We start from the raw sequence: 65,468 nt of genomic DNA on the forward strand, positions 1-65,468 counted from the left end.
CAAAATCTGCTCTGCGTGTGGAGGCAAAAAAGAAACCAGTATGGCTTAAGACCGAGCTTTTTCCCTGTTGGAGCCATCCCAGGAAGAGACAGGAGATGGTGCTCTAAGAGCACCAGAGGAACAACAACCACCCGTCACACCTCCGACGGGTCAGTCCCCATCAAAGTAAAAATACAAAACCGCCAGCCAAACCACCCAACCCAGGAAAAAATCAAACTGCCACTCAGCCACGGGGGAAATGTTTTCATTACCAAAGCTTCGAGTTTGCCAGTCATCCTCATGTTTTAAACTTCGGAGTGTAAAGGCTACGGATGCCAGGCAATACCTGCCAGCTGTACACCGCCAGTTCACAGTGCAGCCAGCTACCGTAGTGCATGTTTGTCTTGGAATTAAAATACCATTTTGCACTCGATTCCGTGTGGCATCTGCGTGTGCCCACCCTCCAACTTGCCTTTGGACAGATGGCTACTACTAGTGAGGCAACCACTCAAAAGAGGCTCATGGGGTGACAGCAGGATCAGGGCTCTTGAAAGCAAGGATGAGCTCTCTCCAGCTCAGGAGGGATCTCATGGTCCTGCAGCAGCTGAACTCTGACCTCTTGCATGAGGCCTGAGAAAATAAATGAGCAGATCATGCTTCCTATTTGTCATCCATATTTTAAGGGATAATTCAGCTTTCCACACGTAAGTGTTTTCACACTGAGTACTGGAGCTACTATAGTAGCATCCTCAGAACATTACATTTCATACCAGTTTGGAATAGGGACAGCTCTGCCAAGGGGAAGGCTGACAAAACTTAGGACACCATTAATGCTACCTTTTAGCATTTACTCCCTTTTCAGATAAGAATGTCAGGCTGATAGATCAGCCAGGTTCATGAAGAACCAGAGTGACAGAAAGATCATTTCTCTGATTCATGGAGAAATAGATCAGACAGATTCCTATCTGTAAGAAACTAAATTGAAATTACTTTTCCCTTATAGGCACTTTTTCCCCAAATACGAAAAGTCTTGTTACAGCTTCAACGCTAAGAGTTTCAGATACCACAAAGGTCATCTAAGCCAGATAAACACAATGCCAAAATTTAAAGAGCTTCATAAACCATCTGTCTATTTCCTGAAACTGTTCACTGAGGAGAAGCTTTCTCTCCTTTTTCTTATTGATAACGAATGTGATTATAAAGTGACATACCTGCATGATAAAGCCCTGTTGTTTCCCTGGAAGTTATCTTCTAGTTGCAGTGGAGCACAAACATTGTGTTATCTCTGCAGCAGCAGGCTCAGGACCCCATTGTGTCAGGTCCCCTTTGAAGACAGGAAGACAAAGACAACCCCAGCCCCACATCTCAATGAAATCACCTTGGCTGGAATACAGGATGTCTGATCCAAGGCGCCCTCCAGGGAAGAGAGCAGCATTTTCCCCTTGGCTTCTCTGTGCTGAGTGGTTAAAGGGGGCAGAGGGAGAATGAAGCTTCAATCATTTCACCCCCACATCTCTTTCCTAAGAGCCCTTCTGCCTCTGTAGAGATATGCATCCCTTTCACCCGGAGAAAGGAGAGCCTGCTGCGGGTGCTCACCTCGCTGGGACAATCAGAGTCCTTCCCCAGCCTTGCCAGCTTATCAGTGCTCATTGTTTGCTGCAGTACACACTCCCACACGAGGAGCCTCTGCCTCTGGATCCATACCCTCCCTGCATGGGACAGGAGCCATGGGAGGTTTTTTTATTCTTTGTACAGCACCCTCATTAGCTTCTGTCCTCCATCCACGCTGTAAGAAGGGAAATGGAAATCAAGCAAGATTTGAACACTTTCATATGTGATCCAGACTTCCTTTAGAAAGTGCAAACTCCTGGACAGTATTGAAAATGCTGAGGTAAAGTCTCTTACCCTTATGAGGTAAACTGTTCCAAAATCTACATTAACCCTCTGTCAGGTTACCCAGGATGCTGCTAACTCAGCCACAGAGGTGCTTTCCCACCACCCTCCCAACACAGTGTCCAAAGGGCTTATTTTCACCAGGCACACTTGAAAATAGCCAGATGCAACATGCCCTGTGTTGTGCTTGACGCCCTGATTGTTCCCCAATGCTGGCAGAGCATTGTGAAGATACGGAGTAATTGTGGAGAGATCCAGCCTGGCCAGAGCCAGCTGAAGCCACAGGCAGCAAGTGGTACAGGAGCCAGCCTGTCTGTGCACAGACCCTGTGCACCCCACCCTGTCTCCTGGTGTGCCATTCCAGCCCTCTGCTACTCTGCATGCTGGAATCTATAAACATTTCCTCTGTATCATCAGGCCAGAGGAACCCTTTCTCTTGTGGAAAACGTATCTTCCCAGAACACCTCTACTCAAAATTTCAGTGGAGACATCCATGTACGTGACACAGCTGCAGAACACACCACCAGAAATTTGATGATGAAGGAATAAATACAGCAGATGCATCACCAGGCAGAAACACAGGAAATGAAGCACAGATGTACATAAGAAAAATCAGGGGTTTAATGATAAATAAGCAGGTAAGAAAGATAATAAAGAACCAGTAAGTGTTTGACATACTCAGTGTCTGTCTGACATATTCAGAACCTTTCCCACATCAGATTCATGTTCTTCAATTAGATGGAAGCTGTTGTGGGAGAAAAGTGTCAGCTTTAGAACTTAAGTATCCATCAGTAGCATTAATCTGAAAGCAAAATTTGGGATCTCATTCTTGGTACCACTTGTTGCACGATTTTCTGATCAGCTGGGAGGGACTGATAAATGTTAAGACTAAAATGTCTCAACCTCGTTTGCACTTTATTTTGAACTGTTGCTTAGAAATCTGTTTTGTTAACCACCTTAGTTGCCATCTCCAGTTTTGGTTGAAGAATGGATCTACATTTCCACTTCAGCCTTGATCTTCAGCACTGACTCCACTTCCAGTCCACTCCCAGGATAGTTCACACAACTGATCAGGGCTGGTTTGTCACTCCATGTCCTGAAGTTGCTTACAGATTCCCAAGTCTGCTTTTAAAAAAAGCAAGCTGCTTTGTCACTTTGGCTGTGAAGGATGAATCCAGTTTCCAGTTTTCTTTCACGTTAGAACTCCAACCACTCTGTCAAATAAATACAGTTTGATGGAGAAATCTCACCACCTTCATGACAATCATCAAAAACCTGCAAAAGAAAGCCCCGTGTCAGCAGAGTAATTACGTCCAGTTGGATGGTGCTTGCTGTGTGTAACATGCTCCCAGGTTTTCTGCTTCTTTCCCAGTAGATCAGCATTAGTCTAACAGAGGCCAAAACCTAGGAAGTCTTATGGCAGCTCCGAGGGAGAAGGGAAAAACGGATCCCACCACAAAGGGACGTGCTGGCAAGTTTTACCTACAAGCCAGTTCACGTCCAGGGAGGAGAGACCAAAAGCTAGACAGAAATAATTTAGCTTGATAAAAACACAAGCAAACCTAGGATCAGAAATACAATAACACAATTTGGGAAAGGCTACACTTGACAGCATCCTTTCACATACAGTCCAGTAAAGAGACAGGTTGGAAGTGGGGAACACCTGGCAGAGCAGGTGTTCAGACCAAAGAGAGAGCCTGTTACCCCACAGCTAAGGCCTCAGGGGCAGCTTTTAAGCACAGCTGGCTTAGCCCTGAGGCTGACTTGTGGGCAGAACTTGCCATGTGCCAGCTGGCCACTGCAGGCCTGTGCTCAGGAGCTGCATGCACCACCAATGATACACAGAATTAGTTACTCACAGGGCAGAGTCCACAGGGTGTCCTGACCAATCCAGTGGGCTGGATGAGAGGACTAACAGCTCTGTACAGCCTCATCTGCCCATCCACGCTGCCCACTGTCCCCTCCTTGGCAGCAATAATGGTCATCTCCACTTTGCCATCATAGATCAGAGTATTCAAGATGGTCTCAATGTCTTCCATTGATAACTCTACCTAAGAAACCATTTGTGAAACAGACATTAGGAAAGATGCATGCCAGTGAGTCCTGCAAGGAGGAGAGGAGCAAACACCATGAGTAACAAATCCATAGAGTTCTAACCTAGTTCGGAAAAAGACACCAGACTCACTGGGAACTTTATGGAGTTGTGCATATGCGAAAAGAAAAGCAAATACTAATATCTCCTACCTCCTGAGCTCTTCTGATTTGCACTAGCCTTGGTCTTACCAAAAAGCACTTCCCTGTGCACCTGAGATGTCTCCATCAGCCTAGCACAATACAGTTCCAGTTTTGCAGGAAAACAATTGTGAAAGAAGAAAAAGACAAGACTGCTAAAGATATACTTGTTGATGGTGACCAGTAAAGGTGGGGTATTTTTCCCCTTCTTTTTTTCCCTCCCCTAAAATTCCTTGAAGTGCATATGTAAACCTAAGAGAAATTATGAAATCTAAAGCAGCCGAGACAGTTGACAAGGATGTGAATGCTAATTTTTTTACACATTTTTGAAAACCCACGTGCACAAGCTATGCTGTACGCCAGGCAGTATCAATGACCCTCCCCAGAAAGCAATGAAGCCCCAAAGCTCACCTCCACTACACAAGCTGGGGGGTGCTAAGACACTTATGAGACCTTCAGCAAGTCTGCAGTAGCCAGCTCCTAGAGCTCATCACGCACTGCCAATTTGAACAGTAGTGAGATGAAGCTGTTCTGACCTTACTGATGCCCAGCTCACAGATGTATTTCCACACCTCGTGGGATGAGGCAAACGAGCTGTTCCTCTGTATCATGGGGTTCTGCTTGCTGTCTCGAGCTGCCTCTGCCTGAGAAAAAGCAAAGGTTACTTAGTCAGCACTCACTGCCAAGAGCCTCCTTCGTGGTTCAGTTTCAGGCAGACTCAAAAACAAAACCTGTTTTCCATTTCTGGGACATGTTTAGCATTTAAAGCCACGTTCTTAAGACTGGTGTATGTGAGACAATGCCGTGCACAATCAAATATAACTTTATAATAAATGACATAAAATTTACACTGTAATTCAGATTAATATGAAGAAATACCAGCATTTGGCATTTTGTTGACAAAAAAAAAAAAGTTTCTGCTGAACCTAGAGCAATATATACAAAATATATTGTAATGGAATAGACACATGCTAGAATCTGCAGACATATTTAATGAACCAGGGTCAATTGTCTTCTAGGCAGAGCTACCTCACTGACTGCTGCCTTTCACCCTCTCAGAAATGAGGTGCTTTGCAGAAACCACAGTGGTTTTTCCTAGATTTTCTGGTCCTCTGGTGTTTGCTGCCTGGTTTGTGTCTTAGTTTAAGACAGTTATACGGGGTGGAGACTCCAAAATGAGTTATCTCCCCTTGAGTTTTAACCAATCTTCTTCCACCAATAAGAGACAAACTGGGAGAAGATAGAAAGGGAAAAAATATCCAATAAAAGATAACAGCCTCTGTGGTTCCAGAACTTCCACAAACAACAATCAGAGGGGGACAGGGACAAAACAAAACTTGGACAATTTTATTTATTTAAAACAATTTTTGGCCAAAAGGCTCCAATGCTGCCAAAAAAGCTAGAAAAAACTTCCCAAGTTGCTAGAAAAAACTTCCTGCGGCAAGTTGCAGGGCCGCCCCCTCCTGGACAAACAAACGGCAGGCGGCTGGAAAACGGTGGAGAGAGGGTCCGACTCCTCCTCGGCAGGAAAAGGTGTTGCAAAATTCCCTCTGGAGCAGCTTCTCGGGTATGGACTTGGAGACCCGCCCCAGGCAATCCCCTCGGGCACCCAGGGAGAACAAAAGCGCTCCCCCCATGGTTTCCCTCTAAAGGGATCCTGCACCCCTCCTTCCAGGATAAAACACACAAGTTCCTCTTTCCCGGGTTGCTGGGTCTTAGGGACAGCAATACTCTTGGGCAGGTTGGCACACAGAAGATAAGGAATACACAATTTTGGGTTACCTAGGACAGCCTGTCATTGGACCTCGGGGATAAAAGGCTTCCCTCCTTGCCCAGGGTGAAAAAATATCCATCATTAAATACAACACCATCACACCTACTGTGACAAAAATAATAGCCCAGTACGGATTTGCCAATCTAGCTGCAACAATGGCCAACACTTACGGAAAAGCTGAGCCTTGACAGGCACCTGTTTACAAAACAAATGGCAGGTGGCTTTGGCACTCACCTTACTCTGCAGAAACTTAAAACACTGTTGGTTTAACACCTCCACAAACTCAGACTCGAAGTCCTGGTCACTGTACCAGGCCCCTCCAGTGACGGAGCGGTCGGGCTGCAGGTTGTACAGCATGTAGACCTTCTTCTTGGACGCCTGTGGGAGGGAGATGTACAGCTCTCAGCAACGAATTCCTTCCCTCACAAGGAAGGAGCATACAAGCAGAAGAGCTTTATTACTCCTGTACCCAAGGCACAGCAATCCACCTGACTCCAGCTACCCTTAACCTGCTTGACCCTCAGGCAACAAAAGAGATAAAGAGAAGATCGACCCATTTTGATTCCTCATCATTTTATAACGTAGTGTTGGAAGACTAGATGGAGCCAGCATCTTTCACATGAACACAAAAAAGCTACTGCTTTGCTATGTCCAACTTCTCCACCCCCAGTGAGAACCAGGAAAGTGAAGACAGGCGGCAGAGAAGCTGACCTGTGGAGCCAGTATCTGCTGCACCTCAAACCTGCACTCTAAAGGCACCGAGTCAAACCCTGGTGCACAGCCAAAGAGAAAGCTGGAGGCAAAATGAGGTTTCTCTTGCCCCAGGCCCCTGCTAAAAGCATACAAAGCATGCAGCAGATGTTTGAAATTGTTAAAAAGAAAGTCACAAAATACTCACTGCCACAGATTTAACTGCTTTAATTAGTTTCTTGCTTTCCAAGTTTTTCAGTATCTTGTTGATCTCTGTTAAAGGCAGATTGCTTTTGTACCTAATGTCCCTGCTCCAAATACCTGTTAAAAACAGAGAAGTGAACAGAAATAAATAGAAGAAACCATTTCTTTCCATATATACCAACCAAAAGTCACATCAGAACACTGCTTGGGCTGCTTGCCCGCCCCTCCCAGCAGAAGGGAAGGAATGGAAGGTATTGGGGAAAAACAAGCAGGTATGGGGTATTAGATTTTACATTTGTATTGTCTGGGCAAGCACTTGTGACTTTGGACTGGAATGGTCCCATCAGCAAACAGAGTCAGTACCATTCCAATCATAATTTAAAGTACCTTTGTTGCCTGCATCCTCTATGATTTGGTAAACCAGCTTCTCCTGATTGTCAGAACCTTTCATTTTACTGTAAAACAAGACAGACACCAGGATTTCTGAAAGGTCCAACATTTGAAAGAAGTTTGATTTGTTTTAAGCAAGAATTGAAGTTTGATTTGTTTTAAAGAATTGTGTTCCAAACATCCTTACCCAGCAGACACAGGCTTACCTTGCATTTTGGGAATCTTTGATTCTGTACAGGAGACCTGCACTGCTCCTCAGAAGGTCCAGCTGCCCCTAGGAGAGATGGGCACCATGCATTTACTTTCCTTCAAACAGCTTGTTTCAGAAGGTGTTTTAGAAAAATATTCTGAAATTCTAAAACAAAAACATTGCTTAATGTCAACTAAATAAAGAAAAATAAAAACTAATGTTTCTAACCACTGGAAACAATAACAGCCTTGAGGATATTTTTTTCCCCCAACAAATTTCCACTTCTCATCAGCTATCAGAAATAAAAACCAGTTCCTGGCCCTTCCCACAACATCTACACAGTTCCTGTTATTCCTCCTGACTTTCACATGGTACAAGGCACATCAAGTTCTTGTATACTTTGCTCTCAGTTTCCACCAAAGCACTCACTTGCACGGCAGCCCAGAAGCCACGGTGGAGCCCTGGAACAAGTCCAAGCTCCAGTAGCAAAGTTCTGCTTTTTACTAAGTGGCCGTCACTGGAAAGCTGCCAACTTTGATGGGCAGCGACTCTTAGAAGCAAATTACTGGCATCTCTCAGCCACACAAAGAGACTGTCCTGCTCTGCGTGCCTGTGGCCAGGCAAAGGCCTTATCTCCTGTTTTGAAGAGGAAAGCATTGGACAAGCACAAGGGTGCATGAAGCACGGATCAACGCTCACTCTCATTGCCAGCTGATCCTTTCCTGCAGTGACAGCCCTGGCAGGTTTCACCTGCGTGCCTTCAGAGCAATCCACACGCTTGGGATTTTGTGGGGGCTCAGAGAATACCCCCACACGTGAGAGCATGGGCTCACAGCCCTGCTCTTCTCTCAGCTAATTAACTCCCAGTCCCTAATGGGCCTCGTGGTTCCGTGTGTGCTGAGGAAGATGAGGAAGGTGGGCTGTCCCTACCATGGAGAGCAGCCTGTTGATGGCCACAGCCCTCTGCTGAGCGTCCATGTGAGGCATGTCATTCTGGATCACCTGGTCTGTGATGCCGTGGGGGAACTGCTGGCACAGCTCAAGGATCCTGCAGGAGGAGAGCAGCAGCTTCAGAAGTCATGTTCTGCTGCATCCAAGCAGCACCGGAGCCAGATGGAGGAGAGCGGCAAGAGCAACTCAGGGCAAAAGCATCCACCAACCGCTTCTTGAGGGAGCTCGGCCCCAGCTCCCTGTGCACCATTTCCCTTTCCAACACCAGGAAAACCCCGGGACAGCCGAAAGTGACCTGACCCAACCCTCACTGCCCCCACAGCACCTCCCAGCACGAAACCCTCCGTGTCCCTAACAGCCCTCCGCTTCAGCATCCATTTCCTGCTAAACACTCGGGCGCCGAACCACCCCCCTCAGGTCTTGAACGACAGGGCCCCGCCGCGCCAGCTGCCCCCAGCCGCGAAGCCCGTCCCTCGCGGCCTCCACAGGCACCCCCGCCCGGCAGCCTGCATGCCGGCCCGCAGCACCTGCTCTCGATGTCCATGGGATCGGGCACCTCCGGCTTCACCTTCACCTCCGCCATGGCACGCGGGCTGCGGCGCGCCGCGATGACGCCAGCGACGCGCGACGGCGGGGGCGGCCGGGGCCGGTTGCTATGCAACGGCCAATGGGCGGCGGGAGCGGCGGGCGCGCGGCGTCCCTGGAAACGGAGCGGGAGCGGCGGGAGCGGGAGCGAACGGGACCCAGCGGGAGCGAACGGGACCCAACGGGACCGAACGGGACCCAGCGGGACCGAACGGGACCGAACGGGACCGAACGGGACCGAACGGGACCGAACGGGACCCAGCGGGACCGAACGGGACCCAACGGGACCCAGCGAGACCGAACGGGACCGAACGGGACCGAACAGGACCGAACGGGACCCAACGGGACCGAACGGGATCCAGCGGGACCGAACGGGACCGAACGGGACCCAGCGAGACCGAACGGGACCGAACGGGATCCAGCGGGACCGAACGGGACCCAACGGGACCGAACGGGATCCAGCGGGACCGAACGGGATCCAGCGAGACTGAACGGGACCGAACGGGACCCAGCGGGACCGAACGGGACCGAACGGGACCGAACGGGACCGAACGGGATCCAGCGGGACCGAACGGGACCGAACGGGATCCAGCGGTGAGCAGGCCCAGGCGGCAGCGGCGGGCCCGGGAGGCAGCGGCGGGCCCGGGAAGCAGCGGCGGGCCCGGGAAGCAGCGGCGGGGCCCAAAAATGGGACAGGAGGCGGCAGGGGGAATGTGGGACCCGGGAAGTGCCTCACTGGCACGGGAAAGGTGACTGAGCGCTGGGACACACTGCCCAGACAGGGTGGGGAGTGTCCCTCGCTGCCTGCATTGATGAGTAGCATCGGAGCTGTTTCTGGAGCACTGGAGCGTTGGTGACCATACCAAATCCTTGTAGCACAGACGTGTTTCCTGGCCCTGAGCATCAGTTCCCAAGATGTGCAGTACATCTCTCTGTTTTGTAAAATGTCATCGTATCCAAATGCCATTTTTCATTCTTGAATTGCATGACATGGTAATGACTGTGTACATCAGGCTAAATCAGGTTTGGCACCTGTTTCAAGGATATATTCTGGATTCACATGATATCTGGCATAGGCTTGAGAAATGGCTGGTTTTCTTTAGTCCTTTCCAGGCCATGCTGTACTTACCCAGGTGGCCACAGTGGGACGAGGCTGGTTCCACATCTGACGTGGTGAGGGTGGAGATTCCTGTCCCTTACTCCTTCCACGTGTCACTGACATGAGGTGCTGAAGCTGGTCTAGCTCAAACACACAATCACAGTCACAGGATGGTTTAAAGAATCCAGTGTTCTCTCTTTTAAGAGAAACAAATGAAGACCAGGAGTCATGCTAAAAGACTGTGCTTCTCTGTGCATTCTTCTTTTTAGGAAAATGATTGTCTGCCTTTTTACTTTTCTGTTTTAAAGATCACTGCTGAGAAAAATGACAGCTGGCTCTGTCTCAGCTCCTCAGATCATCCCACTTCGAATCCCACCTCCAGGGAAAGCTCAACGGGAAATAGACACAAACACTCTCATAGAAATAAAATCAGGTATGAGCAAGAGCTTTAACTCCACCTCAAACCTGTGCTTATGTGTCCAGTTGAAATATTTGGCCTTTATACTTTTTTCATATTTAGTCATGACTTTTGGAGTGTGCATTTCATTAAGGAACTTAAAAAATTAACTAACAGGTTTGATGCACCAGGTATACTTGCATGTAATTTTGTTCATCCCAACAGTATTACTGACATAAAAGTTATATGTGTTAGCAGTCTTAATGGCTTCCAAGGCCAGACTTTTAAGCTGTTGCATTTGGCTTTGACTGCAAGAACAGTTCTTGAAAGAATCACGTGCCAGGCTCACTCCCAACGTTGTCGTTACAATTTTTGAACTGTCACCTTTTGCTGAGGCAGAAAATACCCTTTCTGTCATTGGAATGGACAAGCTGCTGCAGTGTTTGAATGCAAAATCATTTCACAGATACTTTGCTGTCAGAAATATTGCTTATAATGAAATTGCTTCTGTTGAGTAACTGATATTTCATGGGAGAAACAGTTTTAATCCCAAATATTTGGTCACTTATGGAACTGCTTTATTTTCTTTATGTGAGAAAAATCAAGCACTGCAGTGAGTAATTTGTTTTTCCGAGGTTGCCTACAGTCTGAGGAATTACTTTTTCTGTTTCTTTCAGATACACCTGGGGCCTCTATTTATTACACTTTAGATGGAAGCAAACCAGAACTCATTAGGAAACCTGGCTGTGGGCCATATAACACTTTGGAGTATAAGGGTCCTATCATATTACCCGTGGGGAGAATAATGGTCAAAGCCCTGGCAGTTACAAAGTGAGTATCCTCTCCTGGTTTATTTTAGTCCTTTTTTGGCAAGGGACAGACATCCCTGTCACAGCCTGTGCTGTTTAAAGCACTCCATACCCTGCAAGTGACAGATGGGCCTTTCCCCAGGCAGTTTGCAATCTATCATGAATAGCACTGAGTTGGCTTTCTCAGGATCATTTTCATCCATGGTTTGTGTGGTTGGATAACCTCTGGGTGTTGTCTCCTGGACTCAGGGTGTCCAATGATCCTGGAGGCTGTGGGTGAGAAGCTGATGTACTGTCCTGAGAGCTCAACCTTTGGAGTGTGACCCTCAGAAACACCAGAGAAACCAGGCTGGTGTTTCTGGGGTCATCCAGTGCTCCAGTGGATTTATAGACGCTGGTCTTCCTAGGAATTTGCTTTGTTTCTCCCAGAGGATCACAGAATGCTGAACCTCGCAGCTTAAGTAAACATTGGGTAAAGCAAAAATACAAGACACAGAAAGAAAACTGTATTTTGCTGCACAGCCACTGACTTTGTCCAAAATAGCTTCATGCTTAGAGACAGAGAGAGGACACATCAGTCCTCTGGCTGTACTGTGTTGCATGATCTTTTGTTTCCACGGGAGCAGGAACTTCCACTCCACTTGGAGATTTGTGTCTGCTGTTCCCTGTTAGCAGCACCTGCAGCCAGCCTGTGCTTGTGGCGGCAGTGCAGTACAACAACATTGCATAACACTCAAAACCTAGGCCTGTGTTTATTTTCTTGCTATCACTGCCTGGATTAACACTTGTTTGCAGTCTGTTTATACTAAGACATTTCCAGAGATTCACTATAATAATAATAAATCATGGAAGAGTACTTTGGATGTTTACAGCAATTTCAATCCACTGTTGTAATTTAATAGGCATTAGAGAATGACAGTTGGTTTTGTCACATAAATATTGCTCAGGATTCTACTGCAGTAATGACTGGCAAGCTTGGAAGGGATGTTCCACCTAATAAGCCACCTCCATCAGTGATTTTCTTGTTGCAGCACACAGGTCTGTGGCAGGTTCTTAGCTTTGTGGATATTGATTTTCAGGGACTACAGGGAGAGTTCAATTGTGACAAAGGTGTTTGTGGTAGAGTACCAGCAACCAACCATCCTTTTCCCTGTTGAAGATGATGACAAGAATTTCCTAAAAGATATGGCCACACAGGTAAGTTTTGGCAATTGTAACCCCTTGTGTGAGTATAAAATGTTGTATACATGATATTATTTAGAGATTAAGCTTTGACTGCCAGTTTTACTCACATATCTTATTTTCTCTGTTTGCCCATCTTTGCTGCTTTGGTCCTTTTTGTAATATTAAAGTTAAGCTTTTCACATGCTTGCATTGATAATAAATACCTTAAACACGTACTTTTAAAATTTTAACAAATAACTGTAGCAAGAGAGGATGAAAGCAAAAGCAAAAATTTTATCTGGAATTACATTTTAGAATAAGGAAGGTGGAACATTTACTACAAAACCTAAGAAGAACAGACTGAATGTGGAAATCAAGCCTGCCTGGGATGAAACATCCCAAGACCTTCAAGGTAAGTGTCACTTCATAAAACTGAGATAGTCTTCTGTTCTAGCAGAAAGTTGCATAGAGTTTCCCTCTTGCATTGCTTGTAAAACGTGGGTCATTTTAAAACCTTCTCAGAAGACAGAACATCCTCTGGAAATTCCGATTTTGATTGCTCAACACTGCAAATAGAGAACAAAATTTACTTTGCATACATTTCACATGTCTTCTTAAAAACATATTAAAACATCATTCGTTTCTCAGCAACACAACAAGGCCCTGTCTCTATTTCCCTTTGTGCCAGAAGATGCTGTTAAATTGATGGGATTGCAAATCCTTTACAGAGTTTCTTTACTGATGTTTGCTTGCAGTAAGATTCCAAAATAAATAGACTGAGCAGAAATGAAAGCTTCACCCAGATTTTCTCTGTAGATACAGTCTCTTATTCCTTGGCAACAGCAATGGGACTGTTTTAGAGCAGGTAACTGTATTAATGTTTACTCCTTAATTTACTCTTAGGAGCTGGGATTTTTCTTCCTTCATGCAGGAAGGAAGAAAGCTGTAAATAAATAAAACAACAAAAGTAAGCTCTGTAAGGGAAGTGTGGGGTTTCATCTAGTTTAATTTCCTGTGATTCTATGCAGCTTATTTGAACCCAAAATGTGCATGCCAAATATGTTTTTGATTATGCTTAGTGAGAGTATGTGGCATTCCTGTTCAGATATCTATTAACTGCATGAAGTGGGGGACAGTGGAATAACAGGATTGTAATTTTAATCTTGGAAACAGACAGAAGGCCTTCTCACAGGTCCCCTCAAGGACCTCAGCTCCTTGCCAGTGGTTTGGGAGCCACAAAGCACAGAGAGGAATCCACCTCAGCACAGCCAATGGAGTCACTGCAGGTGAGCCAAGGGGCAGGCTGAAGAAAACTGTGCAAGGCTGTCATCAGGACAGAGGTCTAAAAAAGGAGGAGGTGAAGATTGGTGATCTCTCTCAGCTATTAATTAATGCCTTTGCCTGGATTCTACAGTCCTGGTTGAAATGTATTGGTAATGATGCACGAGAATAGGAATGCCCAAAGCAGGACACAGTTGTCAGTATGGACAAAACCAGGCAAAGGAAATCAACACTGACTGCATTCCTAGTAATTCTTTTCTAATACATTCCTGAATCTGCAATTAGCAAATACTTAGTGCTGTTTGTTGGCAAGTTAATATTTAAAACTGAATATTCAGTAAGGCTGTGGTGGAAGTACATAGCAAGGCATGGGTTTGTTTTATTAGAAGAAGCCGTGTGTCCTTGATGCATCTAATGGGGCAATGAAGGCTAGTAAGTACTCCTCAAAGCAGTGCATTTCAGTGCAGCTTATATCAAATTACATCTGTAGCTGATTTTTCTACCTTAATATGCATTTTGCAAATATTTCCTTACTAAGGCATAAAGAATTACCTCTGTTTCAGTTTGCAAGTTCCTCTGCAGTGACTAGCCAGAAAAGCTTAGCAAGCACACAGGTGTCAAGGATCCAGAGCAAAACAGATTTCCTTAAGTAAGTGGCTTCTCCTTTTAACATACTTGTTATTTGGAAAACAACTGATCCTTTTGCAACCAAGCTGATAATACCTTGGGTCTCTATAAAAATTAGGAAGGCAAAGACAGACACTGGCTCATAGCTGCAGAGTATACTCTAGATGGGACTTTGAAAATTCTGTTTCTTAAATGTAGTTTTCTGTTATCAGCTGTCTTGCCATCCCTTAGAAAAACCTCCTAACACTCATAGGATCAGAGGATAAACTGTCTTTTCAAATTATACTGCACCCTCCATGCTCTAGGTGAACACTTCTCACTGGAGTAGTCTCACATGACGTTAATGCTTATCAGTATTGAAAAAGTTCTGTGATCTACATCAGTGGCTCCCCATGGTGCAGCAGTGAGGCCTGACACAGACTGCCTGTCAGGAGACCTGTTTACCTCCCCTGATGAGGAGGACAGTAGGAAACTCCATAGTAGCCAGAGAGCTTTCTACCTTGCAAAGCTGTTTAGCGTTCAGAACTCTGTGCCATGGATGCTGGGGCATGGTCTGGTGTCCCACCACAGCTGCGAAATCAGTGGCCTAAGTCCTGCCACAACCAGTTCCAGATTATTCATTATTGTGCAGCGGTGCAATACTAAACCAAGCTCAGCCAGTTTGCTCTTATTTTCAGATGTGCACATTGTTCTGCCCCTCGCCTGTCTGAGCCCTTGGCTCACTTCTGCCAGAAATGTGGATCTCCTGTCCCCCCTGTGCCAGTCCGGCGCTTCCCAGTCCCCGAAGGAGCACAGGTCAGCAAAACATCCTAGCAATCCACACACCATCCTTGGAGAGAGCAGCAGCCTCCGCAAGTTACACAGTCAGTGCTGGCAAACCGTTACCTACTCACACTTCATTTCAAAGGTCTGCTCTAATTGCTCTGTTGTGCTCAATGCCTTTAGCACTGCAGCCAGTGAAATTCTCCAACAATGGGCGAAATCGACCAGAGATTTCTTCAAGGGCCATGTATTCTAATAAGAAAAAACAAAGAAAAAGTAAATTATTTGCCTATATCAGGAAACAGTACCAGTCCTGAAATTCTAAATGGTGGCATGTGCGGGCATATGCACCAAGTTTTTGGAGTGGTGTGTGTAACCGTTTTCCCTAAGCTCTTCCCAAGAGATCATAACTGATCTAACAAGTCAGAGGTGTGTTTCCCTTCCTGTATCATCAGAGAGTTGTCTGGTCTGGGCAGTGCTGTAGTTTTAAGTAATGACTGAGATTCACCACCTCCTTAGATTAGGTTCATAATTAGGAGAATTTCAATTACCTGTATGAAGTGGGGGACAGTGGAATAACAGGATTATAATTTTACTCTTGGAAACAGAAAGAAAGCCTTCTCGCAGGTCCCCTCAAGGATCACAGCACCTTGTCAGTCCTACTATATTTTATAATATCATTTTCATTTTATGGAAAATTACCTTAATACCTTGCTGACATTCTCTTTCCAGATGTCTTAATATTTTCTCAATATGATCCTTTGATCTTTAAGGATCAATATCATCATCAGTTGCTGTCAATTTCTATGTTTCCAGTGACCTTGCTGCTGATGCAGACTCCAGCCAGGAAAATTCTGAAATCTCATGAATAACCTGAATGATCTCATTGTGGTTCTTAACATAACTGTGATGTGGCTTTTCCTTCAGATGGCACCGTGCCTTGAATGCAGACATCTTGTGCCAATGAATACACCCACCTGCATTATCTGTGAGGCACCAATAGCTCCACAGCTGCAGCCCCAAAACAACATCTGCATAAAGGTAATTGAGAATAGGTAAAACAAAATAGTGATTTAACTCCTGGCATGCATTTTTCTAACAGATGACTTCATTACAAATACTTTGATCCAACTTCGCTTTGTATAATTACATTATGGACAGCTTTAAGAGTTAGTGGGATGAAAACAGCTTGAATGGAAAAAGGGATTAAAGGTTCCCCAGTACAAGAAAGACATGGACATACTTCCCTTGAGAAGGAAGGAGCAGCAGAGGCAATGTGTGATGAGCTGACCTTAACCCCCATTTCCCTGTGCTGCTGAGGAGGACAGGAGACAGAGAATCGGGAGGAAAGTTAAGTCCAGGAAGGAGGGAGGAGTGGGAGGATGATGTTTTTTGAGATTTGGTTTGATTCCTCATTTTCCTACTCTGATTTGATTGGTAATAAATTCAGTAACTTTGCCCAAGATTAGTCTGTTTTTCCCCTGACAGTAATCAGTGAGTGATCTCTCCCTGCCCTTAAACTCATGATCCTTTCATTATATTTTCTCTTCTCTGTCCAGCTGAGGAGGGGAGAATAGAACGGCTTTAGTGGGCACCTGGTCTTCAGCCAGGGTCAACTCACCACCAGAGGTCTTTTAAGGCACCTCAGAGTACTGTGGTATTATATTATTATTATTAATAATGGTCTATGCAGATACTGGGCTGTCTGTTTTTTGTGAGTATAGTGACTGAGCAAACTGAAACCAGAGTATACAAAGACCTGGAGACACTGATACTGAATCTCCTGAGGAAACTGTACCATCATTTAAATAAAATAATCTTCATAGATGAGAGGCAACATGGCCTAACTAAAGTGTGAACCAGCCCAGATTTGAAGGACATCCTCTTTCTGCAGGGCTGAATAACCACAGCATTTTGTAAGATCCAGTCTTCTTCTTTGTTTTTTTGTTGACAGGTTTCAAACACTATGTGAAATGTATTTTCTCTCTGTTTAAAAGGGCAAAGTCATTTGTCAGGTGTGTGGCACAGGAAATCCTCTTCACCATAAACACTGTGCAACTTGTGAGAGCAAGCTGCCTGAAGTACAGAGGGTAAGACTTCAATCCCACTGGGTGAATCAAACCACAGCAGAACATCCTTTATCTCTGGAAAACTGAGGTCATGTCCCCATGTCTCTGTGTTACCAAAGCAGAGATTCTCTCCCCAGTGTCATATTTAAGCCCAGTCCTCCCACAGAAGCTCCACCACAAATGTCCAGCTAAACATAAGTGTCTCATGGACCTTCAAGTTTCTGACATGGAAGTCAGGATTGTGAATGCCACTGAGAAAGCTCAGAAGGCTCTTAGGAAATGGGACTCCAAGGAGTCTTGTTTGTGTCCAGATTACTTTCAATTGCAATAGAAAAGTTGAATGAATACACCAGGAACATCATTCACACTGATTTCAGTTATTTTCTGAAAACAGAATATGCTTTTGCATTATTTTTCATGTCTCCACTTTTACTTTATTTTTCTTATCTCCACTTGCTGCTCCTCCTATATGCATACAGCTAGCATGCTTGTATTTGGCTGTGACTCTGCACAGAGGTGAGAAAAGCACTGAAATATTACCCCTAAAATTGCTCTGTTTCAACTCCCTGTTTAGCTTGGCTCCTTAGAAGAATTTTATTTTCAGTTCTGAAAAAATCTTGTATGAGAAATGTCTGGTGCATTTCACTTCTCCAGGTTGTGATAAATACAAAAATGATAGGACAATAATGGTTTTCAAGTTAAAATCTTCCGATTATAATGGTTAACATCCTGACTTCTAAAACTGCCCGTAGCTAGAGGCAGCAGTCTCTTGTAGAGCCACATTTCAAAGTGTCATTTCAAAGTGAATTTCAGTAGGATTCTGTACTTACCTGAGATAAATGTTTGTTTGGCTGCTTCACTGAATGCAGGTATGTGTGGAGATAATACGTAGCTGCATATGTACTTAGGCATGTGACTTGAATGTGAGACCTGTATTAGCTGAGAAAGTGAAATGATTACTAAAAATTATTAATAGTAATCAGAAAACTTGCTAATAACAGTCATTAATTAGTGATAACAATAGTATTTTAGTAGTAGTAATAATGCTGATATCATTATTAATGGCTATTAAATAATTTATATTTAGAACAAATTTAGACTTGTGTTTCTCTAAATTTTATTCTCCAACTGACAAATTACATTGTTCAAATTGCAATGCAGGCCACAGATTAAAACAGGGCTATTTTGTGTTTGCTTACTTGCTGTTACAGTGTAATTAAAATAATTTTCCTTGGGTTCTGTCACCTGTCCATATTCCTGACTTGTAGAGAAAATAGACTGCATAAGCCTTAAGGCAAAACCTAACAAAACATTTTTAAGTCCTATTTGTCCTAACTGGGATCTGTACTTAAGCTCTAGAAGTTTCAGATTAAAAACCTGTTTTGCTTACTCATATAAGTTAATTGTAGAAAAGTTGGGTAATATATAATTTGCACAAGGCAAAAGACTGCAAAAAATATTTATGCAGCAAATTCCAAACTGTGAGGAAACTCTGCCTGAACACATTCTGCATGCTATATTACTAAAAAGAAATGTGCAAGGAAAACTGTGTGTTAGATTGGAAAATGCAAGTTTGTCAGTAGAGAGGTCTCCATGTTAATTTCATCTGTATTTATACGCAGGGCCCTATTGATAAATACTCAGTTTAAAAGCACACCATTGGTAAGGTTTTTATTTTTTAGTGCTAGTTCTGCTAAAAATATTTTCAAATTAATTAATGCTACATTTTACCGTGGTTTTGTAATGAAAATTATAGGTTAGATCCAAGACACTCTGCAGCTCGTTCTAAGCTGCAATCATTCCTTTAGGCTGAATACTACTTTGTGTTGCCAGAGCAGCTTGCTTTCCTCTTTCCCCTTATTAGGCTTGTGGACTTTCCCTCATGAGAGCATTTTCTCCCTAATGCTTGTTTTGTTTAAGCAGCCTGTGTTTGGAGGAGACTCCTGCCCAGCTCTGCAGGGCCAGCAAAGGGCTCAGTGCTCCAAGTGCCACGGCGTGAACCAGAGCGACGCGCGCTTCTGTGCCTGGTGCGGGGCCAAGGTTTGTCTGCTGTCCGTGGGGACTCGCCGGGGCTGCTTCTCTGCAGCAACGGCACACTGCCCAGTGCAAAACTCTGCCACTCAGTAAACACTGTGGTCATCGAGACACTTGCTTGAGCGCAGAGGACTGTGTGTGGAAAAGTGAACTTAGAAAACATCCTGACCCCACATCAGTCAGTGACCCGAGGGTTTGGAGTTGCAAACAAATCTTTATGGGTCAACAAGCACCAGACCGTTGCATCAGCTGAGATGCAACAGCCCTGTGCTCAGGCAAAGTAACTTAACCATCAAAGGTTAACCTATAGGCTGAGGCAATGCAAGTTTTCCCATAACAGCTCTGGGCTGTGATCACCTGTACAGGCAATTACCAGATATGAGATGATGCATGCACTTGTTTTGACTGAAGGCCTCCTTAACTTCAGTAAGGACAGGTACTTAACTGCTGCTCAGTAGAATTACAATCAATGTAAACAATTTCCCCTTGTGCAGTGCTTCTAAGATGACACTGAAGCGGAATTTATTCTCTGTGAGCTGAATGCACATAAAATTTGAAACACTCCCCTATATGCATAAATAACCATTAGTCCTGTACTGTACTAGGGCGCTCAGGGCGGTACTTTACTTCCTTTTAATTCATTCCTCTCTCTTATCATTCCCGAGTCATTCATCCTATGTTTCTCTAGTGACAGATGTTGCATTGAACTTTCCAGCCTGGACCTCCTCCATCCTACTTTTCTTGTTCCAAGTGTGGTACCAGCAACCAGCCCTATGCTCGCTTCTGCATGTTCTGTGGTGTCTACATAGAGCCTCCATCCAGACAGAGCTGTCCTGGCAGTCCCATGGACCGTGGGGACTCCCTGGGATCCTCTCAGATGGGACACACAGCGCTACAAAGCCAGGTTTGAACTCAGCTGAGAGCTGCTCCGCTGGGGGAATGGATCAGCACAGCTCCGTTCATTTCCTTGGGACAATGCTGTGGGCTGGGAGCACAAGGAGGGCAAAAATGTTTGTTTTGCTTTCTGCTGAAAAGCAGCCTCAGTCCAAGGCCTCCATCCAGCCTCTTTGTAAATGGCAAAGTGAGAAACAGTTTTTCAAAAGTCTCAGCTCTTCAAGTAGTTTTATCTGTGATTTGTGGTCTGCTGATACAAGGTATTCTTTCACACAAATGTAGTAGTTGTTTTTAAACTGTTTTAAGAAAGAGCCCAATACTTAGCAAGGCCAGCTTTTGCCCTACAAAAGCATACACATCCCCTGGCAATTGTGAAGAATTTGGATTTTTCTTGAACTTTTGTGATAAGTTGCATTGTTGTTACAGACTGGTAATTAAAATTTAAAAATTGTTAATTATTCTTCCTGATAGCTTTTTCATCCCCTTACAATTTGGTGTTCTGGATAATTATGCTTGTAAGCCATTGAATTATATCTATATTACTTATATTTTCCCTTCTCCTTCACCCCCCACAGGCAAAACTATTACAGGCTCAGGTTGCCTGGCAAACTTGTCCTGTTTCCTTGCCCAACTCAAGGGCAGAACTAACAGAAAGAGAAGATAAAGGAACCCAAACCATTGGACTTTTTTACCCATCCAGCAAACTGTTGGAAAAGAAGGTGCTTGAGCTGATTTCACAAAAAGAAAAAGTGGAAAAGATGAGTGATCATAAGCCTCTCCTGACAGCCATTAGTCCTGGAAAAGGTTAGAAGTTCTAATTTTATTATTTCTAAACAATTTATAACCTTGCTTTTTTTTTTCTTGAAAATATTATAGTTTATGGGATGTGGCATCAGCAGGACACTGATTTACATCTTTAGAAGTCTGTGTTTCCACCAGTCACTTGTAAATGCACTGCCTTAGAATTCAATCACTGATCTCCACCAACAGCTAAAATAAAGCTATCAGCAATAGCAAAAGCAAAACTGGGGTTACTGAGCCCTGTGCAGCCTTACTAATTTGGTAGCAGTTTGGTTTCTCCAGATCCCACAAGACTGGAGGCAGGTGTCCTGTATTTGAACTGGAAACCACTGAACAGCTCCCAGTTCCCAGCAGGCTCCCCAGCCCCTGCCATGTGAACCTCAGGCAGAGCTGTGATGGCACCTGCAGAGATAGTGATAAACAAAACTCTGAGACACGGGGTCAGAGCTCTTGAAAATATGATGAAGCTTGTCTACGTGAGGAACTTGTTTGGGGTGCTGTTCTGGAATAAATTATAGAAGCTTCAGAAGCAAAGAAAACTAAACTAGAGGAAGGGATTCTTAATAGGATTGTGAAAATATCACTCATTGAAGAGTTCTTCCTCTCACAGACTACAGTAGGAGCAGTATCAGTAGTGCAGACAACTTTCTTTCACAGTGAGTTTTGTGGTCACTTTGTTCTTTGTGGAATCGCTTGGCTGTTTGCTGTCATTAATGCTTGCCATTTTTAGAGGTTTTAGTTTTACAGTCCTGAGAAATCTTCAGCTTTCTGGATCCCCAACCCTTGAAGACAGTCCATCAGTATTAATTAGGGATCTAATAAATGGCTCAGTGGGCAAAATTGTCTTTAATCTCACAGGGCAGTCCAGCTGGGCAATCTATAGAATGAGTTCATTTTAAACCATTACAGCACCAAACCCTGGTTTAGAGGAGCAGTTACTCTTTTGGATCTACTTTCTCATCTAGCTCTCTTCAGCAATCAACCCCTCGGGCTGTTACCAGAATTAATTTTCTATTGGGTAGTAGAAGTTGCTAATGAATGTTAGAAATTTCTCTTTTGACTCTGTGTGTCTGTATTCAGATGGACTCTGATTCTGAAAATAATCACCGGGGAAATGTGTTTTCCTCCTCCCTTCCTCTGAAATGTGACATGTTCTCTAAGGCATCACTGTAGGAAATACAACACTTGACTCAACATGTCAGGAAGCTTAATTTAGTCACAGATACTAAAGGATTGGCCCCTAATGGTGCCAAGAAAAAAGGAAAGTCACACTGAATATTTGTATATCTCTGTCAGAAGTACAGCTCTTGACTTGTGAGTGAGAACTGCTCACTGGGAAAGGTTGGGCAGGAATTCTGAGCTGCTTTTGAATTCTTTTCATTTTTGTCCACTCAGCAGAGGTAACTTTGTTGAAGTTGCACTGTGTAATGTATTCTCCTTTAGATCCTGCCAAGGACTGAGGAGCTTATTTCATCCCATAACTCAATAAATGTCTCTTACAGTCATATCATGCTGAGTTATATACGTGGCTTGGAACTTATCTGTATCAACAAGACCATGTAATATCACCCAGGAAAATCTTGTTTATATATGCCAAATATGACCATTATTTCTTCAATCAAAATAGGATCAGACATTTGGTATTAAAGTTTTTAAACACAAGCAATTAAATAAAATGGTGGAGGTTATTATTTCTTGACCATATCAACTATTAACAAAACTTCTTTTCATGTGTGAAGATTAAAAAAAATATTAAACAGTTAAGAAAGGGGCAAAAAACAGCAGTACAAAACACTAATCCTCTGGTGTATACTGCATTTCTTTTTTTGCTGTACTTTCAGTCTGTTTTGAACAGGAACCAGGACGTTTACCAGGTAAACTTTACAAAGAACTTCCCTTTTCTACTGTAAGGTTAAATCAGTGTGATAAAGGTATAATCTGCTCGTGGCAGCATGGATCCCGGCATTCCATCAATGCTGTCAAAAATCCTTCGAGATCTAATGGAATATCAAGCATGCAAGAATATGTTCCTGACCATCTGGGTTTTTTCAAATAAAATCTGGGGATCTGGGCTAGTTATGAACCACTTTATGGCAAATAATACTGACTTCTATGGAGAGGTCACTCACCAAGTAAACTATTTTAGATGTTTTAAATACTGCTTTCAGCTTGTGTTAGTTTTTGCATATGAGACCACAGCAGGGAGCAATTTATGTTTTTCTGTGGATCCTTCTTTTTCTATTCATTTAAAGCTGCTTAACAAGTAAGATTTGTTGGTTTAGTTTGTCATAGCATCATTTGTCAACCTTGAGTCTTCCAAGCGCAAAACTCCGTGTGCCCTTGCTTTGTCTTGTAAAAGCCAGAGCAGCACTTTCCTTCGGGCTTGGTCTCTTTTCACTGTTTTAAGCTTCACTTAACATGAAGGAAAGGATAAGGTCAGAGCAGCTGCATTGTCTAAGTTAAATGAGGTTACCAAGCCTACACAGTTTATTTACAACAAAATGAATCATGCTCTCTATTTTACCGTGAGGATGCTAAAAAAGAAAATTAGCCAGACCCTGAAAACAATCAGTTAAAAATGAGAAGAAGTCAGTTTGGTTTTTTCTCTGATGAAGACAAAATGTAGCTCTGGAATTGCCTGGACAGGAGGTGCAGAAGCTCTAAATGGCTTAAGATGAGTTTTTAATCCAGGCACAATCAGCCCTTCATGTTTTGTGCCCTCTATCAGCATAAAGGAATGCTGACTCTCCCAGAGATCCTGACAGGCCAAAGTGCAGGAATGCTTGAGCTTTTCATATGCTCTCACATATACAATTGAAAGGAATTTATTTGGAGGATAATTTACACAGGTCAAATGTTGTATATCCTGCAGTTTTCAGATTTGGATTATTGTTCCCTGTCAGTTATCCAAAATCAACTAAAAAACAGCTCAACAACACATAATTGCTTAATTGTAATATTTTACTTCTTTGTTATGATCTAGAATGGTGTGAGATTTTTCCCTTCACACAGAACCAGTTTTGACTCCTAAGGATCATTCCAAGACATGGCTTTGTTGTCAGTAGAAGGCCCTAAGGATGAATTATGACTATAGATTAAACAGTGTTTCACCTGGCTTTTTAGAGTATAACTCCCTTCTCATTTTCTTGATTAGATTAATTTTCTACAGATTTTTTTTTTCATCTTAGTGAAACTGTGCTATTTTTTTAATCTCCCATCACTTGACTAGAAGGAATGTTATTCACATTTTAAGGATCTTTCTCCTGCTTAATTCCCTGTGAGCAGGTTACTGGAGAAAACAGCTGGATCATGTTTGTGCTCATGTACGAAGCTATGCCCAGAACAACCCTGAATTCAGAACACTGATTGGAGAACCTCAAATGGGAAAGGTAGGAAGGAGCTTGTGAGTAGTATCTTCCTGTGGAGGGTCATGAAAAGATTATTGTGGCTGCTACATAAACACTGGAAAAATAAATGTCTCCCTTTTCTTTAGATGTTGATCTGTGTGTGTCATTTGTCTCATTTTGTTGTTCCATTTTTTGGTCAGTCTTTTCCTGAAGACTTTTTTCTGCTTTTTTTCCAATGGCAATTCCTATTCTCTCACCTAAGAGCTGTAAGGGGAGTGAGAAACTCTTTGCTCAGCTGCTTTTATATAGTAAGAATGTGGAAACCTTCTCGGACTCCTTCCTGGGGAGTAGATAGTCCAGTAGATACTTTGCACCTGATTTCTATATTCACTGAGACCTATGGTCCACCAGGATCTTCAGAAGCTGCAGTGCAACCATAAGAGAATATCTGTTTAATAGAATTGAGGTACAGTCCATTGCAACTTGTTTCCTCTGCTAGAGGATTCAAAAGGATAAGGCCTGGAGAATATAAAATTGCCTAGGGAAGGCTATTCCTGCTGCTTCGTGGCCTTTTGTGACTTTATTGTCTTAAAAGCTGTGGCCCCAGAAGTAACAGAAATGGTTCAAAGCAGATGCAACTATCTGGCTTTAATGCTGCTTTTTCAGTTTTTCATGTGGATTAGAAATATAATCAACCTTACCTCAAAATTCTCAACCAGCTGCAATGTAATCTTCATTCCATTTCTTTATAATCCCCTGTGCACTCATTTTTGTATGACTTCCACAGACTTGGTGCCAGCAGTACTGTCTCAAGGAATTGGTACACAAAGGTACCAAAGATTTAATACAGACTGTGCTTCCCCAGACTGGTGTGCCTAAAGCAGCCACCAGTTCTCCTGGATCTGGGAGTCCCAAGAACAACACAGCCTTTTATGCAGCTACAAAATCTCAGTGGAGAATGACTGAACTTCCACGAAATGCAGCCTCATTCCAGTTTTGGATTTGTTTGGTGTTTCAGTTGCTGTGAAATTTCCAGTTACTCAAAACACACCTGCCTCTTTCTCATGGACATGGGAAGTGTTGGTACTATATCACAAGGAGGCAAAGGCTACACGTGTGATTTTGTGCACTGGCTGCACAAGAAACACCATCAGCAAGAATTATTCTTTAAAGTACTTCTTTAAAGAGGGGTTTTTTTGCTAAGATATACTAATGGCTGCTCTTTCCTTCTAGATCAATTATGCCACCATCTCTGAAGATGACTATGAAGTCACTATTACATTGAATTTTGCTGCTGTTACCAAGGTCAGTCCATGAGATGGGGCCTGTTGAGAGGCAGCTGGTCTAAAGCTGTCACTACAGCAGTGTAATGCTGATATATTCTAGATTCAGGTCTAAAGAAGAAATACTTTTGTTCAGAGGGTGTTATCTCTTCAGAGAAAATAATCTTTGTCTTTCTCTATTGGAGCTGGATGAACAGGTATCCTTATCTGATTAAGCCAGACTTCATGGTTATGTTGCTATCATCTCACCTTTTGTTAGTTTGCTCTATTAGTATTAACTTCCTTCTTTCAGCTCATGTTGTCTGATGATTCTAGCACCCCTTAGCTTTTGAGAGAGATCCTGAGAGATCCTGTTTTTCTTCACCCTGGAAAGTGTGCTCTTAAAAACTAAGCTTAGTAATTTTCAATAGTTTGGAGATAACTTTTGTCAGAGCTCCTGTTAACTCTATTCAGAATCTGGAATGTCGATCTCAGGAATTACCACGTTCCAAAAATCACAACATATACATTTCCAGCTTTTCAAGATGAAAATCTACCATTTCAAAAATCCAGAATTCAGACTGCGTCTCTTGTGTGGAATCTTGGAAAGCTTACCTTGCTGTGTGAGGCCTGAAGAACTGTATCACATTATTTCAGAAGTGAAATTTCTCAAGTGGTAGAAACACTTTCATTTGGATGAGAATCTTCATTTCATTAACTGAGGTTGTATCGCTTTTTTTTCCTAAATCAAAAGAAATACGTAATAGAAGGTTTGGAAAAAACTGCTTGCCTCAAAACACAGTTCAATTACATATGATAATGTCTTGTGGTAATTTGACACTGATATTCAGGGCCTACATATTTTCTCATATGCTACAGTGTTGTGCCACTAGGATTATAGCAGCATTACATGATAATCTTAATAACTGCCTGCATTTGATGATTCTACAGGATATTCATCCTAACAGAGCAGTGAAGTTCAGCAGTGATTACCTGAGTGCTGGAACAGAAGTCACAGATGGACAGGATGGCAGTCAGACTAATTTTGGTGAGATTTTCTTCCCCCTGTCTTTACAGTAGACCATAAATAGAGCAGTCAGGAGTACAGAAGTAGTGCTTGGAAGCTTAGCCACCAAGGCAGGCAAACATTCTGTGCCCATTTAAGTTGATCTTTTTTAAGTCTCAAAATATGTCCAAGTTGAGATTTAAGCAATGTACAGACTCTCTCAAAAACTCCTGGGAACTTCATCCCTGGAGAGCTGAGGAGACCAGTGACCTGCATCCACAGGTCACAGCAGTGTTTTTTTATAGCACTAAAACTTTAGCTGTTTCACATACTCTTTTACAACAGGAACCATAAATATCAATATTATCTCTACTTCTGAGCTCTGCCAGGCAATGCCAGCTCTGGTGTATTTGGCAGAGATGAGAAATGATGAAATACATCCATTCAGAGATGTTGTCTAACTGCGATCTCCTACTGGCTGGTCTCAGTAACAGCTCAGCATTTGGGGCATCTCATATTGGACTTAGGTTTTCATTAAATCAACCAGTTGTAAAGTCAGCGTTACAATTCAGGAATTTTTATAGCATCATTTCACATATTAATTCACATGTAAGTTTCATCCACTTTGTGCTTCCAGTCTGAGGCTTGGCAAGAGGCAGTCACTGCACAGAGAGCTGTGCAAACCTTTTGTTAAAACCAGTTTGAGCTGCAACAAGCATTTCATCACTTTCTCATGTGGAAAACTGATAAATACTGCTTTGATTTTGGATAAATTATTTCCAGATCTCTGCTCCAAGTTCTAGTTAGGATACTGACTTTGCTTTGAATTAACACTTGTTTTCCTTTCTGGTAGGCAGAGATGATCATAATCTTTTCTATTCAAGAGGCAAAATAAAGAGAACCAAGTCAAGAACACTCAGGGGACAGGAATATAAGCCCTCTGTAAGTATCTTCTGCAAATACAGGAAAAAAGATTTCTAGAGCAGCGCTAACATGAAGGAGGGCATCCAGGCATTAAAATAGAAATGTTTTAACCCTGACTGCGGGCAGGGGATAAAAGTCCAACTTAATATAAAACCTAAACATTTGTAACTGACATTTAGTTCAGAACTGAAAATAACTAATTGGTTTTTCTACTAGGAGTTTAGATTTTTTTTCTCTGATTTTGAACCCATTCAATTGTGATACTGCATTAGGCCTAAGGACTGTTGCAGCGATTCTCTTAGAGATTTTTTTCAGAAGCAACATCATATGGAGGTATTGTCATCTTCCCTTGGCTTTACAACATTTAACTCCATAGAGGCCTACTTTAATTCAAGAAGCAAGAATTTACTTTCACTGGAGACCAAATTTCCTGAAAGAACTGTCTACTAAAGGGACTGTCAATTTCAAAACAATTTCAACTGGGAAATGTACAATTTCAATTTCAACTGGACAATTTCAAAAGGGAAATGTACATTAATCTAAGCTTGGATCAGTCAGCCAGCTCAACAGGTGGGAGAAGATACAGAGCTCTGTGACAGGAGTCCAGAGATAAAAATGCTTGGTCAACTGACTGAGCTTTCAAAATGAGAAAAGGTTGAAAGCTGGGAAGAAATAAAAGGAAAAGGTTTTAGGTTTAGTTGTTTGTTTGTTAAGATTTAGTAAACTAATTTCACTGAGGCAAAACATGCACATTTTTAAAACAAAATACTTCCACAAGTTCTGGAAGCTTCAAACTTTACTCCCAAACATGTAGCCACGTTTAATTTTACTGTGCTGAGCAGATCTTTGTACAGCCCTGGAGAGCTGCACTGACATGAAGTGAATCATTTGCAGACACACTTGCTGAATGAAGACCTCAGTAGTGAGGTATCAGCCAGGGTTACCCAACACTTGCTCAGGTTCAGACAGACATTCCCAAAGAAGTCAGGGATTAGTAACAAGAGGCTCAGATACATCAAATTCATGCCACTGTGTGCATTTTGCACTTTCATTCCAAGGCAGGATCTGGCCCACTTACTTGTATTTTCCCTGTGTGAAATGTTCCTGGCTGTTGTGTGTCTCCACAGCCAGAGTCCAGACAGCTGCTGGATGAACTGGGTCCAACTGGGAAAGGAAGAATCACCTTCATAGAACAATTGCTCAGTGATGTAAGTAACACTTGCTGAAGTTTCCTTTTTCAACTCTTTGCCTGTTTACTGCACGAATGTTAGCCTGGAATGCAACTTCAGCTTGATGATTAGGAAGCAACAGCCTTGCAATATCAGTCTTCAGACTGAAAGAGCATTTGAGAGAAGATAGGGCCTGTTTTACATTTATAGATGTCCTCCCCAAATTCTGTTTGATCAGTGCATAAGGCATTCTTCTCTGGGTTTGTCAAAGCCAAACAAAAAAAAAAGGTATTCATTTTATAATTTAGGATCAAGTCCTCTGTACAGCAAAAGCAAGCAAAATCTGTTTCTGCTCTGGGAACTGATTTGGTTACTGTTACACACATTTACTCTGGCTTTAAGCTAGGAGATGACAAACAATTTTCAGAAGGAAGCAAAACAACACACTTTGAACCTCCCTCTGTCTTGAGCTTGAAGCCCATTTGCCAGCTTGAACAGGCATAATACAAAAGCAAGGCTGAAGCTGAAGGATCGGTATGGTTCTAGCAGCCCCCTTTGCTCTGCTGTGTTCCAGGGAGCTGACCCCAATTCCCTGAGCGAGGAGGAGCGCCCTGCCCTCACAGTTGCTGTCCTGAACAAGCACGCAGGAGCCGTCTCCCCTCTGGTGCAGAAAGGGGCAGACATTGACCGGCAGTCAGGGCCGTAAGTGAGCTCTGATCCTCTGCCTCGGATCTTTCCAAGTTGCACTGAAAAAAATCTTACATGCCCCACCTCTCCTCCACAAATATGGTCCTTTCAAGGACAGTATCCACACTCCCTCTTCCAGCTGCCAGCTCTCAAGATTTCTCCCAACTTCTGTTATAAAAGCTGCTGTTCTACTCACTTCCTTCCCCCACCCACTTCAACTTAACATGATAAACATCACAGAGCCCACCACACTTCTAGTGTGTTCTGTATCCTCCTATTCATTTTCCCAAGTTTTATGTGCTAAGTCCCTTAGGTAATAAGTGCATTGCTCATTCCTCCTGTGCAGGCACAACAACACAGCTCTCCACGAGGCAGTTCTGCTGGGACTGGAGGGAGAGGAGTGCATCCGAGCCCTGTTAGGGTAGGTACTGATGCTGGGCCTCCAGCTCAGCTGCATGAGATTATGAGATTGATTTGTGTAAAAATTTGTAAACTTTAACATAGCTTTTTTTTATAAAACTTTAGTTTATAAATTTTATACATAAGATTTAAAAATAATGAATGTTTATAACGTTAACTATAATTTTAACACTAGTTTACATTTGTGTGTTTATTTTTGTATTTTTAAAATCACTACTTATAAATCACTCCCCCAGCCTGGCAGCACAGACCTGCTTGGCACCACTGGAGGCCCAGAGCCTGCCCCGTGTCCCTGCGGGAAGGAGCCTCCAGAAATTCCAGTTACTCCACATCAACATCCACCTACAAGCCACTTCATCACTAAGTGCAGTCACTTGCACTGAATTTAAGCAGTTAAACCAATGTGTTCTGTATTTACAGCTGCAGTGCAAGCGTGCAAAAGAGGAATGCAGCAGGGCACTCAGCACTGGATTTGGCTGTTGCAGCTGGAGATAACAAGGTTATTTCACTCTTCCAAGTAAGTCTGGACAGAGAACACTGAACACACTTTTGTGACACAGCAACTTTGTTCTCATCAATGTGTCATTACAACAAACTTTCTCCCCAAATAAAGCTGAAGGTTCTTTAACTTAGGGAGCACCTGACCATGTGTGTCCAGTTCTGTCTGCAGAGTCCACGACCCTGTGTGATCAGCTGGGGCCCTGTAACAGTCAAACAGTTTCTCCAAGACTGCCCCGTTCCTTTCCAGCAGTTCAGAGCACAAGTCCCCTCTGACTGCACTCTATTCTGCAAATTTTCTTTTCCTTTCCAAACAAAGGGACAAACCAAACCTTCCCAGGCACAAATAAATTTCAATGTCTCTGAAATGTCTATAATGCCTGATGAACACTGCTTACAAGAGTTTGACACTTGAGCAACAGCACTGCAAGCTGTAACTGGTGAGCTTAATTTCCTTTTCGATGTTAAAACTGCAGTCAGTGCAGCCCACTGCAGTAAAGGTCAGAGTCTTGTCCTCCAGGAAATCCAGTAAAACTACTTTGTTCTTCTGCCTTCAACTTTTATTTATAAATGCATCAACACGAGGCAGCAGCCAACTACAAAGAGAAGTTTACAAGAATACCAGGCACGCTAAGGTGTGGCATAACTCAGTGTTATTAGCCACACTCCTAAATCCCTGAAGTATTTTTAAAACTCCTTCCCCTTTCTATGTCCCAAAGTATCTAGAAGCATCAGTATATTCAGTACAAACATGGAAACACATGTCAACTCCTGTCAGAAACACCAGTTTTAGCACCAGAGCTACCAGTATCTCTGTGAGACAGCAACATCTCTAAACAGGTGGATTTACAAAAAAAAAAAAAAGTAAACAAGTAAACCTACAAGTAATAATCCTTTAAAAAACAGCAGGAAAAGTAGGAGAATTCCTGCAGAAAAAAGATTTTGTATGCAATGCCTCAATCCCCAGGTACTTCCGAGACAGACTCGGAGGAGTGAAGCAGAATTCCCTCTGCTTCTCAGGGACAGCCAGTCTGGAAGCGGCCTCAGGAGACACGGCCATTCAGTCACAGGGGCAGTGCCACAGCGTGGGGACAAGACGGACGTCACTGGCGACTATGAAGCTGCGGCAGTCTAGGCCAGCTTCTTTATATTACAGCGCTGGATCTTGGCTTTATCTTCAACCCTGGTCATCATCTGAGAAACCTCTTTTTTCTGCAAAGAGTAAAGATAACATGACGTTACTGTCCGCCACTAAGTGGAGTATCGTCCAGCTTCGAGCAGGATCCACCCCGCATAAAGCAGGGCTGAGAGCCGGGCAGGGGCACAGCGGCTGGTCCAGCCCGAGCCTGGGTGCGACAGAGCACTGTGCACAAAGCGCCGAGCTAAGGAACGAGGCCAGCCGAGCGCGTCAAACACAAGATGCCGAGTACGTACAAGTGCCTTTCTCACTCGCGTTTTTTCCAGCTTCAGGAACTCCTGCACCGTCAGGTTAGCAGGTTCTTTCTGAAGAGACAGAAAGCCACAGGCCGCGCTGTGTTTTTTGTGCTCCTCCCTGAAAAGAGGCGAAAAGATGAAAGAGAAGGCAGCAGCTCCCAAGGAGCCACGGGCAGCCGCTCTGCCCTGCCGAGCCCCCCGGCTGCCACCAGCGGCCGCCCCGGGCCGGGCCGGGCCGGAGGCCGAGGGATCCGCGGTACTCACAGGGGGTCGTCGTCGGGCTCCCAGCCCTCCAGCTCCTTGAGGCAGTAGAAGCACTGCGCCACGTCGGGGCTGTTCTCGCTGGGCTTGTGCACGAAGCCCGCCGCCGCCATCTGCGGGCACAGGGGAGGCCGTCAGCGCCCGCCCGGCCCCGGCCCCGCCGCCCCGGCCCCGGCCCCGGCCCCGGCCCCGGCCCCGCCGCCCCGGCCCCGCCGCCCCGGCCCCGCGCTCACCCGCTCGGGCGTGCAGGCGCAGCCCTCGGTGAAGGGCCAGCTGTGGAAGGTGGCGGCGCGCACGGAGGCGAAGTAGAGCTGCCACAGCTCGGGCAGCCCGGCCCGGCCCGCCATGGCCCCGTTCAAACGGCCGCGCGCGGGGCAGGGCGGGAGCGGGGCGGGAGCGGGGCGGGAGCGGGGCGGGAGCGGGGCCCGCCCCGGGAAGCCTTTCCCTCGGAGCTCAGGGAAGCGCCTGGCTCGGCTGCCCTGCTAGGACCGGGCGCGGCTCCGCCTGCGGTCTCGGGAGGGCCGTGCGGCAGCCGTGCCGTGGGGCCCGGCGGCGGTGGCTCCTCAAGCGCGGCGCGGCTGACCCAGCAGCCGGGCTCCCGAGGCACAAGAGGGAAGCAGAGGGCTGGGAACGGCGTCTGCCTGCAGGCTTCACTACTGCAGAAGAACCTCACCCCTTACAGAGCCGCGGCTCCCGCCCCGAGGATCCCATCACTGCCCCTGAGGATGGGGTTAAACGAGGGACCTGGATAGAACAAGCTGGCTGCAGCTCAGCAGGTGACACAGGGCTGCTGTAACAGCGTCAGCACCCGGCAGCCCCTGAGGACAAAGCCACAGAGCAAGATGGTCCTCAGAATCTTCACGGTCACCTTTGAGAACACAATGCAGAACTGATCGTCTTCTTCAGAATACTTCCTATTTCCTAATTCTGTCTGCAAAGGAGGAGCTTGCTCCGCCTGCATGTGTGTGCCTTCCCTGGGGGTGCCCCTAGGGAAATGAGTTTCTTGCTTTGGTCAGCTGCCCACACACATCCTCTAAGGGCCGTGCTGAAGTTTGCTAGATTCCAATGAAATAAGATGATGGAGAGACATCTTAACAAACAGTATTACGACAGACAGACTTTTTCCAAGGGAAGGGCTTTAATTCCATTCATAAAGACATATATTTCTTTTCTTTCAAAGTCCAGCTAACTCATAACATTAAGAACACTGAAAAATTTCACAGTCATGAAACAGGCAGAAATGTGCACGGATGTTCAGACACACAACCCTTGGCTGGGCTGGTTTTCCTTTCCAGTACCACTGGTTTTGTGTTGGTGATGAAGGACACTGGCTGCACAAAATCATATTTTGTGCCCCTTTCTCTTCTGTTACCAAAATTAAGACTCCACTAAGGCAATTGCTGCTGCAGTCAGGTAGCCAACAGATACACACAGTAGATTAAGGACAAAAGTCACATTTGGCGTGTAGTTCTCTGTGGGCTTGATGTAAAAGGACCATCCCAATGGATGTGATCCATAGTTAAAATGCACAGCCTGACCTTTGGTCAGTGCAGCTTTTTGTTCATCTGCACTGAAAGGCAGGCAGAGAGAGAAGCTGCTACATTGTGGAAAAGGACAAGAGCCACTAGCAGAAAAAGTGTTCGGGGTTGTATTTTTTAATTCTTGGGTATTTGTATTTATTCTTTGCTAGGTGAGCCTAGGTGCTTCCAAGAACTAGGTCTGGGCCTCCTCTGCCCTCTCCAAGCTGCAAGCAGACTGCTTCTACAAACCAGAGCCCACATTTCAGACATCCCGCTGCCTTTTGCTCTGGGTTTCCTCCAGCCAGAGCGCCTGTAGCAGGAGCGGGGGTGCCAGAGCCTGCGAGGCTGCTCTGTGGCTAGAGCTGTGCCCAAAGGGCTGATCTGCAGCCCAACAACCGGCAGGGAGGTGGAAAGATTCCAAAGGGCTGACCTGGCAGCTGTGGTGCCCTACCTTGCCTCGACACAAACCCACCTGACACCGTTCCTGAACACAAAACACTGCGCGCTACGAGAACTTCACACTGAGCACGGGGCGAGGAGGGGAAGGGAAGGGAAGGCAGCAAGGAAGGAGCAAAACAAACGTGTCCCCTCTGAGCCTTGTGCTTAGGATAACAGGAATCCACATGCTCTTCAGCAGTCCTGAAACATGGTTCCAGAACTACGGGTCTGGCACGTGTAGAACTTTTCTAACGTTAACATCCAGCTACAGGCACCAATACCTTATTGCCCTTCACAGACTCAAGACAGTTCCTAACAAAGCAATCAAACCACAGGAACACTGAATGGTTTAAGTTTAGGTGTTCATTTTTGCTCATAAACAAAAAAAAACCTGCAATATTTTTTGGCCTGGTTTCAAAACCTGAAATCTACAGAGCCCCTCTGAAGTGAGAAACTTTTTTGTTTGGTATTCTTGTTTGCTAATGAGGCTCTCCAAATTAACAGTGGCAGGACAATTCCCCATAAGGAATTTCAATTTTCCAGTGGTTTCAGTGTATCCTAGTTGGCATTTCTAGGCCTCTCCCCTTGGAGCGCAGGAATCAATGCTCTTGGATTGCATTTTCCACACACAACGTCTCACTGCTGACATCCAAAATCCTAAGAATAAACACACCAGCGTGTTCCAGCTCTCCTGTGGCAGCCAACATCCTCCACCAAAAGCTGGGGGTTTTTTGGAGGGATTGGGCTTTTCCCCAGAGCCCTCCCGCAGCTCAGCGCCGCAGCCTGAGGAAGAAGGCGTGCTTGCACTCCTTGCTGTCCAGGGGGTAATACTTGTCATAAAAATCCAAAATGTACTCCTCGGTCTTAAATCCAAACTTCTGGTAGAGCAGCATAGCAGGGTTGCTTGCAGAGACGTGAAGGGTGACGTCCTTGCCCATGCAGGTCTGCCAAGGGAGGGGGGAGAGGGAAAAAAAGGAGATATCACTGCAAGAGAACGAGACAGCCTCTGGGGGAATGCGGAGGTGAGGAGATTCATCAGCTCAGGGAACCAGGGTACTGAGGAAATATGAGAAAAGTCACCGGAGTTACCACACGTAGCAACAGCAAAGGGAGCGCTGCTGCTGCTCCTCCAAGCCTTTGTTTCTGGGAAACATGGATTCTCTGACAATGAAAGGTTTGGGATTATAATTTGTCATCTGCCCATTGTAAATTACTAAAGTAATTGTTAATTAAAAATAATCCTAGTGTACAGCCCTGATCTCAAATACAATGGCCTGAAGAAAAGACAAAACATGCCAGAGGATCAGGCTCTGCACTCCTCCCTGTCAGCAAACAGAGCTGAGCTCTCTGGGACTGCCTGAGCACCTCTGTGCTGTCACACTGGAATTCCTGCCTATCCCACCCAGCTCCTCTCCCATCCTTCAGGGCACAGCACTCGCCTCCTGAGAAGGCAAGAAATTCAGTTCAGACAGCAAATAATAGCATGGCTGAAGTTACCTTGAAGATCCGAAATTATTCCAACCAGCAACACTCTGATTAAGATGCTGAAATAATTTATTTTCTGCTTTCATCGAGTGATTTAATAGCATTCCATGTATATTGAGTGTATTGTAACTCTAAAGTGGGAACAGTAATACCCTCTAGGAAATCTCCAAGATAGTACATTCAATTCTCAGGAATTTAAGGAGGGAAGGAAAAAAAATAATTGGAAGCTGTTTTGGGGAAAAGAAAATTTGAATGAGATCATTAAGAAAATGCAGTTTATTCCTCTGGGACAGATGCATGAGAGGATAAATTCTGACAGCAAAACCAGCCACCACTATTTGCATCAAACCGTTTTCCTGTTAAGTTATACTGTTCCCAAGAATTCAGCCCCAAACTCAGCACACTGATCCCAAAGTCAGCAACCTACTCTGAATCAAAGCTGAGCATCAAAGTGTCTCAAGCTACAGAGAAGAGACCCCAAGCAGGCTGCAAAGCAGCACCTACAACCTGCAGACTGAGAAACAGAAGGTCACAAGCACCATTATTCCACAGGACTAAACCCCTTCTACCACAGTCAGAAAGTCAGCAATGGCAAAACAAACCTCATGTGAGCCAAACATACAGTGCTCATCTCTCATTGCTAGCGTGCCTAATCAGACTCAAATCTCTCAAATCTGCTTGGCTTTCCTCAACAGGGAATTTCATGCAGGCAGGATTAGGTTAATTGATGTGATACATCCTACAAAAAGGTGTGAGGATTTTCTGTGGCTGACTCCAGCACCCCAGCTCTGCTAGAGAGGGACTCAGAGTCCACCTGCTGGATCCCTGCAAACCTTGGCGCCTGTTCCCACTGGGCGTTGACATCTCACATCAACACACTGAGCCGAGAGCAGTTTCCTTCAACACCTGACACAGAGCTGCCTGGGAGATGCAAGGGGTGAGTTTACAGGATATTGATTAGAGGCCTGTGTCAGCACTGCAGAGAGCTGTGCAGGTAAGCAGTCACCCTCGGGCGGGCCAGGAGCACAAAGTGCTTTTCCAAAGCAGGGATCACTTTCCCCAAGGCTCTGCCAGCACTCCCTACCTTGCTTTAGCCAAATAAGGAGGAGGATAAAACAGTTTCAATTGTGAGTTTTTGTTACTGAAGCTCCTCTTGAGACCACAACGTTTCCCATTGGCAGCTCTGCCAAGAGAATTCAGGGAGTGGTAAAACTGGAGCTCGGCTCTGTGAAGGACATGTATCTGCATCCTTAGTCACAATTAAGCTGCCTTTGCTGCAATTTAATTCAAGAAAGTCAGTGGAATTAAGGCCACTTGAATAACAGTATTCATTTAGAGATTTAATGAAGTTTAACTCCTTTAACATCACCCGTTCAGATAGCTGAGATTAATCTTCTCAAGTATTGCTGTGGAACAAGGCCCGGTACAAGCCAGTTTAAGCAGACAATGGGGATGCAAACACTTCATCATTAACTTGGCTGTATTTAAACCAGAGTACAAAAGCAAAAGTGAGTGATTGAGATCAGTAAGTGATTTAATGCATGGAGTAAATCTCCAGGTATAGTCAAGAAAGCTGCGGTAATTCTGACCCTGCCCACTCTTACTTCATTTTCTCCTTAAACCCCCCATTTACAGTATCCCGTGTCCACAAACTACTGACCACTGAAGAACACAGAGTTAACCCCAAGACACCTGAAGCGTGCAGCATCCCTCTCATTCTGAGGACATGACCAGGATGGTTGTTTTCCTAAACACATTTTGACTTCCAGAGCAGGAGCTATTTCCTCCCATAAACATTCGCACAAAGGGTTCTTACTCTCTAATGTCTGCAGGTGTGCACACAAGGAAGAAGTGAGAGCTGGTTCTTTGGCAGATTCACGGGATGATTTCTATCATTACCTGGATAAGATGGTAAATCATGAAGGTTGCAATCCCAGCTCTTCTCCACTCAGGGTGCACCAACAGAAAAGAGATGTAAGCTTCGTTGTACTTCACATCTGGCACCATAAAGCCAAAGGCAATGATAACTTTCTTGTAAAGGACAACAACACTGAAGTCTGGATACTGCAGGCACTCTGACAAATCAATTCCTAGGGAGAAAGGGAGAAACAGCAGTTGGAAGGACTGCAAACCAAAAGAAAAGTGTTGTTCAATTCCAGGGGTTTCAGGCTCTTGAGAAACACTCGATCCCTTCTTTTTACCTTTATTTCAAATTTGTGATAGCAAGAGATCATAGCACCATAGAATAGTCCAAGGCCCCTGCTAGAGCAGTCCTCTGTTACTACAAATTATGCAGCCAATTTCCTGCATTTTGGGAAATCCCAGGGGTCAGGACACCCAGAGTGCAGGAAATGAACCCTGCCTTGGGAAAACCAGCTGCCTGATCCTGGTGCCTCCCCTGCCAGGTAAGTATGCAAGGGAAAAGATGATACAACAGAACAGACAAAAAAAGATCTGCTTAGCAGGGAAGCTTGCGTGGAAATACTCACCAAGCTGATTTCCGTTCAAATGACTCAAGGATGAAACTGAAACATAACTCTCTCTAGAAGCAGCACACATGAAACTGGGCTTTAGCTTTGGTAGCATTGCCTGCTATGGCTCCTGTCTTTTTCCTCCACTTTGCCTGGAGCTCTTACTGCTGCCTCTTGTGCACACTCAGCTGGTTGTGGAGCTGTACTGTGAGCCTGACCACAGCTTCCAATGCTATCAAAACACTTGCTTTTAGCAGGCAAATTCATCTCTGGGGGATGAAGTAGCCTCTCAGGCAGTGGTGCTTCTGTGAGTCAGAGGCTGGACACAAGCTAAAGGCTGGGAGTTTGTTACCTTGCCCAATCACCCTGCTGCTGCGGTCCTAGAGCATCCACACAGCCTGTCAGCTCCAAGCAGTGCAGCTCCAGGCACTGAAGACTGCCCGCTGGGTAATTTGTGTGGACAGACCCTAAAGGAGATGCAAGACACAGAGGAGACGGGCCAGAAACGTTTGCTTCAGCCTGAAGCTGGCAATTGCAATGCATTCGGAACACAGGGCAACAAAATAGCAGAGTGTATGTCTTCCAGTAATCACTCTTGATGAGATGCAAGGCTTCATGAGGCACCAGGCACCAAGAAGTGGGCGAGTTATTTTCTTGCTGGAGAGTAAGCTGGGTGGAGCAAGACGTGGGAGGGATCGATTGGCAATAGGGAGCTGTGTTAATTAAGGCAAGGCTGCCGCTGCCTGTGGAGTGCCGCCTGTGGAGTGCCTTGCAGCGTGTCTGGACAGAACACTCATTGCCCCAGGTGCTGGTGTCTCTGCACTGGTGCAGTTTTTCCTGTAGGAAGATGCTTAGCTCAGGATGGTTCACCACTGGAGACACTCCCTGCTAGGGAGAGGCTTCCCGTTAGGGCACCAAGGTGCTGTGAGAAACGACACTGGGGAATCTCTCCACCTGGAAACCTAGTTCTGCCTTGGGAGAGGCAAGAACAGGTCTGAAAGGAAGGATTCGGAGGGATACAAGAACTAAGTGCTGGTTTAGTGATGCTCACCCAGTTGCATATCCCTGCCTCCCACCCCCAAGCAGTACCAGCTAAACCCTATGCAGCCAGGCTTTTATGTCCTGCATCAATTCCTCACTTCCCTCTCCTGCTAAACAGAACCAAGGTGCAACAATCATATCCCAGCATCAGAATTTTTTCACCATGGAAAAAAACTGGGATTCCTGTTTGGAGACTGATGGGGGTGTCAGCTTTTTGATTTAGTGATGAACAGTTCACAGTTGGCTGGAACACACCCATGCTCCCTATGTTAAATAAAACAGGGTGAGTCCTGAAGAACTTAATGAAGGTGCAACCCAAGTTGGCCAGAACTTCAAATGCATTATCACCAGAGGAGAGACTATGACAAAGTGGTTCAGCCTCTGCTGGGATTGCAAGTGTCTCTTACAAGCTCTCAAACAGCTTGTGAAAGGAGAGGCGTGCCAGGTTATTTCCCCCCACACTGTGCAATTTGCATAATGAGTAGCAAAAAGAGCTCCCGTCCTGACTGCGGCATATGGGCACTGCTGAACTACAGCCCTGCTGAATCACCATCGGCAAATCAAAACACAAAGCAAACAGTGACCTGGAATAAAGGTGTGTACTGTTTGTACTGGCCTTCTCTAAATTAGTCTGCTGCGTTGTTTGCTGATCAGAAGCTGATGCGTGCAGCAGATGAACATCCCTGTTATTATTTCAGAAGAACTGAACACTGCAGCCCCGTAACCGCCCCCAGAAAGGGCAGCCATTGTCCCCAAAGAACCTGCAGTTCCAGAAATGACACACAAAAACACAAACCTAATCTTTCCCATACCTTGTAAATACTGAGGCTTGAAGAAAAAAAGAACATCACAGCAGAGCCTACAGCTGTAAAAGCAATTCACTGAATCACAGAATAAGCTGAATTGGAAAGGACCCTCAAGGATCATGGAGTCCAACTCCTGGCCCTGCACAGGACAACCGCAAGAATCACACCATGCGCCTGAGAGCGCTGTCCAGACTCCTCTGGGGCAGGCTTGGAGCTGTGAGCACTGCCCTGGGGAGCTGTTCCAGTGCCCAGCCACCCTCTGGGTGACGAACCTTTTCCTAATCCCCAACCTAAACCGCCCCTGGCACAGCTTCAGAGCTGTTCTACTGAGTCCTGTCATCACAGAGAACAGATCGGTGCCTGCCCCCCTGCTTCCCCTCCCGAGGAAGCTGCAGCCCATGACGAGCTCTCCCCTCAGTCTCCTCCTCTCCAGGCTGAACAGACCCAGTGACCTCAGCCACTCCGCACACGACTTCCCAACTTTCGCTCTGACATACCCAGCTTATGGCTGCTAGGAAGAAACCTTCTCACAAAGGTAATGAACAGTAATCTCTGGTACAAAACTGTTCATTTCAACCCCTGATTCTGCAAAACATTTCACTGGATGCTAAAGTTGAGTTAACGACTAAACTACCTGACTACTCCAATTAGCACCTATTTTTCTAAGTGCTGTGCTAATTAGGATCTAATTGCCCAGTTCTATGCGATCTCAAGAGAGGAAAACACCAAACCCAGCCTCCACCTCAAATACATTCCTGTAACATCAGATAATGGGTTTCTAAGAACCAGCCAAACTGAAGTAAAATTTGGCCCAAGAACATTTTTTTTCTCAACAATACCACTTCTTTCTTGGAAACCCAAGCACTGGAGGAATCTTACCAGGCCAGAAGAATTCGTGGCACATGGAGTTTATAGTGGGGATGTGATTAGGGCGAACGTAGCAGTAATCAATGGGTGCTTCTGGCTCAGCCTTCCAGTTGAGATCATTCCTGTGTGGATTCGCCCGGATTTCTGCCAGCAGCCTGAGTTTTGGAGGCTTTGTCTCATAATCACGTCTGCCAGGAACGTGAAAAGGAAACACAAAAAGCAAGTGAGCAACAAGAACTGCCACTGCAGCTAAATGAGTACTGCCCATGAAACACCTTCTGACATGCTCAACTTCAGAAAAATCAAGAATGCAATATGTTTCACTACTCAGCTAAATCAAACACTATCCCTTCAGGGTTACCATGGTGCACTGGGTTGTACTTTGAGGAGGAGTGAGGAGCACTGCCCAAGAAAGGTGTCCTCTCCGTGGGCTGGCGGTGCACAAGCCAAGAGCAAGCTCAGACCCTCTGTACCTGATGTAAGGTTTAAGGACACGGGAGGTGTAGGGGCTGACAATACTGTGGTCTGTCAGCAGGTCTTCCGAGCCTACCAGGCGGTACAGAAACTTGGTTGTCTGCTGGCGGTATCCCTTCGCGGCGGGCAGCATTGTCTGCATGCACAAAGAAATGCACAACAATTGCAGGAAGGTCAGTCGGTATTTTAACAAGGGAACTGTATGGAGGGAGAGTAAGGGCCTGTCAGTGTGACAGGGTGGACTGGACCATAGTGGTCCCACCTCTGGACTCTGCTGGGCACTCCCAAATTTGGTGCCCAAGCCTAAAAGTTCTGCAAGTCATCTCCCTTCTACACACATGAAAGAGCACCCAGCTCTCTGGGTACTTGCAGGCCTCCACCACCAGCACTTGGGCAGGGCTGGAGTACAAATACAGCAACATTTGTGGTGCTGACACTGACAGATAGCAGTGCTGAACCAGCACGTCCCAAGAAGAGAGGGACTTAGGAGAGCATTGGTGGGGACACAGCCCCAAGCCAAAATGAGTCTTGTTCACGTAATCCGTTTCACTTTAGGAGTCAGATAACCTCAATGCGACACTGCTGGCTGCAGCAAGAGCTTTAAAATAACCAGTGCCAAAAGCTAACTTAGATTTGGGAACACCCACCTGGTATCTGTCCAAGATCCTGAAGTCCTGGCTAGTAGTTCTGTATGTTGCTTGCCCTACTGGGGACCTGGAGACACCACCTTCTTTGGCTCCATAAATCCCATCAACCAGGAGCAATGCAGCATTCACAACCTGGTCCAAGTCAAAGAGTGGGAGTCCTCTCTCCCTCTTGGCCTGCCTGACCAGCAGCTTGCGCCTCAGCCTCCGGGCCTCTGGGGTCATGCTCAAAGCATTGGGACAGGCTTCCAGTCTCTTCAGCAGCAGCTTTTCCTCATAGATGCTAACTGAGGTGTGCTTGGGAACTCTGGGTTTAGCATCCTTCTCCAGCTGTGACTTCCCCTTGTCTCGTCCTCTCACCTGCAAGGGTGTGTTTGACTCTTCAGGATCTTCGCTGTCACCTTCCATCCGTTCTGTTTTTTCTTCTTCACTCTCCACCTCTTGCTTGATCTGCTCAGCTGTCTTCACTTTTTTCCTGCTTGCTATCATGGTGCCAGCACCAGCTGTCCCACTGGGAGGGGGCACATACTCTATTCCCGGGTCTATGACTCCATCTCCTTCCATCTCATCATCATCTGTGGAACAGATCAAAATAGTCCAGGGGAAAGAAAAAATAATTTAAACATCAAAGTCCCATCTCAAAAATGGTTGCCACAGTATTTTCCTGCTAAGGAACAATAATGTGGGTTTACCCAACACACTTCATTTACTATGTACAGATCTCCTGATTTTGGATGGGAGATGCTGAAAAGAGCCCAATTCAGGACACAGAATGAATCCTGCTCCTAAAGTGTCTTGTAATTTGGCATCTGGAAATAGTGTCCCTCCTGAGCTGCAAGCACATGTTCTTTGAGGAATGTGAAGCTGCTGAAAATTCCCGAAGACTGGGGAATCAAAAAGTCAAGCTGGTGAGCTCTATCTTCAGCTAGCATACCCTCACTGTTCTGTCACCCAGAAGACTGGCTTCTCAAGGAACTAAGAGAATTCAGCCTGCATCACTGCTTTGCAATCTCACTGAAATGTAGCATCTGCTAATCAGCACAATCAAACTTATAAAATACTGGGTTATTACCATGGGAATAAAATTTCTCCCATGAAAAACATTTGAGACAAAACTAGACCTGCTACATAACAGTGTTATCTGTGTCGCAGTGAAATGCTTATGCTGAGTGGTCCAGCAGTTGCTGTGTGAAGTCTACCCACTGTTTATTCAGGATCTCTCAGACAATGACAATGGGGGTTTCTTCTGGCCTTAGAAGCTGGTGATAAAACTATGGAAAACCAGTCAAATCTCACACTCAATTAAGACAACAGAATATTGCCAGTTACTTTTCATCTTATCCTGAAAGGATCCTGCAGCTCACTGGGAGCTCCTTTTTTAAAATATATTCCTAGAAAAGTGCAGAGGGTTCATCACTAAAGGAAAGCCATGGCAGCCCTTACCATGGAAGAGCGCCTGCGGCGGCATGACATCCGGGATGAGGTCCGCTTCCGAGAGCAGGCTGGGGGTGGCCGAGTGCGAGGCGGGAGTGCCGGGAGCAGAGAAGTCCAGGGACGGGGACGGAGAGGGGCTGGTCAGCGGTGTGCGGTCGGACGAGCTCAGGGAGGAGAAGTCGATGACCTCTCCTTTCTCCAGGATGATGTCGGGCCGGCGGCAGCGGCTGCTGAACTTGACGGGAGTGGAGGAAGTGCTGCGGTCCAGGAACCCGGCCGCCTCCTTCTGCGCTCTCCGAATGTCCTTGGCTTCCTGAGTGCGGGACCTCTTCTCCTTCAGCTCCATGGCTGACTCGACTGGATTGCGGCTCACCCGCTTCCGAAGGCCTTCCACGGTAATGATGGGATCCAGCGGGGGCTTGGAAGCTGCTAGAGAAGGAGTTCACCTATCCTGAGCTCCTGCAGCCACTGGATTCACACTGTGCAGTCTAAACCACACTGACTACAGAGCTTAAAAGATGGGGTTTTCAATGCCACCAATAAATTCACTCTGGGACATGTAGCATTAAGCCAGTGTATGACTAAAGCCTCGTTAAAGCCCGAATTTTGTTCCTCCACACAAAGGAGAATTTACATCTAGTGACAAAAGATAAAAGTCGTTCCCCAGGGTAAAGAGAATTGGGAAAATTGTGGATTTCAGCTAAAAAAAAAACCCAACCAAAACCACTCTGCACAAGCCTCAAAGCCCTGTAAGTCAGCACAATGGGAAAAGGTAATAAAATATAACAGGCTTCTCACACTACAGCATATGCACCATAGTTCTCTTCAGTCAACCATTACAGCAGAATAAAACTGAGGAACTGTCCATGCACACAAACTGGTTTTAACTTAACTTTTCTCATGTCTCCCAGCTCTGGGCCAGTGAGGAATCTACACACTACTGGGGACAGAGTTACCTTTTGCCTTCAGTGCAGATGCTGACAGCTTCTCTCCTTCAGGTTTCAGTGTTGGGGGCTTGTTATGAACCAGCTTCCACCATCCCGGTTCTCCAAATTCCTGTGCCCCCGAGCGGAAAAACAAGGGGCTCCCCACAGAGAGACAGCCAGCAACTGTGCTCCACCATGTTGAGGTCTTTTTCCTGTGGTGGGAGAGAGGAAAACAAGGGTTAGGTCCCCACTCACCAGCTGTGTTTCCATCCTGTTCAGAGTGTTTCTGCCAGAGGCACTGACACACAATCACTGAACTACTCCTGAAGCACTTTTTTGGCTCCTTGGAGGCAGGGACCTGCATTTAAGCCTTTCCCTCTGCTGGACCATGCACTCCTACTGGGCATCTGAGCATTTTTTGTTCCTTTAGGAACTGGTGACAGGACTAACTAAGATGTCACTTAGGGAAGAGGCGAGAGGAAATACTGAAGAACTGCCCTTGTAGGCAATAACTGAGGTACTCCCTTGGACTCTGAAGAGTCAGGTTCATGGAACAGTTTAACCTCAGTTGCCCAGAATCTCAGGATTTCTTCTTGCCTTTGCACACCCCCACATGCAGAAACTTGTGTACTTGCCAAGGCTTGGCTGAGCTGGTGTTCACTGCTGCCCTTACACACCTTGAGGTACTGAACCTCGAAGGTGGGGGATCAAACCCAGCTGCTGCAGCTCAAAGTCTGGAGTGTTACAGTAAATCTGGATAAGCTGCACTTCAATATGCCAAGGAAGATCTTTGCACAGTTTGTACTGCTACACACACAATTCAGCTGTCTCTGTTCCTTCAGTGGCTTGTCCAGGCAAGTGGGAAGGCTGTGTCTGAGGCCAGGAATCACTCTCTGAATTTCAATCAGAGCAAGGAGTGCCCAGTTCCCAGGGCAAGTCTCAAAAGGCAGCAGCAAACCCCGGAAGGCATTGGCTCCCTGAATGAGGGACAATGGGCCACCAGCTGCCCTCCTGTCAGGGTCTCTGTGGCTTCCAGAGAGAACAAATGCTAACATTTCTGAGAACAGAGAAAGGAGGCACAAACAAGCACTGAAAGCAAAGCCAAAGACCAAATCTGGTTAGGGAAGAAAGGCCAGATCTTACAACAGAGAAATCCCTGGGGAAGAAAAGAAGCTGTGAAGTCAATCAAATCTACAACTTCCAAGGATTGCTCAGTTCCTTGCCTGCCTCCACAGCAGACACATTTAACAGTGAGGCTTGGGTTTAACACCTTCAGCACGCTCAGAAGAAATGTGCTGTTCACCTGGAAAATGAAGGCTGCCCTCTACCAGAGGGGCTCCTACTCTGACAGTGTGAAAAATGTTTCAGTTGTTTAACAGCTACTATGTAAGACACTACTATGTAAGACACATTTCATTAAGATCTGAAACAATCTAAAAGGTGAGGCTCAGTTCTTCTTGAAGAACTTGGTCCTTGCAAGCTTTATAGCCAAGGAATTTTGCTGGATCACATTTTTGTCCCTAAAGTTTGGCAATACCCTGATCAGCCTATCCATTGTGACTGTTCACTCAATTCTCTGCAGGTTCATAAAGGAAGATAAGAAACAATCCAATATACATGCATTTGTATTGCTGTTGTGTCACATTCCTGGGGTTGTTTTTCCCCAGTAAGAAATGCTGATTCTTTCTCAAGTGTACTTCTCACGCCTGCATTCAGATTCTCAACATTAAATCCTCCCTTTTTATCACTTGTAAGGCTCAACAGAGATGTCACCAAATTAACCAGGATTCTTGACCATCTGTATGACAGGCTTTAATTCCTTTGGCTCACCAACCAGACCCTCAGGGAAATATCATGTCTTTACCTGTTCCCTAATAAGAAAGTCCAGTGTTTCTCAATAAAAGCACAAATGTCTTCTTTCCATCTGAAGTACCCCTGGCGGCCCGTTCCTTCCAGAGACAAGTTGTACATTGCCAGCATGACAACCTGGAACAGAAAGTGTTGGACACAAGTGAATCGCCTCTGCTTTTTCTGCTGAACAGACCCCCACAGCTGCCACACACACACAGATCTTTGCTCCCTCGTAAATATCTTATTTTTGCAACATCTCATAGGCAACTTCTGCAATCCATCTTCTTCCTGGTTTTGTGCTGCCTGTTCTTGTCTTTCTATTGTTAGATGCACACACTTCCAGAGATTTCTCCATCCCAGGGGAATAACAAGCTGCCTAGTTATGCAGGTTTGTGCTGAGATACAAGAATTGTGCAGCTGTTGTATAAGTGAATTACAGTACAGCTGGAGTCTGAATGTGATGTGGAGGAAGGGAAACAGACTTTCAGATAAATTTAAAAAAAAAGGTCACAAGTAATCCTGCTATCCAATACATCAGGAACACTGTGACAATGGTCTTTCACACACTTCACAACTGTTCAATTCAATCTGACCTGTTACATACCCAAACTAAAGGGCAGGTTTCGAAAATATCTCACCTCCTTCAAGTAAATCCTAGGTGACCAACTGTTAATTACGTTTACTTAATTAATTTCAATTAATTTATTAGAACAAAACTAAAGTCAGCTAGGCTGGGATCATCTTTCACCCAGCCTCAGTTTGGCACTACTCCAAATAACAACTTGCATTTCACCCTCAGAGAAGTCTGAAATCTGCTTTTTGCAGGGAGATGGGTCTCCTCACAGTGGACCTTGGCTTTCTGGGATGCATTGTCAAAGATGTCAAAATGAGGAAATATGCACAGCTTTAATGTCCCCTTCACCCTACTTTTACCTCACAACCCCTCTCAGTTTGATAACTAGGATTTTGTGGGTTTTAAAGTCATGTGGGACAGTGTCTCAGGATGTCAAAAACAATTCTCTTTTCAACTGGCTAAAGATACAGATCTGTTGAGGCCACATACTCTGAAAAAAAATGGAACAGTGAATTCCAGCAAGGACTGATGCTAGTGCACAAGCAGCCAGGTTGGAGCTTTGTACCCAGGGCGCTGGCAAGCTTTCTGTTTCCATGTTGCCCCCTCACCAGTTTTACATCTTCTTAGACACAAAAAACTGTTCATGCCCAGAAGCCAAATTGCATTTGTTTTGCTTTTCCAAACCTGCTTGAAGCCATGAATTCATAAGCAACATAAGGGGAAGGAAAAAAAAAAAAAGAAAAAAAAAAGAAAAGGAATGTGGTTTGTATGATTATCTTTCAATTTCCCTGCCAAATGCTGAAGTTCTCATGTGCAGGCAATCCTCGGCTAATTAATTTCTGAAGTTCGTGCAAATGCTCCTTTGTTACCAATACCTGATCCTCCTTTTCCAGGTAGCAAATACACAACAACCAACAATTTCAGAAAGTCCCACGGCTGTTCTGCTGACACAAACATTTCACTTACTTGTTGCCATGTTAATCTCAGACGTTCAAACTGCTCCTTCCCATCTTCTGAGCAATCAGAGCAAGTAAATCTGAAAAAGTTATCTCCTTTGAGGTAGCTGAGCTGTTCTCTCAGTTGACCTAAAATGAAAAGGTAAAAATCAATCTTTTGGCCCTTTTATAGGAATAAGTGCTGCAAAGTAAATTTGGATTTCTTCCAAGATCAGGTTTGTCGGAACAAAAATGACAGAGCCACCTGTAAACCCCCACGCACCCAAAGTTACAGGCTCTAACTCCATGCTTCTACAGCAGAGGAAAGAAGAACATATGAATCAGGGCTTCTAAACTCACCAGGAGTTCGTTTACACAGACATGAACAATTGAAAAATGACATCGGAGGACAGGGAAACAATGTTAAGACTAGAGTGTTTCTGGAAAGTTACACTCAAAAGATGTTTCTCTACAAGGATGTCATCTCTTTTACTGTATAATTTTTAACATATGGATACCCTGCTTCCATACTGAATTGCAGAATTCAAGTTGCAATTGCATCTGATGGAGGGAAAACTCCCAACACTCGGCAGATTAAGAGAATTCCTAAATGGCAATTCAAATTTAAAAAGTGATTATTTGTCTGAGCACATTGGCCATTGTCACATGAGACAACTGAACACCCTAGAACCGAAAAAGTGTCTCCCTTTGACAGCTCGTTTACTCCGCACATTTGTAAACGTGGCTACCACTGCTTTGCAACTGGCCTTTTCTGCTCCTTGGGTTTGTTCCACAGCAACTGCAGAGAGGAACATAATTGTAAAATAAAACAAGTTGAGTGTAAAATCAAGTGCTGCAGCACAAGACAGCTCATGCTACCTTTAACTCTGCTTCATTTTTTAATTAATACATTTCAAGTTAATATTTCCTTTTACTGCACAGTAGTTTAATAGTCTGGTGCCGGTTTCATTACATTAACACCTAAACATTCACTAACACACCTTGACAGGAGATTTTCACACTATAAATTTTGGCAAATTCTAAGAAGGCAAAAAGGGCAGCCCTGACATATCTGCAAGGCAGGTGCCACCTAAACAGTTCATTATTTCTAACCACAAACAAACAAAAATACCCCACAAAGCCCCCAAGTGAAACCAAACAAAAAAACCCCACCAAAACCAAAGCCAACTGGTGTTTAGCAATATCTGGCTCTTGGTTGTAATATCAGAACACATAATCCAGAACTCAGAATCTAAAGTTATCTATTACACTGCTAACAGCATATATTTTATGTCAAGAGGCATCAAATTCTGCAGCTCGCTCCTAACACCCCCAGAGCTGGCTGCTGAAGGCTGGGCATGTTTCTAAGCCAACTTAATTCACATTATTGGGAAAACATTAAGGTTGAGATTCAGCCATAAGCTCCACAGGTGTAACAAATCAACAAGGAGGGGAAAAAATAACACACAAAGTCCTTTTGCTCCCCAGAGCTTTACAGCAAGGGTCATTATCTGAGTGAGCAGAGAGGTCAGCTCGCTGGGCCCAAGCCCCTAAACAGCTGCAAGAATTGTAAGGGTGGGCATGTTTCTGAGCTTTAATGCTCTCTATTCATTGAAGAAGACAGTTTGACTTCCTCAGAGAGAGCACCAGCTCTGGGTACATACAGCCCCTGCCAGCAGGCATCACCCACCAAGGCAGGACAGGGAACCGCCCAACAAGCTGTGGAACAGGAAAGCACAACCGCCTTGCAAACACCCACTTTTCTGTTAAGAAAATGCACAGACACATATGTCAGCCAATAATCAAGAGTCTCCAGAAATGAATCTAATAAAACCAGTTCCTTCCCACCAGCTTCCATCAACTGAACTCAGGCTACGAGCTGCTGTAATTACTGAGTACTAGGAATCGGTAATGTGAAACTGAACACAAAGTTCATAAACTCATTATTATCTAACTATTAGTTAACAGCAATAAGGATGTGGGGAGATACAAGGTAACTGATCGACTGCACCAAGAATGTAATCCTTTTTCCTTCACAAAACCCTGCCATCCTTCTGGTGGTGGATGTATTTACTTTGAAAATGCACACTTTGCAAAAGACACCTATAGAATTTGAATGTCGCAAGTGACAAAGATCTATGAAAAAGTTCATCTTCTCATCTTCCTCTACTCTTGGAAGTTAGCCCTGCTTGTCTTCTGCAGGCATGAAAAGCATCTGCAAGCTTAAATCACTCTGGGCCTGGCACATCAATTTATAGAAGGCAAACATTTATTAATCTGCATAAAGATAAACTTGAAATAATCTGTACCCCGGGAGTGTAAAACATCCATGTTATTTATTTCCATTATGTCATCTAAATAACTGGATCTGTTGAACATGGAGCCACTACTGCTTGACGTGGCCATGAAGAACTATAAAAAGAACACAACGGACAGCCTTACTTGCTGGGATCCACTTCTGGCACTTCTCACAGTAATAGGACATCTCCTCCATCCAGGACGCTTCACCCTCGTCGCTGTTCAGGGAGTCCCCGCTCTGGTCGTGCGATAAATCCACGGAAGCCTGGTCCTCGGACTCCACGATCAGGAGAGTCTCCCCTTCCACCTCGCCCTCCTCCAGGCCCTCGGAGGTGGAGGTCCTGGTGGCTTCATCGTCGTGGCGGCTGAGCAGCCCGCTCATGTGAACGTTGTTGGCCATCCTCGAGGGAGCCTGACCAAGGGAGAGCTGTTCCTCCCCAGCTTCAGAAGCGGGCCAAGCCTCCACAGCCCAAGTACCAATCACAGACGAAATGGGCTTTTGTCTGCCCTAAAGCTGCGGAGGCTGCATTATAACTTATACAGAACAACCAGTCTTTCACAGATTACCTCTGTCTGTTAAAACACCGGCAAGAAGTGAGATGCAAATGACCTTCAAACGTCTTTAATCAAACCTCTAAGGAGCCGGGCCTGTGCCTAGGACTGCTGGGAAGGTTTTTCCATTAGCGCCTTGTCTCTCTCTTCAATGAGCTGCTTTGTCAGAGCAATCTGCTCTTCCAACAGGCGAATGTTCTCCTTTTTCTGATTCTGACGCTCAAGATCTCTGACGACGCCACTTCGCAGCCTCTGGGAACACAAAGGACAGGGTTCATCACAGCCCGGGGGATGCTGCTCGGGACCAACCCCACCCAGGCCCCAGCCCCGCAAGGCTGTACCCTCTGCAGCCTCGGCAGCGTCTCTGCCACCGCAGCTCCGCGGAGCTGGAATCCTCGGGAGCCAATGTCCAGGAGCACTACACCAAGAAGTGCTTTATTTGCGCTCACTTCAGATGGCTGGGTTTACTAAGGGACAAAGCTGTTGAGCAAACAAATGTAGGAGCCTGTAGTTCCCGTGCCATGCAGGATGGATGTGATCGAAAACATCCTGTCATCCCTGACCTAAATCTTTACCAAATCAGAATAAGCTCCTCAGAACTTCTCTGCTTGGGGGCAATTTTGTGACAAATGGAAACTATTATCAGAAAAACGGGCATATGGCTTCCTTCTGCTCATGTCTTAATCTTAAAAAAAATACCCACAGCCTGCTAATGCCAAACTCTTGAAAAAGCAAGGCACTTGCTTCACAAATACCCCCTTTACCTAAAATGTTCGTTATAAATCATGTAAATATATAACGCATATATAAATAAATACACAACGTGCAACACAACACAAGCAGCTTTCAACCCCTCAATGGGTGTAAAAAGCCCTAAGAAAATCCCAGCTGCTTCCTCTATATGCTTCTCTCTCTCTTACCTGGACATTTTTACTCACATTGATACTTGGATAATTAGGTGAAAGATCAATAATTTATTTGACCCATTTGAAAGATGCCAAAATGCTCCTGCAAATTATTTATTTGAAAGCTGACCCTGAAGTCACTTGAGAGGATGCTTGTGACTATTATTTGACAAGTAATCACAGGGTTTTATTCCTCACCTAGCATGCCAATGACTGCACACTTCAAATGCAGTAATTTCTCCTACCAAGATCGAAACAGAAATGTTTTAAGACATAATTTTATCTTGTTAAGAAAATGCACAGACACATATGTCAGCCAATAATCAAAACTCTCCAGAAATGAATCTAATAAAACCAGTTCCTTCCCACCAGCTTCCATCAACTGAACTCAGGCTACGAGCTGCTGTAATTACTGAGTACTAGGAATCGGTAATGTGAAACTGAACACAAAGTTCATAAACTCATTATTATCTAACTATTAGTTAACAGCAATAAGGATGTGGGGAGATACAAGGTAACTGATCGACTGCACCAAGAATGTAATCCTTTTTCCTTCACAAAACCCTGCCATCCTTCTGGTGGTGGATGTATTTACTTTGAAAATGCACACTTTGCAAAAGACACCTTTAGAATTTGAATGTCGCAAGTGACAAAGATCTATGAAAAAGTTCATCTTCTCATCTTCCTCTACTCTTGGTAGTTAGCCCTGCTTGTCTTCTGCAGGCATGAAAAGCATGTGCAAGCTTAAATCACTCTGGGCCTGGCACATCAATTTATAGAAGGCAAACATTTATTAATCTGCATAAAGATAAACTTGAAATAATCTGTACCCCGGGAGTGTAAATCATCCACGTTATTTATTTCCATTATGTCATCTAAATAACTGGATCTGTTGAACATGGAGCCACTACTGCTTGACGTGGCCATGAAGAACTATAAAAAGAAAATCTCAGATTTAATTCACAAAACATAAGCTTTGAGCCTTGGCCCTTCTGAATCGGTATTAGCCAAGGATTTGGGTCAAAAAGATCCGTGAAGTTTAGGTGTCCCAGTGAAACACCCAAGGGTGATGTTTATTCTGCAGCACTGTTCAAAGTACAGCTGCCATTAATTGCAGCTGTAGTTTACTTTAGGAGCCTTTAGCAGCTATTCCTGCCAGATCCTCAGCGCCTCAAGGAAGGCACACTGAATACAGAGCAGCCAGCTACAAAAATGTGATGAGATCTACCTAAAATATGTTAGGTGATCTACCCAGCACATCCATCAGCTCTGGCAAGTGCAGAGCCGTTGCTGGTGGCCACTCCAGGATCCCAGCTATCCTCTCCTTGCCTGTGCCATCCAGAGTTCTCCAACTCCTGCTCACACAAACCTGCCTCTTTCCTTACCCACACCAGTCTCATCCTCCAAATTCCATCCCTCTCAAGCACTGACAGAGACAATCTCTTGAGGGGAAAAAATATAATCGTCTAATTACAGAATGTATCATAAAGCCCAAGCAACAGCCAGCTGAGCTGGGCTATGGATCGGGAAGTTGAACTCTGGTGCTCTGTAACTTCTGACTGCCTCAGTGCCATTTAACACAGGCTGTTTCTGTGTGCATTTTCTAGATTTTTTTTTTGCATATAAGTGGAGAAGGATCAGATGTGTGCCCTCATCAGCAGGGGCCAAACCAGCACACTCACTGCCCACACAGCACAGCTTTACACAACCACACAGCTTTCAGTCCCAGGCAGGACTGCTCTGCTTTGGGACTCACCACGGTCATACCTGACACCTTTTGGCTGTGGGCTCTCTGGCACACAGGCTGCCTGCCAGGAATTCCCTGATTTTTGTAAATATAGCACAGAGAACCGCCCTGCTCAATTACCACGTGGTGCTTCTGACAGCTTGCACTGTGCCTGCCCTGGCAGAACAAGAGGCGAGCAGGGGTGTTATAGATAGAATACACGTAACACAGCACAGAGCCGTCTGTCCTCCAGCAGGGAGCATTTGTGGGGCTGAGGAAAAACAGGGCACACCAGTGGCACAGCACAGCCCGACAGGCGAGAGCCCTGGGAGCAGTGCCAGGGGAGTGGCCTTGGCAGGAGGCTGCAGGGCCACATCCCCTGCCCTGCACGCTGGCTGCTGGACAGGGAGGAAGCACTTCCAGCGAGCCTCACCTGAGCTCCTCGCTGCCTTCTGCCCCTGGAGGGACACGCACGGGACAGCATTAGGGAGCTGGCAGAGCTATAGAGCCCAAAGCACCGGCACCGAGGCAGGAAAACGCGGGGAAGGGGTGGCTTGTGGAGAGAGCACCATCGCGGGCAGCGCAGCCGAGGCGGCAGCAGCAGCAGCGGCAGCGCTGGCCTCGGGAGCCGGGCTGGGCACACGCAGCGCCCGCAGCGCTGGGGCACGGCTGGGGCGGCGAGGAGCCGCGGGGACGGACGAGGGAGGCAGCGAGGGAAGGAGGGACGGAGCACGGACACCTGGGCTCGGGGCGGGGCTCCGCGCCGAGCCCGCAGCTGGGGGCGGGGCCCGCCGGGCCGCCCGGTGGGCGGGCGGGGCCTGCGCGCCGGGGGCCGGGCCCCGCTCGCCGCTCCCCCCCCGCCCGCGGCGCGCACTCACCTCCAGCTCCCGGCGCTGCTGGATGTGCACGGCCGCCACGACGGCGGCGGAGAGCAGCGCGGAGACGGCCAGCGCCAGGCGGGAGCCCCGCGACATGGCCGGCGGGGCCGCGGCGGGGAAGCGCCGGGCGGGCGGGGGCGCGGCACGGCGTGAGGCGGGAGCCCCGCCCCGGCCCGGCCGAGCGCCGAGCGCCGCGAGCCAGGCCGGGGCAGCCGAGCGCCGATGCGGGGCGGGGCGCAGCGCCGGGGGCGGGAGCGGGAAAGGGCTCCGGGAAACGGCGGCTCCCGGGAAAGGGCGGCTCCGGGAAACGGCGGCTCCCGGGAAAGGGCGGCTCCCGGGAAAGGGCGGCTCCGGGAAAGGGCGGCTCCCGAGAAAGGGCGGCTCCCGGGAAAGGGCGGCTCCGGGAAAGGGCGGCTCCGGGAAACGGCGGCTCCCGGGAAACGGCGGCTCCCGGGAAAGGGCGGCTCCGGGAAACGGCGGCTCCCGGGAAACGGCGGCTCCGGGAAACGGCGGCTCCCGGGGGATGGAGAGCCCTGGGGGTGGAGAGCCCTGGGGATGGAGAGCCCTGGGGATGGAGAGCCCTGGGGATGGAGATCCCTGGGGACGGAGAGCCCCCGGGACGGAGAGCCCTCGGGATGGAGATCCCTGGGGATGGAGATCCCTGGGGATAGAGAGCCCTCGGGGTGGAGAGCCCTCGGGGTGGAGAGCCCTCGGGGTGGAGATCCCCGGGGATGGAGATCCCTGGGGATGGAGATCCCTGGGGATGGAGAGCCCTGGGGATGGAGAGCCCTCGGGATGGAGAGCCCCGGGGATGGAGAGCCCCGGGGATGGAGATCCCCGGGGATGGAGATCCCTCGGGATGTGTGGAGATCCCTGGGGATGATGGCGCTCCCTGGAGATGATGGCATTCCCTGGAGATGGCTCTCCCTGGGGATGCCGCTCCGGGGCCGGACACTCGCACCCTGCTGCCCAGAAGCTCTGCCATGGGCTGCTAAAAACGGGCCTTTGTTCCCTCAGCGCCGCTGGGGACTGGGTGCCCGGCTGTGCCGGTGTCTCCCGGGGCTGTTCCCTGCAGGGTGCCCGGCTGTGCCGGTGTCTCCCGGGGCTGTTCCCTGCAGGGTGCCCAGCTGTGCCGGTGTCTCCCGGGGCTGTTCCCTGCAGGGTGCCCGGCTGTGCCGGTGTCTCCCGGGGCTGTTCCCGGGAGGGTGCCCGGCTGTGCCGGTGTCTCCCGGGGCTGTTCCCGGGAGGGTGCCCGGCTGTGCCGGTGTCTCCCGGGGCTGTTCCCGGGAGGGTGCCCGGCTGTGCCGGTGTCTCCCGGGGCTGTTCCCTGCAGGGTGCCCAGCTGTGCCGGTGTCTCCCGGGGCTGTTCCCTGCAGGGTGCCCGGCTGTGCCGGTGTCTCCCGGGGCTGTTCCCGGGAGGGTGCCCGGCTGTGCCGGTGTCTCCCGGGGCTGTTCCCGGGAGGGTGCCCGGCTGTGCCGGTGTCTCCCGGGGCTGTTCCCGGGAGGGGATGTTCGCTGGAGCTTCCTGCCGGCCAACGCGAACCAAAGGAGGCTTCTTGTGCGTGCAAGAAACATTTCTGGTTTTGTCGAGTGAAGACCACCAGTTCTGCGCTCTCCTCGCCCAGAAATCCCCAATTGCATGAGAGAAGCAGCTGGAGAAAGCTGCTCTTCAATTGTTTGGTTCGTTCTCATTGTTCAGTGTGTGGCCTTAAGGCCTCGTGTTTGCCAGTTTTTCATGCTCTGAAGACAGAATTACTCCATCCCCAGCCCTGTCTGCAGTGGAAGAGGGAAATCGAACAAAACGTCAGGCTGATCCCGCCTCATTATAATCTTTTCCATCTCTCTGCTGGATGAACGTGATTAAAATAAAAGGTGAAATTAGCGGGGATGACAATCGAGATTCATTCGAGTCTAGTGGCTGTGCTCCCTTGGTGTGTTTACTGTCATTAGGGTTTGTGCATAAGTGCTCGTGAGAGGTCCGAGGCCACCGGAGTGCCAAGAGCCTGGTGGGTGGGGGCCAGCACAGAGCCCTTGGCACTGGGGAAGGGTGCAGCTCCCCCAGTGCCTCCACCCAGCGCTGGCATTAATCCCTGGAGGGGCCGAGAGCCGCAGGGAGCACTCGGGCTGGCTGTCACGTCTGGGTTTGTGCCCTGGCGGTTCAGGTGCTCCTGCCCTCCTCCCTTTCTCCCGAGGGCTGGGCCTCGCTGAAGGGCTCAGCTCCCGGCTGTGACCCTGCTCTTCTGCTTTGCCCCCTTTCCGTGCTCTGGGGTGAGAGGGGACCTTCTCCAAACCCAGATTAGCAGATGGTCTGGTTTAAGACCTCGCAGCAGCCACGATGTGGAAAAGCCCATTTGGAAAAGCCCGTTTTCCTTTCTGGGAGCCCGGCTGCAAGGGCAGGGAAGTGGTGTGATGGAGGTGGGAGGGCAGGAGTGCCCAGAGGGGATGTGCACGAATAGGAGATGTTTTCCTGCTGGGGAAAACCTTCCCCGCTGCTGGTGGGCAGAAGGACCCGAGAGGAGATTTCAGCCCAACGAACACAATCCTGGTGGCTGCGCCCGTGAGACTCCCAAACAGAGAGGCAGAGGTGAGATCAGGAGGGTTTCTCTGCTGGTGAAACCTGTGCTGTGCCCAGAGCTTTGGTGCCATTTTCCTGTGCCCGGCTCCTCCTTTGCTGGCCCGGGGACAGCGGCACAGCCGCTCACGGAGGTGGGGCCAAGCGCCAGGCGGAAAAGGGTTGGGTCACACCTGAAGGAGACTGGGAAGCTCAGGGCCACTTTTCCCCCGGGCAAACAGCTCAGATCAGGATAATGATCTCGGATAACATGCAGTCCATCCTTAGGGGGCATTTTTATCCTGGATTTCAAAGAAAATTCAGCTTGTGCAACGCCTGAGTGCCTCATCCACCCTCCACGCTCCTTCACAGGCATTTGGCACCCTCTTTGATAAGGCTGCGCTGCAGGCCCTGGCTCAGTAAGACTTCCACGTTTATTTCCCTGTTCCAGCCGTTCTGATGGATGAGGAGGAGTTCTGGCTAGGCTTTGGGTCATGGGTTGTCACTTTAGGTAGCATCCTGTGAAGAGAAGGGGTGGCAGTGTCAGCTCAAGCCTGTGTTAGCCACCAGAGAATCCAGAAAACGGGCTGCTCACTTGTAGCTTGCCTTAGTGGCAAAAGAAAAAGGACTGAAGCCTAAGGAAACCCCTGCAAGACATGGAAGGGGAGAGAGAAAAGTTCGAGCACAGCCCATTTCCAGCTTTGGTCCTGAATCACAGCCCCCTCCTGCTCCGTTTGTCCTGTGCAGTGTGAGGAACCAACCTCTCTTATCAAACCGCAAACTAACAAAAACAATAACAGTTTCAAAAACCACCCTAGAGGTATGTTTTCAGAAAGCTTCCTCGGCTTCCCCCCGGCGTTCTGGTGCGCTGCTGGCTGTCCTTCCCCCTTTGCAGAGGCAGCTCTCCCTCCCTCCCTGCCCGAGCACCGTGATTCTGTGTGTGTGTGTGTGTGTGTGTGTGTGCTCACTGGGGACTTTGCACACACCCAGAGCTCTCCGCTGCGACACAGGGGCTCGGCTGCCTCAGTGGCAAAGACGACAAAAAAACCCCAAACCCTGAATTCAGCCTAAGCCAAGCTTCCATTTGCTGCGAAGCTGAGCGTGGCTGACGAGTGTGGGTGCGGGTGCCTGCACGGCTTTGCCAAGGTCTCGGGGTAGAGGCAGAGCTGAGGAGGGGAGCAGGCTGTGCCTGCTGCCCTTAGCATTGATCTTCTCCTCATGGCAGCGCTAATTATAGCGGCAAAAAGAACTAATTGCTGTGTTGCAGGCACTTCTATCTCACCGTGATACCTTTTCCCTTCCAAGAGACGGAATTGTTCCCGTCCCTCCGCAACGGGGACGGGCCTGCCCGTGGCGGTGTAGGCACTGATGGGCCAGGGGCAGCCACCCTGGCCCTGCAGGAAATGTTTCCGTCGGATTTGCGGGCAGGGTCGTCTTGTTGGTATTCAAAAGCGCATTATGCACAGGAAAAAATTGTAATGTGTAACTTTTTGTGTCCCTCCTCTGTGATTCAGAGGGGTGACCGAAGGCTTCTCTGTGCACAGAAACTCCAAAAACAGTTTTAATTCATTAAGTGTACGTATTAAAAATGCTTTATTTTGACCAGGTCAGCCTCCTTTCCAGGCAGGTGGAGGTGTGCCTGGCTTGGGTGAGTTTTATTTTTTTGATGGGCATGAATGAAGTGAAATCCCTTGGAACTCATCCCCTCGGCATTGTACAGAAAGAACAATCAGCAATTTGGATGAATTTTGTTGCTCCTCCCATTCAGACAAGCCCCAGGGCCCTCTGATAGTTCTTCCCAGGGAACTGGAGGGAAGCAAATCTGATTGTCCTGAGATTTGAATGATGGAGTAAAGATAAACTGGGGGGGAAGATGACAGGATTCAGAGCAAGGAGCCCTGAAACTTTCCTTCCATTTGCAGAGCAGCCTGTGAAACAGTTACTTTGGATTTTAAATTCCCCGTGCACTTCCTCCTTCCAGCCGAGAGGGCAGGAGCTCCGGGCAGCCGCTACTGGAGCCTTGCTGGTTTTACAGCCGGGCTCGTGTGATTGCAGCTAGGCAGCCAGCCCCGGGGCCACCGGCGGGTCACCTCCAGCTGAACCAACGAAGGCGTGGGGCTGCCACAGGCACCAGCACCTCATTTTGGCCTGGCCGGGGGGGGAAGAGGGGACCCCACGCTCCTTCCCTGGCATCACCAGCACGAGGGAGTGAGGAGGAGGGTGTGGATGCCGCCTCCCCACCACATCCCTCCCTGCTTTCCCCATGGCACGGTTGGGGACCCCTCGTTCTGGGGTCCTGCAGAGGGCACCCGGCCCAGGCAGTGCAGCCTGGCTCCCTCCTGCCAGTGCCTCCCCGGAGAGGGGGATGAAATGCGGGCAGAGGCCAAAGTCTGCCCGCTGTGCAGCAGGGAGAGGATGTGATCCCAGCACGTAATAATTATATTGGTGGCAATTGCACAGACCCTTGCCCGCGGCCGGCGGGAGCGGCGGCAGCGCTGCTGAGGACTGAGGGCAGGGGTGCTCGCTGCCGTGGGGCTGGGCTCTTCCTCTCCTGGAAATCATTGTAAAAAGGCGCTGGGAGATCAAAACCGTTGTGCTGGCAGGGTAATTCTGCAGTCACGCTGCAGCAACCCCACAGTGCTGGCAGGGTAATTCTGCAGTCACGCTGCAGCAAGACCGGGAGGCGTGGGGGATCCTGGCCCCCAAAGCAGGGCGAGCTGCACCCCCAGCTCACACCCTCCCAGGGCTCTCCCGTGGGGAGGGGGGATTCTCATTCTTGGGCTGCAGCCAAGAAGGCAGCAGGGAGAGCAGGGCTCATCTGGGTGTGTGTGGAGGGGCCAGAGGCACCCATGGGTGCTGCAGCCAGCTCTGAGCCCCCTCAGCAGTTGAAGCAGAGCTGTAGGGAAGGGGGCCCAGCTGGAAGCGGCGGCGGTGCGCTCTCCAGGCCATTCCACAGGCAGTGGGTGTGTGTGTGCCGGCGTTTCGCTCGTCCCGGGCGTGTTGGAGCACATGCTGAGCTGTAGCACGGGCGGGACAGGCAGGGACTCTCCGGCAGCAGCGCTGGGTCCCCGGTGGAAGCAGCCCTGCCCCTGCACGCGTGGCACCAGGACGAGGAGCAGGAAAGGTGCATCTCTGACAAGGCAGTGCCTGACACGGGGGCTCGGGACATCCTGTCCTGTCCCCTGGCCCTGCCTGGAACCGTTCTGTGCCCAGGCTGGCATCACCACTGCCAGTGGCCACGGCTGTCCTGGTGGTCTTCCTTGTCAGGGAGGAGCTGAGAGGAGTGCAGCAGAACCATCTCCTCTTTCTCCTGCTGCCAAAACCCCAGGGAGCTGCTCGGGCAGGGGTGGCAGCAATGGGACTGTCCCAGAGCACCCAGCTGGGGGCAGTTATTCCTTCCTCCAGCTGACCCTCTCTGCCCTTATCACTTCTTTCTCACTCTAATAATCCTGCAAAAGGAGAGCAATGGCAGGGACAGCACCTAGCCCCTCCTGGAGATTTGTGAAATGGTAAAGAAATGCTTGAACTCCCTACGCATACAATGGGATTTATGGCAGCCGTCATCCGGCAGGAATGAGGAAGCCTTGGAGGGCCCCAGAGGTGCCATTTGTCCTTGGGGAGGGGACAGGGGATTTTCTAGCACCGAGGTTTGAGCTTGGCGGGGGATGGCAGAGATGGCAGGGCTTGTGGGAGGGGGAAGCACAGCTTATCGTGCCGTGCCAGCTGCGGGAAGCACGGGGTTCAAAGGCAAGCTCATTATTTTCAGGAGCCTGGGAAGAGACTGACTGAGTCAGCCTCCAGTTGTGGCTCATCCAGCTTTTTTCCACCAGCTTTTCATGGAGAGCTTTCCCCCTGTCTGCCCAAACCCCTACAAATGCTTGCCATCCCAGTCAGCTAATGGGCTTCGCATTCCTGTCTTGAGCTTTCAGCCTCCACGAGCACATCCCAGAGTGCAGTGCATCCTGGTGGCAGTGCCTCCCGATGTGCTGTGCATCCCAGTGTCAGGGAAAATGTGTCTTTTCCAGGGCAACGCCTCCCATCTACATGGGAAGCAGGCTCAGGCTGGGCAGCAAAATGGGAGCAGGGAGATGTGGTGATGGTGCATAATGCAAGGAGGGAAAATGCCTGTCGCAAGGATAAAGCCGGGCAGTGCGGTGTCAGCAGACCACCTATGGCATCCTTTCCACTGCATTCCAGCAGCCCCCTCCAGAGACTGAACTGGAAAGCTGCTCAAGTGGCCAAACCCACCTGGCTGAAGCTTCCTGTGACCTGCCAGAGAGAATCCAAAATCCAGGCAACTGGGCAAGAAGGGTGAGAGGCTGCTGCCACATCTCTTCACTGTTCACACAGCTGTTGGGTTTGGTCTTGTGAAAACACCAGAGAAACACGGGGCCACCACCAGCAGTGACTGGTTACTGGAAGAGGCTGGAGGGGCCCTGACTTGTGTGGAAGTTTTTGGAAGTTGGAGCCCATGTGGATTTGCTGGTGTCTAAAAGGGGTGATGTATTTTGAAGCACAGCAGAAACATTCAGAGGGAGTAGCTTTTTGTCCACTATTTAGCTACTGACTTACAGGATACTCCTGGGATTTCACTGCCTTTGGAACCTTTGCTGCTGGATCAGGCTGGTAGGAACACGCTGAAGTTCCCAGGGAGGAAACATTGGGCAGTAGGATTGAAGGAAACCAAGCAACAAAAAAAACCCAAGCTAGGCAATGCAGGCAAAACTGGCAAGGGGCTTCAGAGATCTCCAGAGACAGATGCTCATCACTTTTCCATGTCAGTCTGAGAGCTCAGGGCTCTGCTGACCACCTTGTGAGAGTGGACATCTCTCCAAGAGGGTCACTGTCCTCCCTGACCGGTGCTGGACCATGTGTAGGGGATGTGAGGCACACAGGATCCTGCGGCAGCCTCTTGCCCAAGCGCAGGGCCATGGACACCACTGGGGAGTTGCTCAGGTCCAACACTCACCACAAACCTCACAGTGGGGCTGTGTCCACAGGGAGTGGGACCCGTGGGCTCGGTGGGAGCCTGTGGGGATGCTGGGCGTCCCGTGGAAGCAGAGCCACAGCGAATGGGTGGCCAGAGAGACAGTGCTGAGCCGCTGGGGAGAGGGGGAAGGAAGCGGAGCTCTAGGTGGAGAAAGACAGGGAGACGCCGGGAGTGGCAGGGGCCGTGGGAGGCAGGAGACAGGAGCCCGGTGAGTCAGCCTGGTGGGGTGCTTTGAAACGCGGCAGGGAAGCACAGGCAGGGCAGGTTCTGCCGCAGCCTGGGGAGGCATCACCCCCCAGCTGGCACCTTCTCCATCCCTCCCTGCTCAGTCAAGGGAAGCAGATCGCCCTCCAAACTGGGGCAGCCTGCAGAGCCGCTGCTCCCTCCTTCCAAGATAATGCTGGCGTGGAGCCACTCTGGCTCCTGCCGCTGCGGTGAAGTGTTTCCTCATCGAAGCAGGAGAGCTGCCAAAACCTGGCTTGGAACAGAGCTTTCCAGTGGCCAGGCCCCAGAGCTGGCAGCACAGGGAGTGACCGGGGCAGGAGCTTTGCTCTGCCAGCCCGTGCCGCCCCAGCGGCGCTCACATCCCCCTGCCCCCGCGGCCCCTCGGGGGCGTTCAGCCCCACGCGTGCTTTGGGTGGAAGCTGCCCTCGGAGGCCAGCAGCCCCCGGGCGAGGCGCTGCGTGCTGCCGGCCCTGCCGAGAGCCCGGGGCTGTCAGCCCCGCTGCCGCGGGCGTGCGGGGCACCGCGGGCAGGAGCGGAGCACACTCGGCTCCTCACACGCAGGCTGAGCTGCAGCACGGACACAGCCCGGCGGAAGGAAAGCCGGGGCTGGAAGCAGCCTGTGTCCGAGGAGAGGGTTTCTTCCAGAGCAGGGGACGTTGTGCTTTCCTGTGGGCTGTCGAGACACAGTCCTCAGAGATCCTCACAATCCTGCCGGAAAGACCCTGTGGCATGCTTGACCTCCACTGGGTAATCCAAGAAGGCAGGAGGTTGGAAAAGGCTGCGCAGGAGACGCTCTCCCTGGCTCTAATCTTGCCTCGGTTGAATGAGAGCATTTTCCTTGTGTGACGGGGCTGGGATGTGACCCCGGGCTCCTGGTGGCCTGGCAGTGCCCGCTCCTGGGTGCTGCACTGGGCTTTGTGCTCACCATCCCACCTCGGATGGGGACACAGGGAACGTTTCAGGAATGGGTGTCACACCAGGGTGTGTCCTGCAGAGGTCCGGGCAGTGTTTTGACACCCAGACTCCTCCCCATCTCTCCCAAAATGCATCTTGAGAGCAGTGTGGGGGCTCGCCAGCCAAGGGGGTGTCAGCTAGGTTTTTGGGAGACTTGCAGCAGCCTAGGTGTCCCAGCCCTGGTGTGTCAAGAACACTACGGACCCTGAAGATGAAGGTTCATTTTCCCAAGGGTATGAAGCTGTGGCCTCTCCTGCATGGTCAGTAAACTTATATACATCTCCTCACCAGAGTTCTGATGGGAGCCAGAAACCAAAGGTTGCCTGGCCAAGCTGCTGTACCAGCCAGGTTCTCATCTCTCTCTGGCCTGGTTGAACTCAAAATCATGAGGAATGGCCAGAAAAGGGGTCCTGGGTCACTGCTCTCAGCCTGGTGGGCACAGCACCCCAGCCCCTGCAGGTGGACCTGCTGGACTGCCTCCATTCCCGTGCCAGACGAGGATGGCTGGGGACAAGACGCCACTGGGGGCTGAGCAGGAAGGTGCCTTTGCTGGATTCCATGCTGAAGGCATTGCCCTGGCACTGCTGAGGGACTGTGCCTTTCAACAGCGCTCAGCTCTGACGGGCTGTGCCATCAAACCCTCATCCCTGCCCAGGCCATGTCCCTTTGCAGCCTCATCGTGCTGATCATGGTGAAAAGAAGAATGCACAGGGTTCCCTGGGATCACAGCTGAAAAATTCCCTGCTCACAGATCAAACGGAGCTGCTGTCCCCTGAGCAGTGCCTTCCTTACACCTCCTTTCCCGAGTATCTCTCCCTCTGCTCTTCTCAAGCCCAGCTCCTTCCCTTGCGCCCTACACCCAGGCCCTTGTCCCCAGGCACGCTGTCCCCACTCCCTCCTGGGTGTCACATCAACAGGCTGATGCTGGCAGTGACATGGGGTCCTCCAGAAGGAGGGGGATGAGTCCCCCTGCCCCTCGGACGTGGCCACCAATCCAACCCACACAGGGTTCGTTTGGGAAGGGGTGGGATGTGATTTGGACAGCGACACAGGGCTGCTTCTTTCTTTGATCCCATCTCTCCCTCCTCACTCCCAAATGATCTGAGTGAAATGAAAGACATTTTAGTAGTCAAATCCGTAAGGGTGGGTCCCACTGTGCTTTGACCCTACGGGGCATTTTGTACGTTTAATTTGATTTACACCCGAAATATTAATTTAACATGCTAGATTTTCTCCCACACCCAAGTAATGCTGAAAATTATACAAGATCCTACAGAAATGTTTGTGCCATTACCTCGTTAGCATCATTATTTATCGAGTTTAATTATGGTGCTGAAGCAGTACGTGCAGCGTTGCTCCAGTGGGAGCATGGAGAAGGACATGGCCGTGCAGTGATATGTCTGTGGGCTGCCTTGCTGAAGACAAGGATCCCCAAAGATCCCATTTCATGGTGCTGCCTGTGCCGCCCTGCAATGGTGTTGGTGGGGTCGTGCTGTGAGCACGCTCCTCAGCCTCCTCCAGGTTAGAAAATACCAAGGAATGGTGTTTGTAGGAAAGGCAGTGTGGTTTTCCCACGGGCTCTGTCCAGGCAACACCAACCATCAACAGTCTGCATTTCCACCTGGTGGCTTAGCGAGTAGGCAGCCCTGGAATGCCCTCCTTAGGGAGCTGGTGCCTCTCCACCCAGCTCCTCTTGCCTTGCCAGAGGCTGCAGGACTTTCTCTCCACTCTGTGTCTCCTGTGGTGCTGGGCACACCTCAGCCCTGACCACTCATCAAGGCTCCAGAGCTGATGATATTATTATTATTATTATTATTATTATTATTATTATTATTATTACTGTTATTGTTCCTGATTCAGCCATGCTTGTAACTGCACGTCTGACTTCGAGCACCCAGTGGAAGTGAAGTGTGTGCTCCAGGACCTCGTTAAATAAGAACCTCAAAGCAGGATTTGAGAAAGCCCAGATGACAGTGAAGTCGTCTCAGCAAGCTCTTGGCTTGGGAGCGCTCTGATTAATGTCATTTGCTACCTCTTTTGGCTTAAACGACAAGGATTGTTAAAATAAAAGAAACCTCAAGTTGAGAGACCTAAAAAAAAAAAAAAACTCAATTAAGCCCCACATAGCTGTATTTTGTCCTGGAGCAAAATCTCAGACATAACAGAGAAATTACATAGTGTGAAAGAGAACGAGAGAAAGGGAAGGGTTTATGTGCGGTCTCGCTGAGGTGTTGCCCGAAGCCATGCTGAGGTGGCTTCCCACCTGGTACCTGCGGAAAGTGTAAACTGCCCACAGGAGCAGGGGCAGCAGATAGGTGCTGGGACAGCCTGGTGGAAATCCAGGCTGCTGGAGGAGCTCTCTGGCAGCGCATCACCTGATGTGGGGCTGAGCTTTTGCCCTGGGGCTGCAGGAGGCTAACGGGGACACGGGCAGCCAGCAGAGCTCTGTCATCTGGCCGTGATATTTGAAGGCGTGTTCCTTTCAGAGGCTCCAGGTCCAGCCCCTGAAGTGAAATCCTGGCCCCAGTGAAACCGACGATGAAACTGCCATCGATTCCCCCGGTGTGCGCTCTGCCCCGTGGGAGGAAAGCTCTGCCAGAGAGGAGGCACTGCGTTTGAAAGGCCTCTCTCTGCCTTCGGGTGGGAAACAGCTCCTGCGCTCGCTCCGCAACTGCCCCGGCCCGGTGCCGTCTCTGCCGCAGGGATGAGCCAGGGGAGGGAGGCACCGAGTGCGTTTCCACTGCTTTTAATAAAAAAGCAGATTGAACAGGAGACGGGAGAAGGAATCCCTGAATGTTGTTAAACACCCAAGGCCACGCCAGGCGCGGGCTCTGCTCTGCTCGCAGACTTCTTGTGGGTTTTCTTCTGTTTCTTTTGCTTCCTTCCCCAATGCCCTAACCTCTTGTCTTTGTTTCATTTCCACTTTGGGAAGAGGGGGAAGACGACAAGAGGCAAATTAAAAAAAAAAAAAAAAAAAAAAAAAAGAGTGGGGAGAGAAAAGGCTGTGACACGTTTTGAACTTTAAATCAATGACTGAAAAAGAATAATTTTTTTCTTTTTTTTTTTTTTTTCTTTCTGAACAGAAGAAAA

The 65,468-nt window shown here is 47.7% G+C and overlaps 5 protein-coding genes, 1 long non-coding RNA gene and 1 other non-coding gene across 9 annotated transcripts; 1 reads left to right on the forward strand and 6 right to left on the reverse strand.

Annotated features, from left to right (window-relative positions):
* Nucleotides 1-2,471: 2,471 nt before the first annotated feature.
* POLR3F (RNA polymerase III subunit F) lies at nucleotides 2,472-8,926 on the reverse strand. The gene is made up of 9 exons (XM_068186614.1): nucleotides 8,831-8,926; nucleotides 8,283-8,400; nucleotides 7,369-7,436; nucleotides 7,160-7,227; nucleotides 6,777-6,889; nucleotides 6,113-6,256; nucleotides 4,641-4,748; nucleotides 3,732-3,923; nucleotides 2,472-3,147 (listed from the first exon to the last, which is right to left on the reverse strand). The coding sequence occupies exons 1-9, from the start codon at nucleotides 8,884-8,886 to the stop codon at nucleotides 3,070-3,072; spliced, it is 945 nt and encodes a 314-aa protein (XP_068042715.1). The 5' UTR covers nucleotides 8,887-8,926; the 3' UTR covers nucleotides 2,472-3,069.
* A 528-nt stretch (nucleotides 8,927-9,454) lies between these two features.
* On the forward strand, nucleotides 9,455-30,284 carry DZANK1 (double zinc ribbon and ankyrin repeat domains 1). The gene is made up of 21 exons (XM_068186621.1): nucleotides 9,455-9,482; nucleotides 10,296-10,420; nucleotides 11,062-11,215; nucleotides 12,273-12,390; nucleotides 12,673-12,769; nucleotides 13,531-13,643; nucleotides 14,202-14,287; nucleotides 14,943-15,060; nucleotides 15,955-16,068; nucleotides 17,025-17,117; nucleotides 19,020-19,136; nucleotides 19,846-20,034; nucleotides 20,600-20,828; nucleotides 24,111-24,214; nucleotides 25,406-25,477; nucleotides 26,386-26,482; nucleotides 27,294-27,382; nucleotides 28,492-28,572; nucleotides 29,108-29,235; nucleotides 29,567-29,641; nucleotides 30,061-30,284. Exons 2-21 carry the CDS (start codon nucleotides 10,312-10,314, stop codon nucleotides 30,179-30,181), a joined length of 2,304 nt encoding a protein of 767 aa, XP_068042722.1. The 5' UTR covers nucleotides 9,455-9,482; nucleotides 10,296-10,311; the 3' UTR covers nucleotides 30,182-30,284.
* LOC137471920 (uncharacterized) lies at nucleotides 27,685-29,114 on the reverse strand. Its single transcript, XR_010997924.1, has 2 exons — nucleotides 27,857-29,114; nucleotides 27,685-27,819 (listed from the first exon to the last, which is right to left on the reverse strand). It is a non-coding gene; the product is annotated as an uncharacterized lncRNA (long non-coding RNA).
* A 392-nt stretch (nucleotides 30,285-30,676) lies between the features above and the next one.
* Nucleotides 30,677-32,222, reverse strand: BIRC5 (baculoviral IAP repeat containing 5). Its single transcript, XM_068186619.1, has 4 exons — nucleotides 32,067-32,222; nucleotides 31,837-31,946; nucleotides 31,573-31,690; nucleotides 30,677-31,350 (listed from the first exon to the last, which is right to left on the reverse strand). Exons 1-4 carry the CDS (start codon nucleotides 32,178-32,180, stop codon nucleotides 31,270-31,272), a joined length of 423 nt encoding a protein of 140 aa, XP_068042720.1. The 5' UTR covers nucleotides 32,181-32,222; the 3' UTR covers nucleotides 30,677-31,269.
* A 730-nt stretch (nucleotides 32,223-32,952) lies between these two features.
* KAT14 (lysine acetyltransferase 14) lies at nucleotides 32,953-50,008 on the reverse strand. 3 transcript variants are annotated; one of them, XM_068186616.1, is made up of 10 exons: nucleotides 49,742-50,008; nucleotides 47,331-47,449; nucleotides 45,804-45,925; nucleotides 43,970-44,151; nucleotides 43,023-43,439; nucleotides 41,583-42,154; nucleotides 40,935-41,071; nucleotides 40,474-40,649; nucleotides 37,176-37,366; nucleotides 32,953-34,735 (listed from the first exon to the last, which is right to left on the reverse strand). In XM_068186616.1, exons 1-10 carry the CDS (start codon nucleotides 49,995-49,997, stop codon nucleotides 34,562-34,564), a joined length of 2,346 nt encoding a protein of 781 aa, XP_068042717.1. In that variant the 5' UTR covers nucleotides 49,998-50,008; the 3' UTR covers nucleotides 32,953-34,561. The 3 variants fall into 3 exon arrangements, with proteins under 3 accessions (XP_068042717.1, XP_068042716.1, XP_068042719.1); XM_068186615.1 differs by having other exon boundaries at nucleotides 43,023-43,442; XM_068186618.1 differs by lacking the exons at nucleotides 32,953-34,735; nucleotides 37,176-37,366 and having other exon boundaries at nucleotides 40,506-40,649; nucleotides 40,823-41,071; nucleotides 43,023-43,442.
* LOC137472031 (U1 spliceosomal RNA) lies at nucleotides 37,527-37,689 on the reverse strand. Its single transcript, XR_010997986.1, has one exon. It is a non-coding gene; the product is annotated as a U1 spliceosomal RNA (small nuclear RNA).
* Nucleotides 50,009-50,251: 243 nt separating the features above from the next.
* On the reverse strand, nucleotides 50,252-53,794 carry PET117 (PET117 cytochrome c oxidase chaperone). Its single transcript, XM_068186620.1, has 2 exons — nucleotides 53,659-53,794; nucleotides 50,252-50,401 (listed from the first exon to the last, which is right to left on the reverse strand). Exons 1-2 carry the CDS (start codon nucleotides 53,752-53,754, stop codon nucleotides 50,252-50,254), a joined length of 246 nt encoding a protein of 81 aa, XP_068042721.1. The 5' UTR covers nucleotides 53,755-53,794.
* Between the last annotated feature and the right edge of the window lie 11,674 nt (nucleotides 53,795-65,468).

The sequence above is a fragment of the Anomalospiza imberbis genome, chromosome 3, assembly GCF_031753505.1.
Source record: "Anomalospiza imberbis isolate Cuckoo-Finch-1a 21T00152 chromosome 3, ASM3175350v1, whole genome shotgun sequence".
Classification (NCBI taxonomy): Eukaryota; Metazoa; Chordata; class Aves; order Passeriformes; family Viduidae; genus Anomalospiza; species Anomalospiza imberbis.

Coding starts and splice junctions, on each gene's coding strand:
- POLR3F (XM_068186614.1), bottom strand. CDS start 8,886: ATGGCGGAGGTGAAGGTGAAGCCGGAGGTGCCCGATCCCATGGACATC. Junction 7,437..8,282: donor TCAACAGGCTGCTCTCCATG/GTAGGGACAGCC, acceptor CATCTCTCCTAG/GGGCAGCTGGACCTTCTGAG. Junction 3,148..3,731: donor CACCCTGTGGACTCTGCCCT/GTGAGTAACTAA, acceptor TTTCTTTTGCAG/GTTTTTGATGATTGTCATGA.
- DZANK1 (XM_068186621.1), top strand. CDS start 10,312: ATGACAGCTGGCTCTGTCTCAGCTCCTCAGATCATCCCACTTCGAATC. Junction 15,061..15,954: donor CAGTCCCCGAAGGAGCACAG/GTCAGCAAAACA, acceptor CTTTTCCTTCAG/ATGGCACCGTGCCTTGAATG. Junction 17,118..19,019: donor AGCTGCCTGAAGTACAGAGG/GTAAGACTTCAA, acceptor TTGTTTAAGCAG/CCTGTGTTTGGAGGAGACTC.
- BIRC5 (XM_068186619.1), bottom strand. CDS start 32,180: ATGGCGGGCCGGGCCGGGCTGCCCGAGCTGTGGCAGCTCTACTTCGCC. Junction 31,947..32,066: donor GCGCCTGCACGCCCGAGCGG/GTGAGCGCGGGG, acceptor CTGTGCCCGCAG/ATGGCGGCGGCGGGCTTCGT. Junction 31,351..31,572: donor CGCGAGTGAGAAAGGCACTT/GTACGTACTCGG, acceptor TACTCTTTGCAG/AAAAAAGAGGTTTCTCAGAT.
- KAT14 (XM_068186615.1), bottom strand. CDS start 49,997: ATGGCCAACAACGTTCACATGAGCGGGCTGCTCAGCCGCCACGACGAT. Junction 45,926..47,330: donor TGAGATTAACATGGCAACAA/GTAAGTGAAATG, acceptor TTTCTGTTCCAG/GTTGTCATGCTGGCAATGTA. Junction 44,152..45,803: donor ACTTTCTTATTAGGGAACAG/GTAAAGACATGA, acceptor CTCCCACCACAG/GAAAAAGACCTCAACATGGT.
- PET117 (XM_068186620.1), bottom strand. CDS start 53,754: ATGTCGCGGGGCTCCCGCCTGGCGCTGGCCGTCTCCGCGCTGCTCTCC. Junction 50,402..53,658: donor AGCAGCGCCGGGAGCTGGAG/GTGAGTGCGCGC, acceptor TTGTGTTCCCAG/AGGCTGCGAAGTGGCGTCGT.